At 44.5% G+C, this 72,089-nt stretch overlaps 3 protein-coding genes across 3 annotated transcripts in view; all 3 read left to right on the top strand.

Annotated features, from left to right (window-relative positions):
* LOC116688228 (copine-9) overlaps positions 1-12,075 on the top strand; it is a 206,748-nt gene extending 194,673 nt beyond the window's left edge. Inside the window, exons 18-21 of the mRNA XM_032514085.1 lie at positions 3,691-3,748; positions 7,042-7,115; positions 7,447-7,616; positions 12,066-12,075. Coding sequence (XP_032369976.1) covers positions 3,691-3,748; positions 7,042-7,115; positions 7,447-7,616; positions 12,066-12,075 — 312 coding nt within the window. The remainder of the gene's footprint in view (positions 1-3,690; positions 3,749-7,041; positions 7,116-7,446; positions 7,617-12,065) is intronic.
* Positions 12,076-25,273: 13,198 nt separating this feature from the next.
* On the top strand, positions 25,274-35,958 carry si:dkey-156n14.3 (zinc finger protein ZXDC). The gene is made up of 10 exons (XM_032513689.1): positions 25,274-27,316; positions 28,166-28,318; positions 28,575-28,653; positions 29,306-29,436; positions 29,599-29,769; positions 30,798-31,507; positions 32,684-32,768; positions 33,237-33,394; positions 33,523-33,624; positions 35,267-35,958. The coding sequence occupies exons 1-10, from the start codon at positions 25,339-25,341 to the stop codon at positions 35,351-35,353; spliced, it is 3,654 nt and encodes a 1,217-aa protein (XP_032369580.1). The 5' UTR covers positions 25,274-25,338; the 3' UTR covers positions 35,354-35,958.
* A 2,251-nt stretch (positions 35,959-38,209) lies between these two features.
* On the top strand, positions 38,210-53,818 carry LOC116688187 (Krueppel-like factor 15). Its single transcript, XM_032514034.1, has 3 exons — positions 38,210-38,329; positions 39,347-40,702; positions 52,621-53,818. Exons 2-3 carry the CDS (start codon positions 39,531-39,533, stop codon positions 52,787-52,789), a joined length of 1,341 nt encoding a protein of 446 aa, XP_032369925.1. The 5' UTR covers positions 38,210-38,329; positions 39,347-39,530; the 3' UTR covers positions 52,790-53,818.
* Positions 53,819-72,089: the final 18,271 nt, after the last annotated feature.

The raw sequence follows: 72,089 nt of genomic DNA, 5'->3' as shown, positions 1-72,089 counted from the left end.
GCACCTTGGGAACATAGCCCGGAACGGGGTGCAGGATGGCCCTCACATTACCCGGGGCAAACTCCAGGCATCTGGGAGCAACCGAAAGAGCCTGGAGGTCCCCCACCCTCCTCAGCAAGGAGGAAGGCCATCTTCAGGGTCAGGTACTTGGCCTCAGCCGACTCCAAGGGCTCGAAGGGGGCCTCCGAGCCCAGTGAGGTCGCAAAGGGTGAGAGTGAACGGTGTTTTATCAGATACCATTTTCTCTTCTACTGGGTCCCCCCAGGGCTGTGTCCTCTCCCCTCTTTTATTTGTTTTATACACAAATGCGTGCCAAAGCCATCATGAACGGCGCCACATTATTAAATTTGCGGATGATTCGGTCATTGTGTCCTTCCTCAGCAGTGATGACTCTGAACACGGTCCTGTAGTGGATGATTTTATTGACTGGTGCAAAGCCTCCTTTTTAAACATTAATGTGGCAAAAACGAAAGAGATGTGCGTTGACTTTAGAAGAATTCCCACGGTCATTCCCCCTGTTGTAATGGACAACCAGCCAGTTGGACTTGTGCAGCAGTACAAATATCTTGGGAGTGTGATCGACAGTAAGCTGTGCTTTGAGTCCCAGGTTGATGCCGTGTGTAAAAAAGCACATCAGCGCATGCACTTTCTCCGTAAGCTTCGTAGTTTTAATGTCGACACTGTTTTTATGAAAATGTTTTATTTCTGTTTTATTGAATCAGTTCTTACTTTTTCTTTTATCTGCTGGCACGGGTCACTTTCCATTAAACAGGGAAACCGCATGCAAGGTATTGTGAAGGTGTGCAGCAAATTTGTTGGCACACCCTTAAATGACCTACACAACCTGTATAAGGCCAGATCATTGAAGAAGGCGAGAGCCATCCTGGCTGATCCTAGTCATCCTTTGTGGGATAGTAAGTAAGTAAGTAAGTAAGTAAGATTTATTTATATAGCACCTTTCACAGATAAAAATCACAAAGTGCTTCACAGTAAAATGAGTACAATATAATGCAATAGACACTTAAAAACAAATGGAAAACATAAAAACAAAACCATAAAAAACCCCACGTCTAACTAAAAGCCTGTTTGAACAGCAGCGTCTTGAGTTGCTTTTTAAAAGAATCAAAAGAATTAATACACCGTAAAAATGTTGGCAATGCATTCCACAGCCGAGGTGCCACTGCTTGGAATGAACGATCCCCTCTGGATTTAAAATGAGTGTGGGGAACAACTAACAATCTCTGACCTGATGACCTCAGACTACGGATCGGAGTATGAAGCTGAATCAACTCAGAGATGTAGTAAGGAACTTGACCATGCAGGGCTCTAAAAGTAAGAACCAGGATTTTAAATTGAATTCTATTACTTCTATCTATCAATTCAGGCTGCGGCCATCCGGGCGCAGATATAGTCTGTCACGATTTAGAACAAACAGACTAAAAAGGTCATTCATCCCGGCGGTTATTACCATTGTTAATAATACTATGTAAATTCAATTTAAATTATGCTGTACTGTGGTTGTGTTTATTGTTGTGGTTTGATAAAATATTGTTACTGCTGGCTGTAATTCAAATTGCCCCTTGGGGATAATAAAGTTACCTTGAACCCAGCCAAAGCTTCGAGAACCACCGCCAAATCCCAGGTGGGAATCCTAGGGCGAGCCACAGGTTGCATCCTCTGGGACCCACGGAGGAACCGAACGACCAGGGGAAGCCTCCCCAGAGACCCATCCCTCGAAGGGGCGTGGAAAGCCGAAATGGCTGCCACGTAAACCTTAAGGGTGGATGGGGAAAGGCCCGCAGAGAAGCAGTCCGTTAGAAACTCCAGCACCTGAACCACCGGGCAGGTAACTGGGTCCAGCATGCGTCCACCGCACCAGGCAGAGAAGACGTTCCACTTCAGGCCATACATCCTCTGTGTAGACGGGGCCCTGGAGCTAAGGAGAGTCTCTATTGCTCCCGCCGCCAGGCCCTCCTCTAGGTACTGGGCCCCCTCAAGGGCCAGACCCACAGCCGCCACAGGGCGGGGCAAGGGTGAAGAACCCGGCCTTCCTCCTGGGACAACAGGTCCCACCTCAGAGGGACCTGCCATGGCGGACCGTCAGGGAGCGCTATCAGGTCCGAGAACCACACTTGGGTCGGCCAGAACGGCGCTACCAGAAGCAGGCGGATGCCCTCCCAACGGACCCTCTCCAGGATCCCCGGGAGCAGAGCGACTGGGGGAAAAGCGTACAGACGCAGCCTCGGCCACTCCCGCACCATGGCGTCCAGCCCTAGCGGGGCCGGCGGCGTCAGGGAGAACCACAGAGGACAGTGCGTAGTCTCCCGAGACGCAAACAAGTCCACGTCTTTAGGTCCGAACCTTCCGCACAAGGACTCCACCAACTCGGGGTGGAGCCGCCATTCCCCAGGCCTCAGCCCCTGTCTCAACAGCAGATCCGCGCCCTGATTCTGAAGCCCAGGGATAAACATCGCTCTGAGAGAGAGCAGTCTCCGCTGGGACCACAGGAGGATCCGATGCGCCAGTCTGCAGAGAGGGCGCGAGCGCAGACCCCCCTGGTTATTCAGATAGGCCACCACTGCTGTATTGTCGGACCTGACCAGCACGTGGTGACCCAGGAGTGCAGGCAAGAAGCTCCTCAGAACCCGGAACACGGCCAGCATCTCGAGGCAATTGATGTGCCATGACGAGTGATGCTCCTGCCAAACACCCCTCGCAGAGCGGTCGTCCATTACCGCGCCCCACCCGGTGAGGGAAGCGTCCGTCGAAACGATCACACGGCCGTACACACAGCAGCTGGGGAGTAGAAAGCCGGCAGAGTAAGGTTTATCCCATGATTTACACAACTCACCGTGCAAATCAGGAAAAAACGGCAAGGACTGGCGCCGGGGCACGGAGTGGCTCCGCAGGAAGCGATCATCCAGCCTGACACCAGAGTTAAGCTCCCTAACAGCCTGTGGCCAATCCAGTCCGAGTTTTGCCACAGCCCGAGTCACCACCTCCAACAGCTCATCATAGTCCGGCGCGGCGCCCTTCTGATGACGTCGGCCCGACACCCGGAAGTCCTCACCCTCTTCCACGGCGGCAAGCACATCCAGCTCCTCAGAGCCAGAGCACGGCCGCCTCTCCAGCCTGCATCCTCGAACAGAAGAAGCCGATTTCTGAACCTTGAGAGCTGCCGTGGCGTGCGACAGGCCCCAACAAGCAACACACAGTTCGTGAGAATCACCTACCGTGATGAAACGCGGGCAGGGAGACACACATCTCCGGAACCGGTACAAGCGCTCGGACATTATTCCAGGTGAGTAGGATACAGGAGCTTTTCAAAACAAACATCAACCAACGTGCCTGCTGAATAGAAAAAAGCTAATGAGCTATGTGCCGGCGTGCTTATATGCCCCTACGGTTATGCCGTCACATGCTACCGTTCTCACTAGGACCAATAGGATTGGAGTAGTTTTCATTCGCATTCAGCCCTGTCATGCCTAAAGGCGTTCCCATAGTGTCGTAACCAACGCAGTTCGAGTTCCCCTCGAAGGGGAACAGCCAGTGTGCAAGCTGACCAGTGCAGTCCGGTTGGACAGTAAAAGAACTGACTCTAAAAGCATTTTATTCTCATTCCAGCCGAGCATACTCAGGTATACAGTCCACATTCAATCAGGACCTGTACACTTTGTTTTTTCTCCACAGGCAGCCTCCCTGCCCATGTCTGTCATCATAGTGGGAGTGGGCCCTGCTGAGTTTGATGGTAAGTGTGTGTGTGTGTGTGTGTGTGTGTGTGTGTGTGTGTGTGTGTGTGTGTGTGTGTGTGTGTGTGTGTGTGTGTGTGTGTGTGTGTGTGTGTGTGTGTGTGTGTGTGTGTGTGTGTGTGTGTGTGTGTGTGTGTGTGTGCGCGCGCGCGCGCGTATACACTCACCTAAAGGATTATTAGGAACACCTGTTCAATTTCTCATTAATGCAAATATCTAATCAACCAATCACATGGCAGTTCCTTCAATGCATTTAGGGGTGTGGTCCTGTTCAAGACCATTTCCTGACCTGGTCCAGACCATCCCCTGACCTGGTCCAGACCATCCCCTGAACTCCAAACTGAATGTCAGAATGGGAAAGAAAGGGGATTTAAGACCTTTGGAGCGTGGCGTGGTTGTTGGTTCCAGACGGGCCGGTCTGAGTATTTCACAATCTGCTCAGTTACTGGGATTTACACCCACAACCATTTTTAGGGTTTACAAAGAATGGTGTGAAAAGGGAAAAACATCCAGAATGAAGCAGTCTTGGGGGGGGGGAAATGCCTTGTTGATGCTAGAGGTCAGAGGAGAATGGGCCGACTGATTCAAGCTGATAGAAGAGCAACTTTGACTGAAATAACCACTCGTTACAACCGAAGTGTAGCAAAGTGTTTGTGAAGCCATAACACGCACAACCTTGAGGGGGGGGGGGGGGCTACAACAGCAGAAGACCCCCCCGGGTACCCCTCATCTCCACCACAAATAGGAAAAAGAGGCTACAATTTGCAAGAGCTCACCAAAATTGGACAGTTGAAGACTGGAAAAATGTTGCCTGGTCTGATGAGCCTTGGTTTCTGTTGAGACCTTCAGAGGGTGGAGTCAGAATGGTTTGGGCATGGTTTAAATGCCCCGGCCTACCTGAGCCTGTTTTCTGACCATGTCCGTCCCTTTATGGCCCCATGTACCCGTCCTCTGATGGCTACTCCCAGCAGGATAATGCACCATGTCACAAATCTTGAATCATTTCAAATTGGTTTCTTGAACATGACAATGAGTTCACTAGACTAAAATGGCCCCCCCAGTCACCAGATCTCAACCCAATAGAGCATCTTTGGGATGTGGTGGAACAGGAGCTTCGTGCCTTGGATGTGCATCCTACAAATCTCCATCAACTGCAAGATGCTCTCCTCTCAATATGGGCCGACATTTCTAAGCAGGAGGGAATCTGTGGGTCCCCCTCCCCCAAGCCCCCTCCCCCCCCCCCCCCCCCCCACACACACACACACATATGCCAAGGGGTTTTCCGCCATCAATATTATGTTTTAACACCTTCTGCCTGAATGTATTTCTATTCCATGTCTTCTCTGCTCTCATGTCTCTGTCCACCCTGTCCTGCTATCTCTGTCCACTGTTTGACCACTCCCCCTCTTATACAAGGATGCTCTTCTTCTCCTCTTTTCCCGTACTGCTCCCATCCGGCCTTTCTGTGTGTAGTGAGGAGTCTCACCCAGTCTCCGTTCAGCATCCTGTGCCTTCCCTGTTCCCTTCAAATTCAAATATGCTAAAGTGAAGACTTTTTTCACTTCTGGGAATGCCACACGTTGTTTGTCACTTGCTCTTCCGATTTGCTTTGTTGATAAGAAACTATAAATAGACTAGAAGGTTTTCTTCCAGTCAGAAGCGTTACCTTCCCTTTCTTCCTGTGGCCTATATAGGCACTAATGAGGTTGTTCTACAGAACAGGTTGTTTCTTCCTCCACTGTGAGAGCCGCAGGGACAGATATGCTACAGGGGGACTGAACTCCGTTAGTCCCTGAGGACTGGCAGCAGCTGGCTGTGCACTGGTGTTCCCTCTGGTCATAGTCCCCATACTCAGGAGAAAACCATTCCCCCTCGCTGTTCTTTATTAAAGAGCTGCATTGGAAGAAGTTTGCTTCCCACCCAATCAGAAGTAAGAAACAATACTGCTATTGTTCGTGCTATTTCTTTTCTCCATTGGCAGAACACACTTTTGATTGAGTGGGTGAGATGCACGTTTGGGAGCACCAAGCCGTTGTCACCATATTCTGTTGAAGTGCGCACACACATGCACACACGCACGCACACACGCACGCACGCATACACACACAAAAGAGAGGTCACATCCAACACCTGCCACTGACCATCGACGGTGCTGTGGTGGAGAGAGTGAGCAGCACCAAATTTCTGGGGGTGCACATCAGTGAAGACCTCTCCTGGACCACCAACACTGCATCACTGGCGAAGAAAGCTCAGCGCCGCCTGTACTTCCTGCGGAAACTCAGGCGAGTAAGTGCTCCACCAGCCATCATGACCACGTTCTATCGAGACCCCATTGAGAGCATCCTCTCCAGCTGTGTTGCTGTGTGGGGAGGAAGCTGCACTGAATACAACAGGAGAGCCCTGCAGCGCATAGTGAACACAGCTGGAAGAATCATTGGTGCTTCACCCCCCTCCCTGAAGGACATTTACACATCCCACCTCACCCGCAAGGCCACCACAATTGTGAGTGATGCAAGTCACCCCGCTCACAATTTGTTTGACCAACTGCCCTCTGGAAAGAGGTACAGAAGCCTGCGCTCCCGCACCACCAGACTCACAAACAGCTTCATACACCAGGCTGTTAGGAGGCTGAACTCTCTCCCCCCTCTACCCTCAGTTATATAAATATCCTGGACTTTGGACCCAAAATGGCTGCCTTGCCTTGCACTACTCCACTTGCACACATTGCACACTTTTTGTTGTCCTGAAAACACTTGGGAACACATTTCTGCTGCTCTTACATAACCGGCACCACTATGCTACCGCCTGACTTTTGCACATTACATTGACTGTCAACTGTCTGCATAATTGCACTTTCTTAACTCAAATTCTGCTGCTCTTATTTTCCTCATTGTATATATCTTCTTATTTTTACTTTTTATATTGTTTACTTGAATGTTATGTTTGTCTGTGGACCAAATTGGTTAAAATGTCTTGTTGTCACCGTGGGATAGAGGGAAACGCAATTTCGATTTCTTTGTATGTTTTGACATGTGAAGAAATTGACAATAAAGCTGACTTTGACTTTGACAATGCCATCATCTGGAAGGAGGATTTAAATTTTTGCTAATAAATCAGCTTTTTTTGTTTTGGTCTCTCTCTTTGTGCTGGTTGTTTAAGGGTATTGACAAGGCTGGACTAGCGTATTCATTTCTCCAGAGCTGGAATGGTCACAAGTCACTTTGGCAGGGGGAGGGGGGGTGAGAGTTGGCTGCTGCCACCTAACCGTCCTTGGTGTGTTTGCTGTCCGCAGCAATGGAGGAGCTGGATGGGGACGAGGTCAGAGTGTCTTCCAGGGGACGCTTTGCTGAGAGAGACATCGTCCAGGTAAAGTTTCTCTTTGACACAGCCCTGTAACCCCGGTTAGAGATCGGAGAAGCTCTGATGAATCCAGATCTTATCAGATCATAAGCTCTGATGAATCCAGATCTGATCCGATTCTTTATGTAAGACAAAAAGCCAAATTTTGCATTAAGCAAACGTGTGTTTCAGTTGTTGTCATAAATGGCGGTACATTTTATGATTCATTTTGATCAAAAGGTAAAGAAATAACTTCTATCCCGGGGTGGCCTCTAGCCACGAGGCAAACCCCTTTCCCAATGAGCAGATGTAGGCAGATGTCTCTGTTGTCATGGCTACTCTTCCTGTTCTTGTCCAGTTTGTCCCGTTCCGGGACTACATGGACCGCTCGGGGAACCAGGTCCTGAGCATGGCCCGCCTGGCAAAGGACGTCCTGGCAGAGATCCCCGACCAGCTGCTGTCCTTCATGAAGAGTCATGGGATCCAACCCCGCCCCCCCCTGACCGCCACCTCACACTCCGCCACAATGTCTGCCACTCCTGCACCCCCCCAGAAACATAGCATGTATGCCTGAGTGCAGTACTCTACTTCAGTCCAGATGGTCACGTACTTGTACTTTCCTTAAGTGCAAATGTTGAGGTACTTGAGCCTTTTCATGCTACTTTCTACTTCTACTACATTTCAGAGAGAAATATTCTACTTTAGTTACTAGTTACTTTAGTTCCTAGTTACTTTAGTTACTCCACTAGATTAATCTGACAGCTTTAGCTACTAGTTACTTTAGTTACTAGTTACTTTAGTTACTCCACTCCATTCATCTGACAGCTTTAGCTACTAGTTACTTTAGCTACTAGTTACTTTAGTTACTAGTTACTTTAGTTATTAGGTACTTTAGTTACTCCACTACATTCATCTGACAGCTTTAGTTACTAGTTACTTTAGTTATTAGGTACTTTAGTTACTCCACTACATTCATCTGACAGCTTTAGTTACTAGTTACTTTACACATTATGATTTATGTTCACTAAACATATGTAGTTTACATAATCTGATTTTTATTATAAAGTAACCTAGCTACAATATACACTGGGGCTCAAAAGTTTGGGCACCCCAGGTAAAATTTTATATTAATGTGCATAAAGAAGCCAAGAAAAGAAGGAAAAATGTCAAATGACAGACATTTGTATAATATGTCACAAAAAGTTAATTTTATTTCCATCATTTCCACTTTAAAAATAACAGAAAACAAAAAAATGGCGTCTGCAAAAGTTTGGGCCCCCTGCAGAGTTTCTAGCATGCACCCCCAGTTGAAAAGCTGACTGCCCGATCCACCAGAAAGACCTGGAGACCCTGGAGTTGGGCTACACCGTTCCACTATAAAGAGATACTCATACAGACATGGTCTTCATGGAAGATTCATCAGGAGAAAACCTCATCTACGTCCTCACCACAAAAATCATGAACATATAGACAAGCCTGATGCATTATGGGAACAAATTATGTGGACCAATGAGGTTGAAATAGAACTTAATGACCGAAATAAGCAAAGGTACGTTTGGAGAAGAAAGGGCTCAAAAAGTAATGCAAAGAACCGCTGTCCAGCTGTTAAGCATGGGGGGGGTCAATCATGCTTTGGGGTTGTATTGCAGCCAGTGGCACAGGGACCATTTCATGAGTAGAAGGAAACATGGATTCAATAAAAAAAAAGTTAAAGAGAGGATAGCTTCTACAAATAGATAATGATCCTAAACACACCTCAAAATCCACAGTGGATTACATCAAGAGGCGTAAACTGAAGGTTTTGCCATGGCCTTCACAATCTCCTGACCTCAACATAATGTAAAATCTATGGATAGACCTTAAAGGAGCAGCGCGTGACAGAAATCTCAAAGAACTGGAAGACTTTTGGAAGGAAGAATGGGCGAAGATACCTCAAACAAGAATGAAAGACTCTTGGCAAGAAGCGTTTCCAAGCTGTGATACTTGCCAAAGGGGGTGGGGGGGGGTACAAGGTATTAACTCTGCAGGGGGCCCAAACTTTTGCAGATGCCATTTTTTTGTTCTCTGTTATTTTGAAAGTGCAAATGATAGAAATAAAATCTAATTTTTTGTGACATATTATATGAATGTCTAATCTGTCATTTGATTCTTTTGGAGATTTTCCCGTCTTTTTTTGGCTTCTTTATGCACATTAATACAAATTTTTACCTCGGGTGCCCAAACTTTCAAGCCCCACTGTAACGGCTCCAGGTCCAGCTGAGATGATGATGTCAGGAGACACACAGCTGAGATGATGATGTCATGAAACACACAGCTGGTTGGCACCTTTCCACGTTCTACAATTAGAGGAGAGTTCTTTACTTTTAATACTTTAACTACATTTTCCTTATTTACTTAAGTACCATTTTCAATGCAGGACTTTTACTGCGACAGCCGTTTCTGCCAACAGTTAGGGTTAGAGAGCTGCCAAGACCCGCCCTTCAATAGCATTTACCCACTCCTATTGGCCAGGCGTCCAGGTCCTATCTCCTAACCCTAACCTCAACCAATACAGGTCAATGCCTAACCCCAATGAACCGAGCTGCTTCGTAGGGCAATGTGGGATTGGTGATCTCCAGCACTTCCTGTTACACACTTCCTGCTCACAGTGACAAGAGTAGCTGTTGTAGTAGAGTAATGCATCCTGATTGATTTTCAACTGCACTGAGGCTGATGTCTTTTACTAGTTTCTTCTTCTTCTCTCAGGGCATTGTAAAGACTTGGCGGTAGCACAGAGGATATCTGAAAATAAGAGAAGCAGAAATAAAATCCTTTCCTGGCTGTGAGAGCCAGTCCACACCAGTAAACATGGAAACACAGCAAGTCTAAATGAGTCTAAATGAGTCTTATGTGGACACGAAGGAAGGCGCTTTCAAGCCCTGAAAGCTGGAAATATGTAATATGTATATATGGCCATGAAATTGGCTCGGTATGGAGAACAGCCACTGCACACTTTAACGGTATGGTGAGCCCCCCCACTCATGTGGGGGGGTCTCTGGTTCTCTGGAGCATGTTCCTATTTGGTCAGGACTCATTTCACAGGCCAGAATACTTGCTATGTAGCAGAGAATGTGTGCGAGCAGAAAGAGAGAGGAGTAGAGGGAGCTGTGGGTCACAGCCACTCACACGGACTACTTTAGAAATGGCTTCACTTTTGCTGTGTATCTCATCAGCTCCTGTACAAACAGACTGATTTGCAATGAATGCTGACTCTTTTCACACATTATCAATTTTTTGTGATTTTATTTGTTAAGCCTTGGTTTTGTGCTTGAATGCAGAATGAATTCATGCTAAAGTGTGTGTTCTCCTCACATCCACTCCTACAACAGACCCTGTGCAGGTCCCCAACACCCCCCCTCTGGTTTTAGGCCTAGCGAACTAAAGAGCAATGGGTCAACCCAGGAGCAATTATAGGATCCAACCTTTAGGGGGGCTCAGCCCCCAAGGGGAATGTGATACAGATATAGTGCATGTAAAAGTGCTGACCCCCTGCTTAGTAAGTAATTTCACTAGCCAATGATCTCTGACCTCATCCACCTCGGCGGCTGCGGCTGTGGCTCAGTGGTAGAGCGGTTGCCTGCCAGTCGGGAGGTTGGTGGTTCAATCCCCGCCCCTGCAGTCATTGTCGAAGTGTCCTTGGGCAAGACACTGAACCCCGAGTTGCCCCCGGTGCTGCGCATCGGAGTGTGAATGTGTGTGAATGTTTATCTGATGAGCAGGTGGCACCTTGTACGGCAGCCCCGGCCACAGTGTGTGAATGTGTGTGAATGGTGAATGTTTCCTGTAGATGTAAAAGCGCTTTGAGCAGTTGTTAAGACTGGAAAAGCGCTATATAAATACAGCACATTTACATTTACCTATGATTGGCCAAAACTATGTTTCTGTTAACCCTTTCCTTGACTGGGTTACAGGTGCAAAAAAGGGATATGAAACCTGTTACTAGCCCTTTAAACCTGTAATTGTTTGTCCTCTGTCACTTACAGACAAGTTTGCATCTCTAACTTTAAGCACCAAAATTTAAAGTTTTTTGTTTTCATCATTTTTAAGGGGGCTGAGATGAAATTGAGCCCCCCTAAAAATGTTCTAAAAACCGCCCATAGTTCAACCTAACAGCCTCACAAAACAAGGTCGGGTAGGTCCGTGGGACCAATAATGACAATAATCCAAGGATTCATCAGGATCCATCTGGATTATTAAGCATGAGTCATATTGTAGAAGAAAGGAAATGGATATGTGGCCTTATTTCTGTCATAATCCTACAAGTATGTGCGAGGGAGGAATCTATTTTTTATATGCCAAAATAGGACATGTTATAATGTATATGTTGTAATTGTGCATGCGTTTTTTGTCTGATATGCTGCCAATGATGTTACACTATGTATCTTAATTGCTATCTGAAAATGACTTCAAACATTCCTCCATGTGTTGACTGGTGTACTGTGCCAGAGCGTTCTTTCTATTTCTACTGTTAAAATGTACAGTATACTTGAAGGAACTGCCGATGTATTAATCCAAATATGGGAGAGCCCTGAATAGTAGGATAGATTTCTATCCCACAGTGTTTAAAACATGCATGCATGTGTGTTCACAAGCCACACACTGTATAGGATATGTTTGTATGAAGCATGTTGAGCTTTCTTTACAGTGTGTACAGTGTTAGTTCATCACTACTTCTCCCAGTCCAGCGTGTTCCCCACAACAGGTGGATACATCCAAAGGCTCTTCCTTACATTTTGTTCCTCTCTGGTACTCTAAATATGTCTGCTATTTTTTGTCTTATATGTGTTGGTCAGATATAGATTTGTCAATGTTTTCTAGCTTTGCTTAGAAATTGAATAAAGACATTTTTTTTTTTTTTGTATATATATGTTTATTCAGAATGTGTGTTGTTGTGGAAGTTTCTGTTCAGCGAGGGAGGAATTTGTGAATGAAGAAGAGACCTTGTTGAAACAAAAATAAAGACAGGCTGTAGACTGGATTAAAAGTTTGGATATTCGGTGAAAGAGTTTAATTATTTTCTCGAGAGAACAATCAAACAAAATGACGAGAATGGCAGTTCACAATGCAACAGAGTAACAAGGTGACATTACACATTCTGGTAAATACAATCAGTAATACACTTCTTTATATGCAGTGCCCCCAGAGGAAAACCAACCCTTGTTTGGAAACCAGTTTAATCTCAAACATAACAATCAGTGGACCTCAGGCAGACAGTTGGAGCTCTTACGTATTTCTGAATCTGTCCCTCGTGTGTCCAAGTGTCTTGACCGGTCATTCTATCTTAGCTAAAAAAGGACATCTTGTCTCTTGGATAGGCTCTGGTCTCGACCTGGGACCTGCTATGATAAACACCGTTCTAGGCAACTGTTTCTGTCAGGCTCCACGTCATCTATCCTTGGTGGGAAAATGCAAAGTCATAACATATCCAGTTGTCTCCTACAAAGAGATCACACTGAGGACAGATACAGGAACCAAATACTCTGAGAGGCATTGAAGATATTATTATGAATAATTAATATGAAAATCATTGGTTAAATGTAATTTTGCCATTACATTCCCCCCTTTTGATTACATACTAATCACAACACAATTGAAAATTACTGAAAAGACAAAAAAAATGTTTTTGTGATGAATTTAAACCTCTTAGTTTAAGCTACCACTACATCTTAGTCTAAAAGAAAGATGAGAAGTAAAATGGAATTTATGAATCAGGAACTACTCAAATTTGGAAGCTGAGTCCGAGTTGCAACCGTCCTCATGGTAAGAGGGCAAATGGAACAATTCAGGACCATCATCTTTGAGTTGTAAGGCTTGATACTGAACCTTTTTAAGAGAAAACAAAGAAAATAATCATTCATATTAATGGGATAATACAACAAATACTTCAAAACAGAAACAGATCACAGAGATTACTGGAATCACAATATTCCCCATCCAAGCCTTCCACCCCTCCCCAAATATCCAAGCGCCCCAATCGCCCCCTGAATAAGTGTGAGGGACATCTTGAGCCCTAAGACTAGTGGCGAGGTGGTTTAGCTGATGGACGGTGTCAGTGAGGTTACCTTCAATGTCTGGGATTAATGCGCAGCATTGATCACCTAATACATGGCAGTGGCCCCCCCCTGAGCTGCTAACAGTAAATCTAGACCCATCTGGTGCTAAAGTAACATGTTACGCATAGCTCACAAGGCTTTAGGAAAATCGCTGAACCCCGCAAACATGACGGCGGTCAGATTTTCCAAACTTTCATGTATCTTATCAATATCATGTGCGTTATTAACTAAACCCTACCACGGAAGAATTCCTGAAACAAATTTGCTACTGTAACTCATCATTTTACATTAAGCTCTTAAAGTAAAATGCAGTCAATGTACAAATAGTTAATTAGGTTTAGCACGAGTGGTTTTATGGGTGAAGCCCGTTTCTGTGAGTGGGGAAACAATTAATCATTAATCAACATTAATCATCCCTACATCGCGTGTAAATTGCTGATTGAACCTAGTCATATGTTGGATTATGAATGCATTGTCTTTGTCAGAAGAAAGAACTCATTTATTTTGCACAATGTTAATCATTTGAGTTGATTTTGTCATTTTTGGACTGAAAGTAATCGCATGGTTGCAACAGAAAGGTAGTTGATGCATTAGCTACTACCATGAAGTCTGTTGTCTTAAGGTTGTTGTTTTGTTTATATTTCTCGTACCCCGGTTTCCAATACGGTCTAGAGAAAGGTGAAGAGCGCTCTACTCTTTTTACCCCTTTATTTGATGACTGAAAACTGAGTGTGCGTGTGTACCGTGCATCTGTAGTAACATTTAATGGGAGAAGAAGTGGTGTTAGAATAAATGATGTCAGATTTATCTCTATCATATCTGTCTAACAACAAAAATGGTGCCCCCCCACAAACACAGACAGAAAACAGAGAACAAGAATACATCTGTGTCATACACCATGTCTGTCTCTTCCTGTGTTCTTCCATCGTCACAGCGAGTGCTGCGCCCTTCAGGGTGTGCTGTGTGTGTGTGGGTGGCTGGTCGATGCAGTACCAGGCTGTAGATCAGGCGGTCTTGCTTCTGGTGCCATGGATTTCTTCTGGTGTCAGAGGTTCGTCCACCAGCACATGACACACCGTCGGAGTCAGTCTTTACCACTGCCTCGTTTCTGGTGAGTTGTGTTGCAGCGTTGGTGGCACAGAACTTAGTCTGTCAGGCCACGGACTTCCGGGCGTCTGGCGGGACTGGCTTGTCCCCTGGTCCTGGAACCCTCTTGCAGTGTGGTGCGTGGATCCACGGAGCCCTCTCAGCAACCTTCACTGCTGTGGGTGACCAGAAGAACCTGGAAGGGACCTTGCCAGCGTTTGGATTGCCAGTTCATCCTCCTGTAGTTTTGTTACGACCACGAAATCTCCTGGCTGCAGCGTGTGGAGCGGCCCTTCAGCTGGGTGGGGCAGGGCAGCAGACACCTGGATTCTTATGGCAGAGAGAGCAGAAGACAGTTGTACACACTACTCTAACATATCATGCTCGCACAGAGCTGATGAGGGAAGGGGTGCTCTAGAAGCTTCTAACCCCCACACTGGGTGGTCTGCCGAAGAGAATTTCAAAAGGACTGAGGTTACTGCGCGTTCTTACCCTTATTCACATGTACATAGTTTTGTTCTTAACGTGCCGTTATCACTTGATAACCGACTTGATATTATTAATATATAATATAATAATTTCTGTTATTTAGAGCTTTTGCTAACACTGAAGCAGTTTGTTTTGAAGCGGGAAACACCTCCACCCATTTTGACCAACCATCATCAAACAAAACTTTTTCACCTGTGACGGTGTGAGATCTACAAATTTCATCATGATATGTTCAATTGCCTGCTTTACAAAATTTTCCTTTTCTGCAAATGATGTGAAGGCCTTTGTGTACCATGTTTTCTTTAACAATACTAGCACTCGCCCCTTTGACACATGGTCCCATGGGCCCATGTGTCAACTTTGCAAAATGCGTGAACAAATGGTGTGGAAGGCAAGGTGTTGGATCCGGCCCCGGCCAGACATCCTCTTTAAAGGTGCACTCTGGCCTTTTCCACTGTATTCTGCAGCTACTGATTCTGCAAGTGAAAAATCAGTCAGCTGCACTGTGTGTGTGCAGAACATTTGTATTAGCCTAGCTAAAATGGAAATAAGATCAATGATCAATTGGTGATGCAAAATGGGCTTACCATAAGACTTTAGGAAGTTTCAGTGTTTCCACAATGCCCCAAAATCATGTACAACCCCAAAAGGCGTACCTGGAGTCTGTGTAGGTTGTAACAGACGAACCTTCAGCCAGTTTTACATGCTTCAGTTAGAGCAATGAGTCCAGCCGCCTGTCCCTGTCCGGTGTCAGGGCAGCGTGAGGCTGACCCATCCACATACAAAACCAGATCTGAGTTTGGCACCGGTGTGTCAGTCAGATCTGGGCGCGGAGCACAGGTGTGTTGCAACTCAGCCAAACAGTCATGCGGCTTTCCCTTTCCTGGCACAGGCATAAGAGAAGCAGGGTTAAGCACTGTAAAATGTTTAACAGTGACATTAGGCACATCAAGCAGACATGTGTGATACCATAGATATCGTGCTGCAGATAAATGTGAAGGTCGTTGCTCCAATAGGATCAGAGAAACTACATGTGGCACTAACAATGTTAATGGAGCTAAAATAGGCCACAGGCCTGAGCCTGTCACCGTGAGGCTGCAAGAGAACAAACGTCATGCAGCCCAAATGTTCACCCACTGTCTGAGTGAATGGAAGTTTAGGGTTTGGCAAACCTAAGGTTGGAGGGCTTTGAAAAGCTTTTTTAAGATTTACAAACGCCTAGTCCCCCTTGGTCATCTGAAGACAAGTTGTTACCATGTATTATGTCAGCTGAAGGCTGAACTGAGCATAATTTGGGATGAAAAAACACAACAATAGGAACACATCCCTAGAAATGACATAATTAGTTTCTTTGTTTCAAGTTTTGGGAGAAAAACTATTTCTCAATTCGAGATGAGGACAATGTTTTCCCTGACGCTGAAATGTCATGACCCAAAAAAAAATGCACTTCTTTTTTCACAAATTGCAGTTTGGCTAAACTAGCTCTGTGCCCTTCTGCTGCCAGGTGGCACAACAGTGCAATAGTGAAATAGTTAATCTTTCAAGGCTCTCTCTCAGTGCTTTGTTGTAGACAGTTGGGCTGTCAATAAAAAATCCTTATCCTAAACGTGTGAATGTGTAGGCCTTACCATCACATAAGAAGGCAACCCAGAAAGGCTGTCTTTGTTCACTGGACAACTGAAAAAAAGCGTTAGACAAATGAACAACAGAAAAATATTGTGCCCCCCTGGAATTCCTTGAATTTAGTGTACGGTTTGGCACATTGGGAGCACGTGCATGGACCGCTGCATTTACTGCTTTAAGGTCCTGAACAAAACGCCAGTCGACCGGTTTTCCCTTATCACGAATTTTCTTGACAGGGAAATAGGCGTGCGAACGGGTGAATCAGGACACGGAACAATAACACCTGCTTTCAAAAGAGAGTTAAAAAACCGGCCTGATTCCGTTAATTGCTTCTTGTTTCAGTGGGTACTGAGGTTTTTTGGGCCTGAAATCTGAGCGAGGAGTGATGACGACAGGCTGACAATTTTTATGAGCCCCACGTCATACTTATGCGCTGCCCACAGGTGATTCGGCACTTGGGACAGCAACGGAGAGATATCTGAGGGAGAGACGGTCACAACATTATTCAAAAATGTGTGTGTGTGTGTGTGTCAGCTTCTTTCTGCTGGAACACACTGCGCGTAGCTGTCACATCGTGTGACAGGAGTTTGGATAAACTTTCAGTCCGGTCAGTCAGCTGGTCACAGTCTAGGACACATGGTCCCAAGTTTCTCCACTGATCTGTGTGAGATTTGGACAAAGAGAGATATGAGCTTATGAGTGCTGGATTCTGAAAACATTCTCTTCTTATCAAGGTTACTTCTACTGCACATCTATATTCATGCCAGTATATGTAAGCACACTCAAGCTCATCTGTATCTTCTTTGAAAAAAAAAAAAAAATCTTCAACAAACATGTCATCTTTTCCTGATAAGACAAAATAAGTGTAATGTAGGTTTAGTTCTGACATGAAGTCAGCAAGGGGTTAAATCCCATCTCTGGCCTCATGCAGCAGGCTTGCAGCATGACCCAGAGAGATTCACCACTGAAAAAATCAGCTGAGATGTGTGTGTGTGTGTGTGAAAAACCATGAGTCAGGCTGGCTGTGACTTCTAATCTCACAACCTTGAGACCTGTAGGAGTTTGAGAAAACTCCTATGCCAAACATTAGATCCCTACCTAACAAGTTCACAGGACACAGGAGAGAGCAAAACCGAACATGTTGCCCTTCTCTCCTGCTCCGAATCATTTAGATCCCTATGTACACACATCATGAGGTTGAAAATCTTTCTGGGACAACTGGGAGTGCAAGTGCTCCACTTGCACTCCTGCATAGAACAATTCCACCAGAAAGCTTTTGATTCAAAAATAAAGATTTTTGAAGCACATAATTTGTAATTATAATTTTAAAATTGTAGCAGCCAATTTATACACCTTAGATAAAAAACATTACATAAGTAGGAATACCTTCTAAATGTTTTTTGTTCTAGGTGACAATATTGCGTCTAGAATTCTCCCTATCGTGTGAGGAAGAGTGTGATGTTTATGGGCTGTAGCGTGTGAAAGCATTTACTTCTTTGCAAGCAGATTAGTTAGTGTGTTTTGCATTTTTACTTCCCTTATCCGGTGCAGACTGGCTCAGACTCTCCACCACTCCCGTTCCCCTCCTCCCTTTCATCCACCCGTTGCTGGCTGTAGGTGCGGTCCCCAGCTGGGGGACCCCTCGGTTGTCGTCTCCCTTCTGTATTTCGGGATGGGCATTTGTCTGCCCAGTGACCTCTTCCTCCGCAGTTGAAACATGTGTCTCGGTCCACTGCTGGCCCCTGCCCTCCACTTCGTCTTCTGCCTCTTCCTCTCGCTTTGCCTCTGCTTCTGCCCCCCCCCTGTTCAGCCAACGTTGACACTGTCAAAGTTATTTTTCTTCTGTTTCTCTTCTTGTCAGCCTGCTCCGCTGATTTGTAGCATTGGATGACGGTACCCGATGCTGCTGTTATTGTCAGATGTAGGTGGGGGAGAGGCCGTGGCTGCTTGTAGAGAGAGAGCTTGCAGCGAGGTGGGGGCTGTGTGGGATCTGGTCCGCTCCTGGTGCTTGCTTCTGGGGGAGACACGGACGGTGTTTCTCCCTTCGGCCTGGGTGCTGGAGGAGGGTAGGGTGGTGGTTTGAGCAGCTGATCGCCATCTTTAAGACTCGGATAGAGGGAAAATGCATTAGTGACAGTGTTCATTTCTCCTCTCTGTGTTTCAACAGCATTATCTGTTCCCTCCTTAGTTACTAGTTTTTTCATCTGTTTTCTTTCCCTACAAGTGGCTTCTTCCATCCACTGACTAAAACATTCTTTGTTTTTCTCTATTTGAATTAAATCCTGGGTGCTTATTGTTAATGGGTGGAGTGTTTTACCCCCTCTCAATAATTTTTCTTCTTCTTCTAAATCTTGCTTTAGCATCCTAAGCTTCCCTGTGCTCAAAGAGCCATTCTCAGGGAAGCCATGCTTAGTGGTCCAATAAGCCAAACAATCTAAGGTTTGTGGACCATATCGTTTCACCATCTCATCAACCAACGGGCCTGAAGGAACGTGTGATTTTGTGCCTTTATTGCCCATGTCTAAATATGAAATGAGCAGGCTAATTGAAGTACTTCTTTTTCGTATAATCGTCACTATACGGCCCAGTTTAGTCTCTCGGTAAACTTTGCGAAAAAACCTGAAAACAGCTGTAACTTAATTTAAGCTACAATGACTGTTTATCTGTGATAGATTTTAGCTCGATGAAAATCCAGATAGGCAGCTACGATGACTGTTTATCTGTATGATTTCAAAATCTATCCTTCACCCCGTCCTACTCCCTTGTTTGATGAGATGGTGTCAAATTAGTGGTTTATTCTGTTCAACAACCTGGATGTTTAAACCCACGAATAAAACCCTTTTTCTCTTGTTTTTGTAAAAACCTAAAATTTCCCAAAACAAAAGATAAAACTTTCACCAAATAATCCCAGTGAAACCTTGGTCAGTCTTTGTCTCACACGGTGTCTCGGTATCCAATTCAAATTGTTTAAAATTGAAATTCTAACTTACCCCCGCTGTTTGAAATTGCTTCCTTTTCGTTTGGATTTCAGAGTGGAATCAGCGAGCCCTCCGCGGTTCTGACCCTCTGTCTCTCAAAGATGTTTTGGCGAGGTTTAGAGGCAGGTGATCCTCAGATCCCTGGGTGCTAGCTGTCATCAGTCACCAGCGGAGTCCCGTTCTGATCCCTCCTTGAAATCCTGCCGACAACGCCAAGTTTGTTGTGGAAGTTTCTGTTCAGCGAGGGAGGAATTTGTGAATGAAGAAGAGACCTTGTTGAAACAAAAATAAAGACAGGCTGTAGACTGGATTAAAAGTTTGGATATTCGGTGAAAGAGTTTAATTATTTTCTCGAGAGAACAATCAAACAAAATGACGAGAATGGCAGTTCACAATGAAACAGAGTAACAAGGTGACATTACACATTCTGGTAAATACAATCAGTAATACACTTCTTTATATGCAGTGCCCCCAGAGGAAAACCAACCCTTGTTTGGAAACCAGTTTAATCTCAAACATAACAATCAGTGGACCTCAGGCAGACAGTTGGAGCTCTTACGTATTTCTGAATCTGTCCCTCGTGTGTCCAAGTGTCTTGACCGGTCATTCTATCTTAGTTAAAAAAGGACATCTTGTCTCTTGGATAGGCTCTGGTCTCGACCTGGGACCTGCTATGATAAACACCGTTCTAGGCAACTGTTTCTGTCAGGCTCCACGTCATCTATCCTTGGTGGGAAAATGCAAAGTCATAACATATCCAGTTGTCTCCTACAAAGAGATCACACTGAGGACAGATACAGGAACCAAATACTCTGAGAGGCATTGAAGATATTATTATGAATAATTAATATGAAAATCATTGGTTAAATGTAATTTTGCCATTACAGTGTCCATACAGAATCTACATCAAGGATACAACATTCTTCTTTTTTTTTCCCTTTTTCCACTCCCTCCCCCCCACCCAAAAAAGAAAGAAAGAAAGAAAAAAAACGATGTGAGGTGGGTCTCGATAGAACAACAAGAATTAAAATCCATATCATTAGCAATCATCCCCTTTTTGAGTTCAAAAAAGCAACTTTCTACAATTACATCAAATCCTTTAATCTTAGCTACCCACAATGCATGGCTTCAGTTACACACTCTCTTGAACATTAAGATACAACTGTTGGTTAACACACCACTTAAAAATAACCCCAGCATCCCCCAGCCTTTAGCAGATGGTATACTACAAACTTGGGTCAGAAAGGGTATTAGGGCAGTTGGCGACCTTTATACCAATAATGTCTTTTCCAGCTTCGATCAATTATCTGAATTATTTGACTTGCACAGGCACAATCTTTTCAAATATTTGCAGATCAGACATTGGATTAAGAGCCAAACAGTAGAAATATTTCCAAATAAACCAGAGGAAACTCTGCTTGAATCATGTTTATTGGATCCCAAACGTACTACTACAAAAGGACTTACTTCATCTGTTTACAAAATTGTTCTTGACTATTCACCAGCTTATGACAAGCACTCAAAACAATCTAAATGGGAGTTGGACTTAAAGTGCAACTATGATGACAAAAGCTGGAACAGATTACTAAATTCTTCTCAAACTATATTAACATCAACAAAACATAGACAAATTCAATTTAATATTCTTCACCGCATATATTATACCCCATATAGGCTGAATAAGCTGAATGCTAGTATCTCTGACAAATGCCAGAGGTGTAAGATGTCTTTAGGGGATCTTCTTCATATGCTTTGGAATTGTGTACATTTGCAAATCTACTGGAATAATGTAATTCAGGCAACTTCATCAGTTTGTGGGCTACCTTTAGAACCTGACCCTAGGATATGGATACTTGGAGATGGTATGCCTTTGAAATTAAATTCCTGTAAGAAATACTTTATTTTAATAGCATCATCTGCAGCAAAAAAGTGTATACTTAAAAATTGGAAATCTATGGAGCCTCCAAACCAAAAACACTGGATCAACGAACTGTTGTCGTACTGCACGCCTGAAAAGATTCTCCATTCAATACGGGGGACATTGGCTAAGTACGACCAGATATGGACTCCCTTCCTGGACATTCTTACCAGCCTAGACCTGAGAGACTGATCTGGAGTGATCTATACTGTCTTGTTCAATTCCTCTAATATTTTTGTTGTATCCTTTACTCCTTTATCTGACCTTTTAAGAATATGGATAGTGCTAAATATAATGTTATTAAGTGTGTTGCTACGCATAGAATAAAGACATTGTTTAAGGCTCATCTGTAGTCCGCTGTCCAGCAGTGTAGTCCATTACTATTCAGACAGTAATTACTGGATTATGTTCAGGACTTCACAAAATGTATAAAGGGTGCAGCTTTATGTATTTCTTTACTAGCTAAAGGGAGAGCCATGTGAGAAGGGCCTCTTCATTTTTAGCCACCCAATATTCACAATATAAACCTTAAAAAAAAAAAGTTGCAATTCTTTGGGTTATTCAGTGGTTGTTAAAGGTACTATTTACAATATGCAGAGGAAAACAATCCTGTCTGTGTTTCAGGGATTTATTTTGTCTATGTTTTACTTTAGCCTGCATCTTACCAGAAAGTAAAAAAAATGTAATAATGTTGACAAAAAGATAGGTAAACTAGATATTCTAGGTAGACTGAACTGTAGATAAACGATTAAAAACTTTGGATCAAGTCACTTAAACTAAAAAAATTCAAGTAAATCAGGGAAAAATGGAGGTTTCTGCATTTTAAAGGAAGTGTTTCCTTGCGTTTGTCGTCTAGTGCTTGCTCTTGATGGGAACTGTTGGGTTTCTGTAAATGACATCCTAGAGTCCGGTCTAGACCTGCTCTTTATGGAAAGCGCAATGAGATAACTGTTGTTGTGACTTAGAGCTATATAAATAAAATTGAATTGAAGTACACCTGAATTGTGATTAAATTACGTATGCTAAAATTCAAGTAGGACTAAGTGCAATCAAGTTACTCAACCCTTCTGTTGTCCTCGGGTCAAATGTGACCCGTTTGCAAAGTTTCTACATCAGAAATGTGAGTTTCTTTCAACCAAATTGGTATTATTGAACTGATCCTTATGGAACCATCGGTGTTACTTTTGGTCAGACTTTTGGGTGTTTTAAGCAATTTTTGACTAAACTTAAGGCAGTCTGTGATTATCCATAAGCATCCCCTGATCTTAACATAATAATGTATACTTCCTGCATTTTTTTAACTCTAAAATTAGATGACATTTCATAAAGGCTACATGGGGTTTATTAACTATAAAATCCAAAAATGAGTTTAGAATAGTGGTAAAACATTGGTGGAAATGTATTCTGGTGGAAGTGGGGGGAAAAGCATTGGAAAATGTGTTAAAATGTTATTAATTTTGACATGGGAGGTTAAAGTAAAACATGTAACAGCAACTAAATTATAATCAAATCACAAACTATATAAACAAGTTCAAAAATTTGAAGGCAGCATAGACACTATCTTTTTTCAGTTAAAACAACTAGTTTGTTTTGACAGTGTATGTGTCATATTACGTATACTATTATAACTCATGTTCAGCCTTTTATTCACAATCTCTTTAATTCAAAAATAGAATGGCTGGAATATTCATCAGTTGGTGGTTTGCCATGAATTAGAAATTGCAAATTCCACTTCTGATATACAAACTGGCCCATCCAACCCCCTCCCATTCCAATTATCTCCATACAGTCCTTTAGACTATACTCAACATTATACAGTATAGTAGAAAAATATATTGTTTATATTAGCATGTATAGCCTACTACAAAACACTTTATAATGTTATATTTCTGAGTGTGGTGAAGTCATTTTACCAGTTATTTCTTTTAATGTAATGCATTGTCTATGAGGGTGCCATGCTCTTTAAATATTAGTTTCATAATGGAGGAGAGAATCTCTTGGTTTCATATTACTACACTGCCACTCAGTGGAAAGACATTGAATAAACACTGAGCTGGAATGGGGATGGTGATTTCTTCAAAGTTAAAGCATTATCAGCAGAATTAATTGTTCCGATGGATGCCTCTCAGATGGATTCACTGTTACTAAATCCCCTCCACACCTGACTAAATAATGCTGCCTTTAGGTGCTTCTCCTAGCTCCTGTATCATGGCAAAGAGGGTGTGGTGGAACTTCCAGAAACACCATGTTGTGGTGGGATGAGGCAAGGGGAAACGTGGGCTTAGTGCTGGGTCACAAGTCAGGGGACACACTCCATCAGTACCCTGCCCTGGGTCTGTCTCTAGGGATGTACAGGATCTAGACAGCTGCATGATGAGGGAGTGTTGTGTTCAGGGACCGTGTCCTTGTGATGGACATCACACGCATCTTACCTACTGCCCAGAGAAAGATAGACTGTACTAGATTTAGTTGAGCATCCACGTCATGGCGCCACCAAGATCTCTGGATAACCCAAACCTGACACTGTCAGTGGGGGGGCATACACTATACTATGGTGGTTGACTGGATCTTTCGGTACACTACATTTAAAGGTTTAAAGGGCAACTGGACCCTATGTTCCTATGTTTTTGTGTCCAGGTGACTGATGGGAACAACAACCTTTGAAACCGGTCCAGTATTAAGCGTGAATGCTGTAGCTGGCAGCCGCAGACCAGACTGCAATGTTCAGCATCAGTTAGCATCCACTAAAAATGTTGTTGTTGCTGCTGACAGATTGAGATTATTATTCTAAGTGTCTGACAACATAATGGAAGGGATCCCTAAAGCAACAGACCTTTTTAATACCTATTTAAGAACTTTCTGTTTAACCAGAAACAGCTCTGAGATCACTAGCAATAAACCCACCAGACTCCATTTAAAAGTGAATACTTTAGCAGCATAGGAGATCCCCCGCCCCTTCTCCAAAGTTGACTTTGAATTGCTTTTGCAGAACGAGAGCGGAAGCAGTCTGTAAAAGCCAGTGTTAAAACGTACCACCGCTATCCCTATCCCTTTCTCTATCTCCCTCACACACGCGTCTGCAGCATGCAGTTCGCTGTGGCGCTGTCTCACGCAGACCACTTGACTAAATGATGAATGCTGCTTCACCAACGACCATATATTATGTATTCAAAAGAGCAAGTTTAAGTACAGAAGTTTTTGATTGGAGACACAGCAATAGACTGTAACAGGAAATCAACCTGTGGCCATTTAGCATGTTAATGTTTACATGGTCTAAATCTCTTTTTCTTGAGAAGTCCTGGCTGGCCACGCCAAAAGATCACAAGCTCCTTAAGCTCCTCTCTCCTCAATATCAGGAACACGTGTCTTTAATTTAGAGATGAAGTATTTACGTAATTGAATCTGGATGTGTAAATGTTCCCATATAATAAAGAGACAAAGCTGGAAATGTCTTTTGTATCTCTACAGTAAGTTGCATTAATATTGTGAGTATCCATTGATTTCCTCCTTCCATTTCTGTTTTCAGAGCAAAAAAATAACTGGAGTTGGTTTCTCCATCCTCTAGTCATTTGGCTCTAGATCTTATAAATACACCTTTGCTAAAGCTGTATAATTTTGATATATGAGTTCTATATTGTGTAGTTTTTGTCTCCCGCATGAAGAATTCTAAGTAATGATAACACCACTGTCAGAGGACCCACATGAGGCACGCCTCTGGTGATCGTTCATTAGCCTGATATAAACTCTTTAATACTACTTCCTCCTCATGTTACTTTTAGATAAAAGGATGTTTATTCTATAATTATTCAGGACATTTAATTATTTACTTATCTTCACAGCAGTAGGCCTACACCAGGTTAGGTGATCAGCATAAGTTACCGCTGCGATTTAACAGAAAGAAAACCCTGGGTTGAAAAAAACGTGTGTTTGTGTGTGCGACAACAGACTTTCCGTGCTGGCCCTGAAGGCAGCATCCGGCCTGCTGTAAACTGTGTAGTGGCCTTTGGAACGCCTCCGTTTACTAGGGCGGGCCTTTTCTGTGTCGCTGCTACAGGGATACCAAGATGGAAATCCAGGGGCTTGCTGGTGCCCAAAACATTCACTCTCAACATGGCGCCCTACACACAACCACTTTGTCGCCACTGCAATCAGCGACAGGGTCGATACCTCATTTTATTTCCACCGAAAATGAAGCGGATAGACTGTTGGAGCTGCCGGAGCCACACAGTGACGGCAACAACAACAACACCAGGCCGAGGACATCACCGTTTCACCTATCGGCGGAAGATGGCAGCGGAGGAGCGGCTTGTTCGCCTGAATCAACCGACAAAACCAATTTACCGGGTAAGGGACCCAATCTCGGAGTTTTTAACGTGAACACGGAAAAGGGGAACGAGCTCGACGCACTGCTTGGTTCGCACGAGTTTATAAGGACTGCCTGGAAACACGGGGCAGAAAGCGGGGAGACTGTGATGCAAATGGCGCTGCCTCTGTTCGAAGAGGAAGAGGTCCCGATGCCGCCGCCGCAGCCGCACTTAACGTTGCAATGTCCAGTTTTACGGCAGCAGCGTGAGGACGGCGCCTTCAAGCAGCCCTCACCGGCCAGTTACAGCGCTGCTGCGCCGCCGGGGAGCTTCAACACGTTAAACAGGGAAGACGAAACCACCCGGGAACTATATGTTGTGTTTAATGTCGTTCAAGAGGATGGCAACGCTGAAGCAAGCAAACACCGACCGGATGTGTCATCTGAATGCGGCGGTAAACACTCTTTAGAGCGCTCTCCCGCTGGCTCAATGGAGGTGGCTAACAGCACTGAAGCAAATGACAACTTGAACTGTATTGATACCCAGGCCCTGAAAAAACCTCACCATGTTTTCAGTTTACTAAGCGACAACGGTATCGTGACTCATGCGAAACAGTCAGGCTATCACCACACCGTCGAAGACGTTGTTCTGACAAACAAATATGGCGATAAGATTTGTGGCCAGATTTGTACCGAAAACAATGAAAGTAAAGTGGTCAGGGAGCTTTCGTCGCACTCCCGCGTTGACGAGAGCTTGATTTTAAGGAACTCTGGTGTTGAGGAAGCCATGGACACCTCGGACTTCATAGCAGACTCAACGGGGCTGCGGGACAGTGTAAACCCGGACACGGCCTCCGCAAGTCCGCCTGCCAGTGAAACCTTTTCCGGGACTATCACAATAAACAACCAAAGCATCATAGTGACCATAGAAAACGGCATTCTGACTCTCGCTGCCCCACCAGAGGGATATGTACACAAAGAGGATGACATGGTCAGCTTAAAGGAGCACCTAGGCATGAAAGACCATGAGGACATCGTCCTTCTCAACTACGACAGCGGGACTAAATCCATCGGTAAGATCAGCACGCTGACTGTGTCCAGCTCCAGCCAGCAGGAAGAGCAGCGGTCGGGTCTGTCCGTGAGTGACTCTGAGTTGGCTCTGGTGGATGAATGCTCATTATCAGAGCTGGGCACTTCTCTGGACTCCTGCCCCATCATCAAGCAGGAGGCAGGGGCGCTGTGTGCCGTAACAGAGGGGGATCTGATCACCCCGTCCTCCAAAGCCGCTGTGGCAGACTGTGACATTGGGGACTTCCAGTCTGTACCGCTAGTACGGTCCAAGAAAGAAACTGTGGCCTCTTTTGGGTGCCCAGAGCCGGGCTGCTGCTGTACCTTTGATACGCGTCAGAAACTCAAGGTTCACCTTCTGAACCATGCTGAGGACCCTCGGCCCTACCAGTGCATTGTAGAGGGCTGCGGCTGGGCTTTTGCCACCTCTTACAAACTGAAGCGGCATCTTCAGTCCCATGACAAGCAGCGGCCACACACTTGTCAGTTTGAAGGCTGTGGGCGGCGTTTCACCACCGTCTACAACCTAAAGGCTCATGTCAAAGTCCACGAGCAGGATAATGCCTTCATCTGCGAGATCTGCAGCGAGAGGTTTCGCAGTGCTACGCGACTCAGCAATCACCAGAGGGTCCACTTCGAGCCACAGAGGCCCCACAAGTGTGAATTCCCAGGTAACACAAGCTGAATGTATTTTGCTTTTATCTGTCCTTTTACAATACCCCCTTTAACATTTGGCTGTGTTTGTACCAGTGCATGACGCCGTGGCGCGGGCCTTCGTAGATGGACAACTACGAGCATGCACGAAAACGCTTAAGAGCCGTTTTACAGTGGATGCATCCAAGTGTGCGCGCGCCATTTTGCCGTCAAAATGACGTAGATCTTTCAGGCGTGCCAGGATTTTGAGTCCAGAGGGCAAGCACCATTCTAGGCGAGCATAAGGGTAGCCGGATGCCAGGACCCTCAGAGTGGCTGCAGGTCTCTCTGGTAAACTCACTGAGATAAGAAGAGTTATTTTATGGTGAATGAAAGGCTTGACCCCACCCAGTAGCTCATCTGATCAAATCAATGCTTGACAGGTACACTGCTGCCAGTTCTGCCGTTGTTTACCTTTTTCTACTTCTAGTCTGTAGAAATGGCAAAGTTGGTAGCCTTTCCTCATTAGCGCCACCTCTGTTACAAAGAAGACTGCAGCTAGTGTTGCAACCACCACGCGGGAGTAGAAACAATTATGCTTAACGCATATGCGATACAATTTTGATTGAGGGGCCTGCGGTCAATACGAGATCTGTATGTCCATTTAACACAATCCATTAATTTATAGCAACTCACAAAAAAGAATTAAAATATGAGTTATTACTGAGGTTCTAAAGCTATTTGAATGCCAAGCAATATATAAATATATTTTCACTTTGCATCTATTATATTGGACCGTTGACCATAGAATCAATGTGTCCAGATCAATGTAGTGTAATACTCAGTCAGAAACACCATGTACCCATGTTCCCCTCTGTCATATGCAGGCTGTGAGAAAACCTTCATCACCTTCAGTGCCCTGTTCTCCCACAATCGCACTCACTTCAGGGAAACGGGCCACTTCACCTGCACCTTCCCAGGCTGTGACAAGACCTACGACAAAGCCTGTCGCCTCAAAATCCATCTGAGGAGTCACACTGGTAAGACCGTCCCTAACAATGCTGGAACCAGTGTGTTGCTCTCTGTTAATGTTGCATGTTTCCAAAACGTTATGATCAGAAAACGAGTCACTAAGAGCATGACTGTACTGACTCGTCTAAAGAGGAGCAGATTAGCCTTGCAGCATAGCTTTGTGATAGCAGAAAGCCAGGGTGAAACCCGGTTAGCTGCTCAGAACTGCAGGCGGGGGACCTTGTCCCTGATACCCCCGATAAACCCCTGATCTGCTGTTTCCAGGTGAGAGGCCGTTTGTTTGTGACTCGGAGGGCTGTGGCTGGTCCTTCACCAGCATGTCCAAGCTGCTCCGGCATAAACGGTAAGTGCTTATTATCTGAGGCTTTCCCCTTGATATAAATTGTGTGTGTGTGTGTGTGTTTAACCTTAATTTATTGAGGGAAGGTTCACTGAGAGGCAGCCTCTCTTTTGCAGGAACGCTCTGATCACATTCCCACAGTTCCACATTCAAACCTGGAAGCTGCCGGTACAACCACAGTCTGATCTGTTGGAGGTTAACTTGCTCAAGGGCACCCCAGTGGTGGTAATGAGGGAGGGACAAGCGCTGCTCTTTCACTTTCCCCACCCAGATTTTACCCTGGTGGTCTGGAGATTGAAGAGAAGACCTCCTGGGCACAAGCTCATACAATTATACAATATAAAAACAAAACAAAAAAAACTGCTATATAATAGTTTCCTTTCAAAATAACCAGGGGGTGCTTTGTCTTCAGAATGTCTTGTTAGCTAGCTAGCGTTAGCTGGTAACTTAAGGTGCCGATGAATGGCACCAGTACCAAAAGGTCTGTGTTTACCCGCTGCTAAATCTTTGAAGGATGGCTCGCTTCAGAAGGTTCCTGATGCTCCGGTCGCTATTTTACAGTCCAAATGCTTCAATGGTTGAACAGAGCTGAGGGTTTTTATAGGGCCCTACATGATGAGTGTCTCACTCACCGGACTCCTCCCCTGTTTATCAGGAAACATGACGATGACCGTCGCTTTGTCTGTACAGAGGAGGGTTGTGGGAAATCCTTCACCCGGGCAGAGCACCTCAAGGGTCACAGTATCACCCACCTGGGCACCAAGCCCTTCCAGTGCCATGCAGAAGGTATGTACAGATACTCAAAAACCACATCCAGGAGTAGGACTGTTTGCTGGGAGACTGTCAGAGTTCATACGTGTTTGTTTTTAAGTCAAATCAGCCGGTTGGATTTCACATTTTCTGCAAAGCTCATCGGTTATGACGTTTTGTCTCCTTCCCGTTCTTCAGGCTGTAATGCCAAGTTCTCAGCACGCAGCAGCCTGTACATCCACTCCAAGAAGCACAAGCAAGATGCTAGCACCCTGCGGACACGCTGTCCCGTGGCCAACTGCTCCAAACACTTCTCGTCCCGCAGCAGCCTGAAGAGCCACATGCTCAAACACCACCACCTCAGTCCTGGTCAGTAACTGCTTCAGACGTCACCACTTGAGTCTCTCTTCGATGTGATCATATCAGGGGTTTTCCACGGGGTCTCAAAAAGTCTAAAATTTCAATATCAAAATTTTAGGCCTTTAAAAAAAATCTTGAATTTGCCTAATTGTTTTCTAGCTCTTAAAGTAATTTCAACAGGTCTTAATTTTCCTACGTCAAAGTAGCGCTACCTCTAATGCTCGTTGAAATGTTCCTGCGAGAGGTTATTGGGCCCGTCCAGTTTAACTCCTAAAATACATACATACATACATACATACATACATACATACACACATACATACATACATCCACACATACATACATACATCCACACATACATACATACATCCACACATACATACATACATCCACACATACATACATACATCCACACATACATACATACATCCACACATGATACATACATCCACACATACATACATACATCCACACATACATACATACATACATCCACACATACATACAGTATGTACATACACACTGTTGTCTCAATGGAGTTTGTCAAAACGTTCGCTTTCTTCCAGTCGATTATAAAAAAAAAAAAAAAAAAAACAGCTCCACCAATGTTGTTCAGACAGACCTGCCCCCACTGCTAAAACAAAAAGAAACACTGGTAGGTCTAGACCACATTTAATAATAATAATAATAATAATAATAATAATAATAATAATAATAATAATAATAATAATAATAATATAGAGACTCAACATTCCCCCCCAAGAGGAAGCAATTGGTGCGACAGTGGTGAGGAGAATCTTCCTTTGAAACCTGGGACAGACCCAGACTCTTGAGACACTGATACACATGAACAGATATGGAGACAAAGCATTTATAATAATTATAGCACCTGAGAAATTAGCCAATATAACTGTATTTCCATTCTGTCTCAGCTACACAAATATACTTTCATAATTTTGAAGTGAGAATGTTACTGTAAAATTGTATAAGTGATTACTATCCTATAACTTCTGAATGTTTCCCCTCCTCCATCCCAGATGTTCTAAGCCAGATGGAGACCACACCCACCCTGACGCCCAGCAGCGAGCTCATCAGCTCCACCCCAGCAACAGTTGCCGGGCCTGGTATTGCCGGGGGCGACCAGCTGACCAACCTCGACCTGAGCTCCCTGTTCTCAGCTGTGCCTGGCAGCGCTGCCCCCCCGGCTGGACCTAATGGCACCTTCACCATGGACCTGTCCCTGGTCAGCTCAGGCATCCTCACCATCGACCCCTCCTCCGTCGCCTCCGCACTGGCTGCTGGCGCTAGCACCACACTGGCCAAAGCTGTGGACCCCCTCATCCTGGCAGCCAGCGCTGACCTGGGCCCCCACCCTGCTTTGGAAGGAACAGTGGGGGACGTTCTTCCACCCCAGGGTACTCTGAATCTGGATGATGTGCAGACGGTTGTCCCAGAGGCCCTGGGAGCCCTGAGCGCCCTCAGCATGCAGCAGCCACTCAGCACCCTGAGCGTGGAGCCCCCCACATCACTGTCAGCGGCCCCCGTCGCAGAGCTGCTTGCCTCGCCCTCCAAGGTGGTGGAGGTGGGGCGCCCGGGGGCAGCTGGGCCTCTGCTGGACTGTGTGGAGGGGCAGGGACCTCAGGAACGAGGAAAGGTCCTGAGCCCGTTTGTGTTCCCCGGTCCCAGCAGCAGCTTCAGCCGCCAGAAGGAGCAGGACGCCAGCGCTGCATCAGCAGGGGGCTTCCTGGTGAGTGGCCATGCAGCTCAGTCTGCAGACGACATTTCTGTAGTTTTTCTGTCATCAACATGGCTGAAATAACCCCCGTAGCTGCCTGGTTCCTGTTGGGGAAATCCCGGGCAGTAGAAAATGAGCCGCTGCTGTGTCATCATCTGGAGGAGCAGAAAGCTCTGCAATACTTACCAACTCCTCCAGGAAGTAGGAGCGCTACTTTAGATCAGATTTAGATGTTTTTTTTTTAATTGCAATAAACAGACCAAAAACAATGCCCAAATATCATTTCAACATGACGCAGATTTGTAAAAAGGCTGAATTCTTTCTTTTGTCAGGTCTATCCACAACACGACAAGCGAACAACTTTTAAAATGCTGCATGGAGTTTGGATAAGGGCTGGGGGAATATATTATTGTCTTAAATTTTGGATATTGTAATATGATACAAAGTTTTACAAGCTGCATTACAGTAAAATAGTTTTTTTGTGAACTTACCAGACTTTTCTAGCTGTTCTATTATTTGCCTTTACCCACTGCGTCATTAAATCCATGTTATGATTATATATCAAAAATCAAATTGTAAAAGTGTTTTGCGTAAGCACCAAATGTCAACCCCACAATATCGCCACAATATCAATATCAAGGTATGGGGTTAAAAAATATTGTGATACTTGATTTTCTCCCAATCGTCCAGCCCTAGTTTGGATGGATCAGGGCTAGTCTAACATTGGAGCTGCTCCGTCAACACATCATACTCTTGGTTTCAGAACTTACCAGGCAGTCCTACTTGCCCCAGAGAAAGCTCCTTTTGCCTCCGCTGTCTGTGAATGATGAGGATCATCCAAACACTGATTGGCTTTCGCTACACAGCGTTGCGCCAATTTCTCGCTCAAGTTTATCGAATGTATCTCAATTTTTGAGAAAAGTGATTTTTGTGTTTGTGCCATTTGCACCGCTTGCTGCACATTTGCATTTATTTGCAGCTTTGCATCTTTGTAAGCATGCATTGTTAAATTCATGGATTCCTCTTTAAAGGAAATGCACATCTACTTGTTAGATTCTCAGATATGAGAAGTTCCCATTTTTAAGAAATGGTCCAAATGTCTATTAGCAGCTGGAGTGTAGTGAGTACTAGCTATGGAAAGCGGACATAGTGGTGTGTAGTAACTAATGTGTACCCTTTCTGTGTCAGGAGAGCGGAGGCTCCGCCAGGACTGACTACAGAGCCATCCAGCTGGCCAAAAAGAAGAAGCAAAGAGGTCCTTCAGCATCCTCTGGTAAGACACTCCCATTCATGTAATGCTCCTCCGTCTGACTAGACCCGGACTGGAGACCAACGGCAGGAACACCATGAAGCGTAGATTCATGTCGATCAGGCGCCTGGTTGTTCAGGGCAGACGGGCAAATCTCCACTCCTCTCCTCCCTACAGAACGCCTCTCTCTCGTGTGTGTCTGTCCGTCTGTCTGTGCGCCTGATCACCAGTCCAAATTACCATAAAACTTAGGTGTTTAAGTTTTAAATAATTTTTATTTTGTAAAGTATCCGGCTGCGCTGTGGTCCTCCTGTATGGGATTGCCTTCATGGCTTGACACGTCGGTTTGCAAAGAAATCGAGCCGGCCGGCACGGCGCTCTGCTCCTGATCGTAGCGTGTATGAACTGACAGAAATGAAAAATATCTGTTTCATTGCACTTCCGTGTCCAGTGTGTTTTTGGCATAAAAGATTAGTGTTCTCTCCAATCCAGGGACTTCAGGATTGAGTCAGAGAAAAAATAAAGCAGTAAAGGCGCCGATGGCTCCCTCTAGTGTTGGTTATGGTGAAGGAGCTGCAGCAGCCACTGGGGGCCTGACTCTGCGGGACCCCGTCACCGGGGCCCAGTACGTCCACATTCAGCTGCTGCAGGTGAGATCCCCACACACCTGATTCTAAAACCAGCTAACCTAAGTTGATTTGAGGAATGATCTGCTGTGTGCTGAGAGACGCGGCGGCCTAGTTGACAGAGCAGCTGATCAGAGTGTGTGTACCTGCAGGACGACCCAGCCAGCGACGGAGACCTGGCCTTCCAGCTGAGCTCGCAGCCCTCCAGCTCCCACTCTCAGCTCACTGCCGACCTGCCGGTCAACATCCTACAGGTGAGCAAAGCTGATTGATGTCAGCACGGCCAGCACCTAGTGGTGCTGTGAGGGCCGTCTGTTTAAAGAAACACCTCCTACCGTGTCATATTTCTGCCTCATTCCTGAGTGAGCAATATGTTTAGCAATAGAGAAATTATACACAAGCACAAAATTATTTCATTTGAGTGAACAAAAATCTGTTCCATGCTCAAATGTATTTGCTGTTATCCATATTAACGTGCAGTAATCCTCATACGCCCTCTCCCAGACAGACTGCGCTCCAGTCATCTCTTCTCCTTCTTTCTCTCTTTCTGTCACTCTCTTTGTCTCTCTGTACACGCTCAACTCTGACACACTCGCTCCATTTGCACTGCTTTACAATGTGTCACAAACAACCAAACGGAGATTTAAAAAAGGTCAATTCTGATTGGCTGTTGGTCTCCGGTTAGATTGCTAGAACTATCTCCATCAGGGTTTTCCCAGCCGGGACTACTGCTGCTGTTTCCAGGGGATACTTGGAGAGATCCTGGAGCAGCTCAACTATTAAAAATAACTAAAATGATAAACACCTAAACAGGACTCAATAGTAACGGTTGCCCTTGGCAACCAGATTGAGTCAATTAGCAACCATTTTGTGGCCTCTGGTTGCCCCTGTCACTCAGTGAAGATGTGAGTCGTGACTTCTGGAATGTCAACCCAGTAAAAATGCACCTACTTAACCAAGTCAAGGGCTAACGTTAGCAACCAACCAATCATAGATAGCTACGTTTCTGAAATGATTTCCATCTTCTGTTTTTGTTTATAATGAGAAAAGTTTATTGCGTGGATTTCACTAATTTTAGTTTGACAGTTTAAATCTAAGCATGCGCAACTCAAATCTGCTCTCGACAGCCCCCTTTGGAAACCTCCTGTTCAATATTTGTGTTGCTAATCTGGCGCCTGTCGGTGTCTGGTATCTACCGGATGGAATAGCAACGCCGATTTCACTGCTTCATCATTAGGGCGCCGCCTGGATGGCAGCGCTGCTCTGATGCTCCGGAACACACGTTAGAGGCAACAGAAGCATCGCTGCATGTCCCGCTGGTTAACGCTAACATCTCGTTACCACTTGGCAGCAGGTAACGTTAGCCTACCGTTAGCCACAATAGAAAGTGGATTGAACACTACCAGAATAAAGGTTAATAAAACACGGATAGCGTGTAACTAAAGTATAACAAACGGCTTCCACGCGGCCGTGATGTGACATTTAGGTGTTGCTGGGAGATGATGTTTTACGTTCCATTTACAAGTCCCATTGTGGGTTAGCTCCAGCCATGTTAGCTCCACCCCAGGGACACATCCACATTCAGCCCCCAGCCAGCTAGCACCCAGCCAGGGCGGCAGTCCTCTCACCGCTGTTCTAAAATAGTCATTCAAACTCCTTACTTAGCTCAATCAAGCTAAATGCCACTAGCAAATGCTACCAAGTGGTAAGATGTTGCTTGCTAAGGGCAAGTTAGCTTCAGGCTACGATCTGCCAGTTAAATGAAATATGATTGATTATATTCTCTAATCTAATGCTTGCATGCAGTACTTTGGCTCAGACAGCTGTTGGCAGTGTTGAAAGCTTCTATTGAAATGTTGTGACCTTAGCAGCCCTGGTGTTGATGTGTCCTCCCAGGAAGCTTCAGTGATGACGGAGGACGACAACGGCTCGGACAACTCCCAGTTCACAGGAAGCACAATCAACCTGCAGGACCTGGAGTGAGCCCCCACCCCCCACCCCCCACTCGTCACTGGCCACAGTTTACAGCAGCAAACATACTCTGGGATGTCTGAATGCACGGAGCGCTGGCCTCGTCTCCCCCACGATGCTGACGGCCTTTGGGATGTGTATTGGACAGTGTGTGGAGGGAGTGGACATAAGTCCACAGATAATGCACCTTGACAAGAGGAGATGAGGATTTGTTTGTTGAGAAGATAATCATGTGTTGTTTCTTGAGTCCAGTTTGTACCAAAATCCAAGGTGAGAGCCTTCTAATGTCAGAGAGACAGTTGTCCTCTGTGTCCTGTGGCGTTGGACAGTACCATGGTGCCACGTTGCAGTGCTGTCTCCGCTCCAGTTGCCTTACAGACGCCTCACGCAGTGCATTCCTCTACCGGCCTCTTCTCTGCTTTCTTTGGTAGTTCGATTTATTTTTCTATGGCAGCTGTAAGTCCATGTTGAAGCTGCCTGATCATGTGTTGATATACAGGATAGTGAATGAGTTGTTACCTTCTTGTAATAATTGTATCTGTTTATTTATTATTTAGCTGTGGGTTTACAGAGTGGCAGAGCCAAACACAGATGAATTAAAGAATCAAAGCACAATCCCAACAGTTGTCTTTGGCCTTCATTTCTTTTTCTTGAATTCTGCGAGTACCCCTCTCTTTTCATCAGGCCGAGACTGAATGTGTGAGGATTGTTGAAGGAAAGCGGATGAACGTGACATTAAAGAGCATGCGGAGAAACTATTTTCTGGTGCACCGTGGTTGTTCAGCTGGCAGAGCGCGCCTGACTGTACGTCCACACTGCCGCAGACGCAGTGGCCGCAGGTTCAACTCCGGCCTGCAGCCCTGTCATTCCCCCTCTCGCTGTCCATGTTCTTGGTCTTTCACTAAAAAGCTGTCTCATGGGAAAAAAGCCATTCAAACTTTAAAGATAAAGCTGATTATTGATGTAATAATAATAATGTGTTTTTCAGCTCCGCGTGTTGTGAGTGACGCTGTTTGCTCCCTGAGTGGGAGCTGTTGCCAGCGTTTTGGTCCACCAAGCTGATTTTGAGACATGTATGAAGGGTTTTGGTGGTTTGAGTGAGTCTTGCAGGTGAGATGCATGTTGGTAATGCCTACTGTATGAAGAGTATAAAAAGGGGTTTTCAGTTTAGTGTGATCCAGAAAACCGTGAAAGTCAATGTAGAACTTAAAGCACTTCTATGAATTGTTCCAACTGTCTCTACATTCACTCTTTCCAGCTTTGGTTCTGGCTGAGGACCTGCACCCTGGTTTAAAGTGCTCAGTTTAGGAAAAGAATGCGTGGAGCCTGGCCTTAGAACAGTACTGATGAAAACCACAAGATGGCGTCAGAGTCATATCCACTGTTCCCCACGGAGAGCAGAGCTAGAGCAGCAGGGAGCTAGCACACACTGGCAGTACTCATACACACACATACACTTATTCCAAGGACTCATACGCATATTATACGCTTGTTAGAATGATTCATACTCATGTGTAATCAGTAACTAACCATTTGTTACTCATTCATCTAACGGTATCTACCAGTCTGTTTACCAGTAACTAATCATTAGTGCTTGAATCACAGTCAGTCAGTAACTAATCATTAACAAACCATTCGTTACTCATCCATTCCTCAGGAACTACCTCCATCTATCTGATCCATCCATCCATCCGTCCCTGTTGAGTCTCAGTGTCAGCAACATTACACACAGACTGATATCATTACATATCAAGCGATCTAATTCACCATCAGAATCATTCCCTGACAAGAAGAAAAGGCTGCATGCTTATTAGGACATTAGGCATTAACACTTTTAATTTTTATAACGACAAATTTTTTAAATTGTGTATGTGTGTCTCTGTGTGTGTCTCTGTGTGTGTCTCTGTGTGTGTGTGCGTGTATTATATATATATATATGGTGACGGTGACGAGCTCAGACCCGCGGCATGCCCAACGTGGCCTCAGTATTTCAGGAATGTGGTAACCGTCTCAGCCCTATCCATCCTGGCTTTAAGTCAAGTTAATAAAGGATTGTTGGAAACCGTAATTGCAATGAAAAATGAATAAAAACATTGTTAGCGACCTGCTGTTTGAGAATGTGTAACTAATGGAATAGGACATAGAAAAGGCGTAGATTTTACGCAGAAGCATACAGCACGCTTAAGGCTCCAGTTTGAATTGGACATTTTCCGAAGTTCAGCGTGAAATTTATAGGTGATCTGCTCCCGAACCAAATCCCGGAATATTCACAAAGCTGTCCGGTTGTATTCAGAGCTGGAAATGACATAGGCTACTCTCGCATTGCCAGACCTTTCTCCACAGAGCTGCGGAGGAGGGTCTGCCTAGTCCATACAGCATTCCTGGAAACGTACTCTGGTTTATTGGCATTTCTTTAAACCAATCACATTGTCTTGGGCAGGGCTAAGCACCGGACAGAGCCACGGTGCCGCCTTGTCCTTGATTTTAACCTGTGCAGATAAATGAAGCCTAACTGGCTCAGACTTCTAAAGTGCTCTGCTGTAATCAGGCAGATCAATCAAAGAAATTCATCAGAGGCTGTGGCTATCAAACTGAGATCACTCAGGTTTAAACTGTATTTCAGCAGATGAAAACATGAATCCATCTCACCCCCTTCACTGACTTCCTGGTGGCTGTTATTTATCATGAAAACAGGTTTCAACCAGCTGCCTTCCTTCACAGCTCCCACGTTCTTCCACGCAGCAGAGCCCGCCTCCATCCACCACAACCGACCAATGAGGCGGCAGAGCCGGACGAGCCTTCAGCAGCAGCCTCGGATTCCTCACTACAGTAACCCCAGTCACGTGACGGCCTTATAGTAGAACTCAGTCAGTCAGTCAGTCAGTGTGCACTGTGCAGCCTCTGCTGCGTGGCCAGCCTCCAGGCAATAGACGGATCCATTACTACTCGCGCCTTTTGCATTTGCGATTATACCGGCTTTGATTGAAGGTAAGACTGCAGTTTCTATTACGTAATGATGGGTTCAGCGGTGCAGGGCGCGCGTGCATCTGCTCCGTGCCATCTGCTGCAGCAGGCTGGACGAAAACATGTTTACGTTGAGAGCGGAGACGCGCGCGCGCGCCTACTCGCGCGTCCTGCACCGCGGGAGGGCACGGCCAAGGAAAGGGTTAGAGTCCCATACTGTGAACTGTAGTGGGGTTGGGACTGGCCTCTAATAAAATGACTGCATGTGAAGGATTACTATAACTTCTCCACCTGCAAACTTTAACGGTGTTGAACAGTTAATGGCCATAGCCTGCTTGTAGTTATCATTATGTATGTAATGCATATAACAATGGCATTTTGTTGAGTTATAATTGCAAATGTAACTCAAGAATTTTGGCTATATAAGTCAGTCACTGGAAGACACAACGTCCAAGCTTTTCTTTCTACAAAGATGTAAATTCATCTGAAATGTCCCAGCAACCCTAATGACCGATACCTTTATAAAATCTTTGAGAGGCGGGATGGGACGGGATGGGATGGGACGGGATGGGACGGGATGGGACGGGACGGGACGGCCCTACGGCTCTCTCATCGTCCCGTAAACAAGGCAGAGCAGGTGAATTGTGCACAATGCTGACAGTTGTTTTTCCCCTTTGGCTGGGTTTACTCTCGGTCACTCAGACCATGCAGGGGCCCCTAATAGGGAGGGTGGGTAGAGGGGGGGGGGGGGGGTGGCCAACACTCCCTGCTCCTGGGAAAAACAACTTGTATTATAACAAGAAAACAAATGTGATGAGCCATATCCTCTCAGTGTGTTATGTCATAAAGTTACTGTTTGACTGTGCTGTGTCAGCGATGTTGTCACGTGGCTGCTCTTAAATAACGGGCCATACTTCTGCAACTTGCAGTCTTTTATGATTTGCATCTCTTTAAAGTGGGGCTCTGTGATTTTGAAAGGGAGCAGTATGCAGACATGTGGGTAAGATTAACACACTTCACATTGTCTTTGTTTCTGTTTAGACACACACTGTAACCCTGCTGGTTTCCACCCTGAGAGAAAACACCGGGTGTTCACCAGAGTGGGAACGGTGACCTTGGTGACCTGGGTTTGTCTGGTTTAACTTTCCCAGCAACACAAGGAATAATTATCTTCCAAATCATCCTAAACACAGACTCTGAGTCCAGCCAGAGGCAGTATCCAGGGATGGTAGATAACTGTCCACAGCCCTACCGGCTGTCTGACATGGTGACAAGCCTGAGCTCCTACCAGGTGATGCCATCACCGTTTTCGGAGGACGACCTGAGCGAGTCGTCCAGCCCCCGTTCCTGTTCCAGCCCGGACTCCCAGGTGCTCAGCTCCAGCTATGGCAGCAACTCTAGTGCTGAGAGCCAGGACAGCATTCTGGATCACCTGCTGTCCCAGGCGTCTTTAGGAGGTGCTAACAGTATCCTGGCAGGGTCTGAGGCACCTATAGCATTATCTACGTTCTTCTGGGACTCACGGAGAGATGAGCCCTCCAAATGCGAGCCTGTAAAGGAGGAACAGTTTGACTTCCTGACCTGGTCCAATGTGGAGACAGAGGAACAACTTGTAGGGTCCTTCCAGCCCACACTGGAAGAGATTGAAGAATTCCTGGAGGAGAATATGGACATGGTGACAATGAAGCAGGAAATCCGAGAGGGTTGTCAGGGGTTGGGAGTGGGACCGGAAGAGGTTCTTGGTCTAGAAGTTGGCTTGGAGTGGTGCACGGACCACTCCCCTGAGTCTAAGCTAGAGCCAGAGGCCACGTGTTCAGACCACCTGGCCACTGCTGCCCCCAGCGAGACTAAAACTACATCAGTTAACCACACGCATGAGTCCAGCACAGGGGCCAAGAAGGCGTTAGCCAACAAAACTCCATCAGCAGACAGTGGTGGGATGCCGGTCATCCTACAGATTCAGCCTCTCGAGATCAAGCAGGAGCCCACAGTAGCGCCTCTTACCCCAGTAGCCCAGCCTCCACCGCCTGCCCTAGCCTCAGACATCAAAATTGCACAACTATTGGTCAACATCCAAGGTCAGACCTTTGCCCTGGTGCCCCACATCCTGCCCTCTCCCAGCCTTAACGTCTCCTCCAAGTTTGTTCGCATTGCTCCCATCCCCATTGCAGCCAAGCCTCTTGGGCTTAGGGATTGCCCAGCCAGCCAGGGCACAGGGGTGCTTGTTGGAGGTCAAAAGTTCCAGAAGAACCCAGTGGTGGACCTAATCAAAATGCACAAATGCACATTTCCTGGCTGCACCAAGATGTACACCAAGAGCAGCCACCTGAAGGCCCACCTGAGGAGGCACACGGGGGAAAAGCCTTTTGCCTGCAGCTGGCAGGGCTGTGGATGGAGGTAGGTGTTGGGGAAAGAAGTGGGAACTGGCTGACTGAATGAATGTGTTTCTTTGTACATTTAAACATGCAGCCCTAACAGAAAGAATGATCTCTTTCCCTTTAAAATGACCATAATGTAACACTGCAGTTCTTATTAGACTCATATTTCTGATGGTTATAAAAAGCCTGACTGGGCAATCAGCAGACTTGTGCATCTGTGTGAATTAAAAGGTGTTAGTGTAGCCTGTTTGGAAGCAGCAGTACTTATATGTCAGTGGGACATGCCTATGTGCTGGGCATGGCATCATTTGGCTCAAAGGAACCAAGTGTGGTGAAGAGTTTTGCCTTACACTGAACTGACCTGTCTCTTTGGGGTCATCTAGTAGGACTGGCAAGGGGATTTAAAGGGTCTTGAGAGCCAGACCCCCCACGCCCTCTCCAAGCAACTAAAAATGAGAGAATCCGTTCTACAACATGAATGTCATTATTCCTAATAGACTTCATTACCAGGTAGGTAAGCCTATACTGGGTTTTAGCAAAATGCTGTTATAGTCCCAGTAAAAGCCAAGCAAAAACTACCAAATAGATCTGGATGGCTGTCATGCAGCCTCCCAAGTAATAACTGGAATGTGTTGCAGTAGCATTATAAACAGGTTTGCTTGCACAATCTCACTCAGACAGTGAGACATCTGTGCAAGAATAGCTGGGCTGACTCTTTTCAAGGATGTAAACTAAATCTGGGACGAAGCACGTGGGCTGCAGCCACATGGGCACCTGTTGCGACTCGACAGCTGGGCAGAGGCTGGGGTTGTGTGTGTGTGTGTGTGTGTGTGTGTGTGTGTGTGTGTGTGTGTGTGTGTGTGTGTGTGTGTGTGTGTGGTGTGTGTGTGTGTGTGTGTGTGTGTGTGTGTGTGTGTGTGTGTGTGTGTGTGTGTGTGTGTGTGTGTGTGTGTGTGTGTGTGTAATGGAGAAAGGCAGACAACTTGGATGAGGCAATTTCTTTGGTCATTACAGTAAGGGGCTTTTTACATTCAGCGGTCTTAAAGTGTGTGTGTGTGTGTGTGTGTGTGACTTGAGTCCAGAGTTGCCATATTTGAGCTGGCTGTCTTCCCGAGGACATCGGGTCAGACAGTGAGACTCAAACTGTTGTAACTGAGTGCAACGTTTGACCTCCTCTTTAACTAGTTGTTTGTAACTGGCGGGTCCTCTGAACACAGAAACAAGAAGGATTTGGAATGGACATCATTTTAAACAGCACTTTAAAGACTTGTTTTCTGCTGCAGAGCGGGGGTGAACGACGGAGAACATGTTCATTCAAATGACTTTAAACTCAACCCACGTAGCCGAATCGTAAACTGTGCTGGGAAATAGATGTTGCTCCGATCATCATCCTCCTCTTCTTCACCTGAGTGACTTCAGACACTAGACACAAATCCCAAATGCTTCTTAGGTGGTTTCTCATGATCCACTCACACAGCTCGCTACTTTTCTCCATTGTGTTGCCTTGTTTACTGATAGGGCAACAGGGCATGTAATCAGAGTGACAGAGCATTGGATTGAAGAATTTATTCACAGCCTGTGGTGCTCATACACTGCCTGTACAAGTGCCTGTATGCCTACACTCATTATACAATTTTGTATTCAAACAAATCGTTACAGGTGCAATATTTCATTTATTTTCTTATTTAACTTTTAGTTTGAATTTCTAATAAATAAGTGGCGGCCCTCCTGCGTAGTGTCTGCATGTTTGCTGCTCGGTATGTGTTTAGCAGAATATCTGCTGTTACCGTTTTCTAGTCATTAATCCCAGAGTTACTGCTCGTTATAAGCCCTAACTGTAATACGTTGCAGTAATAGATTTGTGAAGTGAGAGAAGTCATTTCAATAGCTGGGATATTCCAAAGGAAATGTATGCATAGAAACGTCCGTACAAAAGATGGGCAACCCAGTTGGAAATCAAACAGTTAAAAGTCAGCTATGAGCTCTTAGTGAACACTTTGTTTAAATCTGTTCATTTTCACATTTTGAGTCATTTTTGGATGAATTCAGAAACTATGGGGATAGTGTTCAATCTATCAGTTCATCAATCAACTCATTGTATTTGTCAAATAGAATAGACTTGGTACAATTCCAGGGAAATGTAATCCCACTTGTGTATAATTCATCATAGAATGTGGCGGGGGGGGGGAGATCCTCTCAGTACTGGCCTCGTGTATCTGGTACCTTCTGCTTGATCTCCACAGAGAGGAAAGGCTGTTACCCAGGTGATAGATAGATAGATATTTATTGATCCAAATAATGGGAAATTATGGTGTTACAGCAGCAAAGATAGATCAGTCACACAGCACAGAATATAAATATAATGAAATACTAGGATACAATATATATACCTACAATTTACATGAAATAATAATAATAATGATTATAGGAATGAAATATAAGAACAATTGGAATATATACAGGATGGTAAAACAAAATGTACAACTGCTTAAATAGTAAGCTAAAATGTAAATAAACCAATTGGGCAGGCTGCATTTAGTGCAGTATTGTGGTGTCTCAGTCTTATTATTATTATTATTATTATTATTATTATTATTAGGAGTATCAGTGTCTTATCTACGTCCCAGGGATGACGTGTTAAAGAGTTTTATTGCCTGTGGTATGAATGATTTTCTGTGGCGGTCCGTGCGGCATCGAAGCTGTCGGAGCCTCTTAGAGAAGCTGCTCCTCTGTTGGACCAGTGGGGGGTGGAGAGGTTGGAGCTGCTCCTCTGTTGGACCAGTGGGGGGTGGAGAGGATGGAGCTGCTCCTCTGTTGGACCAGTGGGGGGTGGAGAGGTTGGAGCTGCTCCTCTGTTGGACCAGTGGGGGGTGGAGAGGATGGAGCTGCTCCTCTGTTGGACCAGTGGGGGGTGGAGAGGTTGGAGCTGCTCCTCTGTTGGACCAGTGGGGGGTGGAGAGGGTGGAGCTGCTCCTCTGTTGGACCAGTATGGGGTGGAGAGGGTGGTCAGGGTTATCCATGATAGATAACAGTTTGTTCAGCGACCTCCTCTCCACCACAGCTTCAAAAGTGTCCTGTCTGCAGCCAATCACGGAGCCAGCCTTCCTGATCAGTTTGTTCAGTCTGTTTGTATCGCTGAATCCGATGCTGCTGCCCCCCCCTGGAGTCTGCTCATCCCCTTCTTGTGAACATCAGTGCTGTTGATCTTCCAGTTCAGCCTGCTGCTGTTCTCCTAGTCTGACTGTCTTGCAACGCCTGGTGTAAATATCCTTTAGGCTGGGTAGGGCACTGCCTATTATGTGATTGAACCACTATCTGGAGGCCTTGCTGTACCTGTCAGTGATGTTCCTCATCAGAGCTCAGAACACAGCCCAGTGTGTACAGGGAGTACAGCAGGGGACTCAGAACACAGCCCTGGGGAGCTCCGGTGTTAAGGATCAAGGTGGAGGACGTGTGTCCGCTCACCCTAACCCCCTTGGCTCTGTCTGTCAGAAAGTGACGGATCCATACGCACAGTGAGGTGGTTAATCCCAGGTCCTTGAGCTTTGTGATGAGCCTCGATGGAACTATGGTGTCAAAGAACAGCAATCTCACATAGCTTCCTTTCTGTTGTAGGTGTGATAGGTTGGTGTAGAGGATGTGTGCAACGGCATATTCCATTGCTCGGTTGGGACGGTAGGCAAACTGTAATGGGTCCACTGTGTTGGGTAGTGAGAATCAGATGAAATTCTTGACCAGTCTTTGGAAGCATTTCATCACTACAGAGGTGAGTGCATCAGTCAGGCAGGCTGGCCTTGTTTTCTTGGACGCATTAATGATGGTGGACTTCTTAATGAATTATTAATGTGGGTGTGACAGACTAAGACTGTCAATCATTGTGAACACTGGCCCTAGTTGGTCAGCACACAGTTTAAGGTCCCGCCCACGGGTATCAGTGGCTCCTCCTGCTTTCTTGATGGTCACAGGCTTGAAAGCCCTCCTGACGCCTCACTAAGAAAAGGAGATGGGTGCAGGAGGTGCACCCTCCCATCCTTGAAATTTAGTTTGGGTACTGTTTGCTTCTGTTGTCTAAATTAAATTGACCACAGACTCTGTGAATCCATATCATCACTGATGTCATCAGTGGTGCCGCTCTGATTGTTTTGGCCATTTCTTGGAGACATCACATTTCCGTACTTAGACCTCAGCAAGATGGCCGCGTGGTCGCTCTTCTTCTGCATTTGATTGGTGGTGACTTAAGATCAGGTGAGATGGAAGGGCATAGTATTTTATAGGGCTGGGACATGATTTCATTCTTTCCCGATACATGGGCGCCGATTTGATTTATATTGTGATTTTCATTTATGATAGTATTGAGTATTTGGATTTTCTTGTCCTCCTTACACAAAAACAAAAGCTGAATAATTCCCTTTTAGAGACGATATATCATGAGACATTTCTACAAACTAATTGTTTTCTAAGAAGAGTGACATCACATGTCAGTCAGTCAGTCTGACATTTATTTACATTGTAGAGAAGAACATGACATGGATTTCCTGTTTTCACACTGTTTTGCTGGAAACAGATTAGATGTAGTCGCTGACAGCAGTACCGTATATACAGAAAGATATTTAGGTGAATCATTGTGAAAATGTGATTCTGGGCAAAAGAATCAATTTTAACAAATCGTCACAAATCTACTAGTATTTTAATATTCCTACACCTTACACCAGTCCCTGTTGACCCTAAACTGTGTTGTGTTCCCATTGCAATGGCAAGCGACAAGTGAATTTACTACAACCTTCTTCTCCATGGCAACAGAAGCTGAGGCTCATGGGTGTTGCATTCAGCCATTTTCTATACCAAACTAATGCACATAACAGGGAAAGAAAACCTTGAAATAGGAATTGACTGTTGGGGTGGGAGGGGGGAATACGTCTATAATTTCTGGAATATTTTAATTCTAGGATGTTCCATTGAATGGGTGATGTTAAGTTAGCCTGTTTACCATTACTTAATAAACAAGCAGATAGATGAACCCTAGCACAAGACCACTGCTCTAATAGCTCCACACACACTCAGTACTAAGACCTGTCACTCAGTGGCAAGTACTGACATGTGTGTGTGTGTGTGTGTGTGTGTGTGTGTGTGTGTGTGTGTGTGTGTGTGTGTGTGTGTGCGTGTGCGTGTGCGTGTGTGTGATTTTCATGTGCCTCGCATGTGTGCACTGATCTATACACATGGTGTAGTGGAATGGCTTTGAATGACGACCGAAAACGCTTGTCTTTTACTAAGAACATTTATTGTTCTCTATGCTGCAGTTTATACAAGAAAGGAACAGTTTAGGCCTGGCGGACACGGATCACATCTAGTAGCTCACGTTCATCTTCAAAAACTAGCAAGAATCCACACACAACTTCCGTGTAGGCTACTTCAAAATAAAAGCATTTCCTGTGACGTTCTTCAGTATAAAACAAATAAAGTTGTGTACCTTTTATGTATCAGCTGTAAACTATATTTTAACATTTCCTTTTCCGTTTTAAACTAAACATTTTACAACATCCTCCCGCCCGATGAACTGTTGTTCATTACTATTCAGCCTATCACCTAATTAATCTCTATAGGGTAAATCAACTGAACAGGTCTCTTTAACAAACTTCCTGTAGAAGTACGAACAGTGCAGGAACGAACAAGTCCATCTCTTCCTGGAAATAGCTCTGTTATCCTGCCCATTTTCCAGGTCTGCCTGGGAGCGTTATCCTCTCCGACCAAGATGACCTCTCCCACCTTTAGCACAGTGGGTGTGGGTATGTCACACTTGTGAGCTGATTTCAAGTTCAGCAAGTAGTCCTTTCTCCAGCTGTTCCAAAAGCTGGTTATTAGTCTCTGTCTGTATCTCCATCTCTTACACATGTCTTCTCGACTCACATTGATTGCTTGAGATGGAGGAAGCATAGTCTTTGGTGGTAATGAAGTCAGCCTTTTCCCAACTAGAAAATGAGAAGGTGTGAGTGGCTGGGGCTCTGATGCATCACTGTCCACATAAGAAAGAGGCCTGGAATTCAGCACAGCCTCCACCTCTGCAAGCATGGTCGTCAGCTCCTCAAAGTTTAGTGAAGCCCTCCCCAGGACCCTCTTTAGACATGTTTTCACAGATCTTACAAGCCTCTCCCAGAAGCCGCCCCACCAAGCAGCTCGCTCGGCAATATACTTCCAGGTGATCCCTTTATCAGTAAACAGCTCTGTAAGCTCTGATTCCTTAAATGACCTCCATAGTTGTTTTAGGTCTTGTTCTGCTCTCTTGAATGTCTTAGCATTGTCTGAGTAAATAACTTTACATAGTCCTTGTCTTGCAATAAATCTCTTTAAAGCTAAAAGAAAACTTTCAGTAGTCTGATCTGAAACTAACTCTAGATGTACTGCTCTAGTCACAGCACAAGTGAAAAGTGCGATGTATGCCTTCTTAGGCTGACCACTTGATCTGACATACAAGGGTCCTGCAAAATCTACCCCAGTAACTTCAAATGGTGGGGACTCTGTGACTCTATCTCTGGGTAACGGAGCTGTAACTTGCTGGGCTGGTCTCACTTTTAGTCTCCGGCAAATGTTACAATGTAACACCACCCGCTTGACTAGCTGTCTACCCCTTAAAACCCAGAATCTCTCCCTCATTTGCACTAGAGTATCTCTGACACCGGAATGCATCACTCTCTCATGACAGGACTGAACTGTTAACTCAGAGTATCTGTGCTTTGTAGGCAGTACCCATGGGTGTTGTTCCCTGTAACTAATATTAGAATGCTGCAACCTGCCTCCCACACAAATGAGACCATTTTCATCCAAAAAAGGTTTCAGGTCTTTGATTTTTGAATCTCTTCTCAGGTTTTGTCCCTCTTTTAGCTGACAGATTTCCTGGCTAAAACTATGCCCTTGTGTCATCTTCACCCAATACACTTCTGCTGCAGTAAGCTCCTCAGAAGTGAGTTCTCCCTGAATCCTTTGACCAGAACGTGCATTAGCTAAAAACCTTTTCACCCATGCAGTTATTCTCGACACTGTTTTTAACCTGCTGTACTTCTCTAGGTCTAATAGTGGCTCTGCTTGTTCAGTGCTGGTAAGCTGCACTACAACCTGAAACTTAGACCTAAGCTCAGTGTTAACTTCATCTAAGCCACATTCCTCATCAATGTTCTTTGCTTCATCAGCCGATGACAGGGAAGTGAGTCAGATATGACTTCAGGTAGGTGAACTTCTCTCTTTTACACAGAACATCGTTGTTGTGAATAGCGGTTTCATACTGAGACCAGAATTCTTGCCACTGGCTTATTTCTCCGCTGTATTTCTCTATCACCAACTTGGGCAGTTTAACAGTCTGTGCATTAAGAGATCTGACTGAACTTGCATCGCTTACCCGCGGGTTCTCTGACTCGGCTTTCTGAATCAGTCTTTTTGTGCGAGTCTTCCATGTGAGAATGCGGTCCTGGTAATCCTGAGTATTTGTAATCTCCGCCTCCAATTCGTCCATCGGCGTTTCGTCTTCAATTCCTTTGTCTAAATCTGTTAAACTTTCCTCCTTGGTCGACAGTACTGACAGCATTTCACGTAGTGTATCACAGTCGGGCACATCCTTTCTCACCTCCTCTTCTATACGAGTCAACAGCTTTGTTGTCGAGGCGCGGATTGTGCGCCGCTTCCTTTTCATCCGTTCAAAGCGCTCCGTCATCGCGTTAGCTACGCTAACCGCTAGCTTCCAACTTCGACAGTTCAAAGTCCTTCAAACTTGACTTCCCGGGTTTCGGCACCAAAATGTAGTGGAATGGCTTCGAATGACGACCGAAAACGCTTGTCTTTTACTAAGAACATTTATTGTTCTCTATGCTGCAGTTTATACAAGAAAGGAACAGTTTAGGCCTGGCGGACACGGGTCACATCTAGTAGCTCACGTTCATCTTCAAAAACTAGCAAGAATCCACACACAACTTCCGTGTAGGCTACTTCAAAATAAAAGCATTTCCTGTGACGTTCTTCAGTATAAAACAAATAAAGTTGTGTACCTTTTAAGTATCAGCTGTAAACTATATTTTAACATTTCCTTTTCCGTTTTAAACTAAACATTTTACAACACATGGTATGCTTACATTTACTTGCATGAACACGTTGGTGAAAGTATCCCAGCCAGGGAGCTGGTATGTCATTTGGCTTCTACCTGCCCCAGCTGGAGGAGCCCCTCTTATAAACATTCAATCATACAGTGTAGAAACCCTCCTTTTGCATGCAGGTCCTGCATGATCCAAACTATCCATAAAAAGCCTTGTGGCAGTCCATTTGACAATAGTACCAACCTGCGTCCCGCCACCAATCATGTACTGTGCTTGTAATGTTGTGTGTGTCCTAATACAGAATAGGGGAGCTCCAGATAGTTGTGCTGTAGTAATCCAAGCAGCGTGTTCCAACTAACAAAGGGCTCTTGTCTGTACACAAAAGGCAGGATGTAGTTTGGATGAAGTGTATGTGAGAACCAGTGTGTGTGTGTGTGTGTGTGTGTGTGTGTGTGTGTGTGTGTGTGTGTGTGTGTGTGTGTGTGTGTGTGTGTGTGTGTGTGTGTGTGTGTGTGTGTAATGGGCAAAATGAGGGGGCCAAAAGCAAAAGAAGTGGGGAAATTGTGAAAGAAGCAGGCAAATGGATGAGGAGCAGAGAGAAAGTGAGATTCTTTTAAAGGAAAGACAGGAAAAAGGTGGTGGTGTTGGTATAGGGGGGTTAAGAGAGGCTGATGGCGGGGGAGAAAAAGCTGTTTCAGTTTTGCACACAATCGCTTGAAGGGAGCCGCAGTAAGGAAGTGGATGGTACAAAGACAACGTGTTGAATAGTTACCATGACTGTGAGCTAGGAACGTCCAGGCTGCCACGCTGCATGAAAGGGAAGAGAGGGATCGGTCCAGGCTCCTCACACAGACCGGGGGGACCTGGAAGGGGACTGCTGCGTGTGCTACTGTATATCAAAATGTAAGGATCACATTTGTAGCAGGTTGTTTAGCTGGTCAGCAATACACTAAACACTCGATACCATAGGGACACAAGCATCATGGTGACTATTAGTTTCCCATCATGCACTGGGAAAATGGTAGGTGGTCCCTCCTATAAACAATCATGTTGTGTCAGTTTGTTTTTGTGATAATTTTTATTTTTTTAAATTTGGAAAAAAAAAAATGTAAACACAACATTCACTTACAGTTACAAACAACACGCTGGGACACAGGAACGCGTCCCAGGGCCACAACATCACAGAGGAAAAACGGGAGGGAGGGAGACATAATAACACATTCAGAAAGAGACACACAAACACAGACAGACATAAGACAAGGGACCAATCACACACGCAAAGAGAAGAAAAGGCCACAGCAGTGCCTTCAAGGACTCAGCAATGCTGTGCCAAGGGTCCAAAGTCTTCCCCGGGGCTCCGCCCACATGAGCCGTTGAGAGTTCCATGTATGTGACTTCCAAAAAAGAAAGGATCCGTCAACAAACAGATAAATCATGAGGTGGCTTCCAACGGGTTGCAATCATCCTCTTAGCAGCTGTAAGTCCAGCAAACTCAACCCGTGTTTGAGCTTTATAAAGCTGGAAGGCTGACAGGTCATTTAGAATCAAAATATTAACAGTAACAGGCACAGTAACATTAATCAAGGTGGACATCTTGGATGCAACATTGTTCCAGAACTGACCAACAGGAGAGCACTCCCAGAACATATGAAGATATGTACCTTGAGCTTTAATTGAGCAGAAAGTGCATAAAGGACTATTATTTATTTTTCACAAGGGTGTGATGTGTCCAATGTATGAAATTGTAGTGAATCGGCTGATGGTCTGGATTGTGTAATACTTCTGGAATGTTAGACCATGCATCATGCCAGTCAAGAGCTGGGTCTGGGCAATCACAGAACCTCTCAATAGGAAGAGCAGAACGGCCAGATATCACCAAGAACTGACAAAGTCTGGAGACCATACCACAGTTTTTAGGCTGCACAGTCAATAACTTCTGAATAGGGTGGTGGGCAAAGGCCTCTGCCAAGGGACACCGTATGCCTTGAGTGCTGATCTTAACTGAAGGTAAAAAAAAAAAAAAGGACAAAAAAGAGGAACGTGGTAGACTGAATGCATTTTGTAAGTCAGGAAAAGATAACGAAAAATGTGAGGAGCTGTTATCGGCCTTTTAGGAGTGCTGTATTATTGAGTAAAGAAACAACATTGGCAAAGAGAAGGTCATGGAGTGACCACGGCTCTGTCAGAGCCCTCTCTAAGGTACGCCAGCAGACACACACATCTGGGTTAAACCAGGTGAGGAGGGGCCTCAACAAAGGACCAGAAATAATGTTTCTTTTCATGTGTTTCTTTTCACCATCCTCTCTCCTCCTCTGTAGAGTAGACATCTTGAGTCGCGGCCGTTTGCCTTTTCCAGATAAATTTAGATACTGTTGATTGTTATAGCCAGCAGGAGGGGAGAGAGGTAGCATAGAGCGCACAAAAGGAATCCTGGGTAAAACATTCATCTTAACCACTGAAATACGAGCTTGAATTGACATGGGGAGACCTATCCATTTTTCCATGTCCTTCAAAACACTGTCCAGAGCAACAGAATAGTTATGGTTAATGATCTGGTTTAAGCAGGGAAAGACCTCATGGCCTAAATATTGAAACTGCTTAACAAATGGGGATGTTGGCAGAGATGGTTGACTTGCAGGCAGAATCATTTAAATGAAGTTGATTTTAAAGCCTGACAAGCTTCCATACTCCTCGATCATGTCGTGTCAGTTTTACTAATAACTTACAGCAACCTGACAGATTTATTAACTGATCAGTTTAGATTTTAAATAATGACCTAGAATGATTCAGCGTAGTTTGCTTCAGTGAACCATTCACTGAGCTTTTATATATTCATTTAGATACAATTCTAAATGTTATAAATGTCCGGTACAATGGAGTTTTGTGTTAAAGGGTAACTGGCGTTTTTTTCCAACCTGGACCCTATGCTCCTACTGTGTGTGTGTGTGTGTGTGTGTGTGTGTGTGTGTGTGTGTGTGTGTGTGTGTGTGTGTGTGTGTGTGTGTGTGTGTGTGTGTGTGTGTGTGTGTGTGTGTGTGTGTGTGTGTGTGTGTGTGTGTGTGTGTGTTTAAGGACTGATGGGAACAAACAACTCTGACATTCTGACATTGGTCCAGTATTAAGAAGATCTCTGCAGTCGGCAGCAGTGAAACCAGCTAACGTGGAAGTTAACAGGACAATCGTCCAGCTTGTATTTACCTCCACTAATGTGCTGTTTTTTGTAGAATGGTGAAGGGTGATCTGGGTAATGTGAATATGTGTAGTCTTAAATTGTATTGTTACTGTAAGTCTTACTTACTGTTGTAAGAAAATGATGAGTAACATTGTGGGAAAAAAATGATAGTTACCCTTTAATTAGCCTGTTTCTTTTTGACTAGCAATGGGTTATATTAGGTGTTTTGGGTTAATATAAATTACAGGGTGCGATTGTATCGATTCATCATCTTGTCAGGTCAGCAGAGCCACATCTGGGAAGCAGAGCCTGGCAAGGGACAGTCAGGTATGGAGTTCTGGGTTGCTGGGAAGACGCCTTGTAGTTGTCTTCGCTGTTGCTCCAGCCAAGTAGCGTATGCCTCACATGCTAACACTGTTGTAATGCTTCACTTGTCCACAATGAGTTACAGGCAAATGAGTCGTAGCATCAACATGTGAAGCATGACAGATAATTACGCTGTGGGAACATGTATGGCCTTTGTGTAGCATTGTGTACATGTTGGGGAAAAACAGAGTTGTTGAAACTAAATAGGAAATAACAGCGCCAGACAGAGCGCTGACAAAGGACTTCTATCAATCACAGGTCCTCACCTCTGACTCTCTCCATTTGCTCCTGTCTCGTCTAAAACACTGCTTCTTCTTTCAGGTTTTCCCGGTCAGATGAGCTGTCTCGTCATCGGCGTTCCCACTCAGGTGTCAAGCCTTACCAGTGTCCAGTTTGTGAAAAGAGGTTTGCCCGCAGTGACCACCTGTCAAAACACATCAAAGTCCACCGATTTCCACGAAACAGTCGGACAGTTCGCTCCACCAACTGACGCCCCGCTGGGATCCCCAGGAATGCTGGGAATGCTCGGATCACTATGATACAGACACAGGCCATGGAGGCATGGTGCGAATGTGAACTTATGGGGGTGTGCGCAAATGTTTGCACCATCCTTATGTTAGTTTGCATATGTGAAGGGAAATCTGTGCAGTCTGTTATTGTTCTAATTTATTGTACAACAGAGACAGTTCCCATCCTGTCTGTATTCAGCTGCGTTGGTACCATGTACTCCTTATGTTTGTTCTTTCCTTCCTGTTGCCACAGCACAAGATAAGATGAGCGTATTTTCATTCAGCCATTCCTGGCTTCTACCAGGATCAAAACAACTGCCTTTTATCTTCCTAAAAGTTGCCAGTGTCTTGGACGTTCCTCATCTTATGTAATGTTGAGGACGTCAGAGGGAGTTACCTCGGATCCTCATTAGCTCCCAGAGTTATTGGTAGTTTCTCGTCCTGGGATCCACAGAAGTTTCTCCTCTGGGGTTTTCTCTGATAGCTTTGTCCAAGTTTTTGCTGCAGGGCACCACATTTTGATCGCGGATGAAGAGTACCTTTACTATTCAACTGAGCTTTGATCCACAGGGAGAGAAACCTCATGACCAACTACCTTTGTAAGCCTGCTGGGACATGAGGAGAATGGAAGAGAAACCCAAGAGATCCGAAAGTGAAATGCAACTATTCTAATCAGTGTTTAATGATCGTTGTTGTTTTATGAAGCTGGGTCATGTGTATTTACTTGCTGGTTTTGATATGTATCGCTCTTGCCTTACTGGACCTCGGAATCCTTGCTGGAGAGCCAAATGGTTCGGGAAACCAGACTCTTCAGTGATCCTTATTTTAAAAGGGTGTTACGTTTTTTTCAGCCTGGAACCTATGTTCCTATGATTTTGTCTCTTAAGTGACTGATGGGAACAGCAAACTCTGACATTGGTCCAGTATTCAGCGAGATCTCTGCAGTCGGCAACAGTAAAACAAGCTACGATGTAAGTTAATAGGACAATCGTCCAGCTTGTATTTACCTTCACTAATGTGCTGTGTTGCCACTGACAGATTAATATTCTAAGGGTCAACAACGTTATGGAAAGGATCCCTACAGAGATGAAAACCTTATTGAGACCTTTCTGTTTAACCAGAAACAGCTCTGAAGTCGTTAGCTCTAAACCCACCAGACTCCATTTAAAAAAGCAATACTTTTAGCGTGTATAGAGCCGACGTATTTTCCTATGGAAATCTGTAAACTTTGTGCTAATTACAAACAAAACTACAGTTGTGATCGTCGGAAAAGTGGAAAGACGACCCTTAACATCTTTTTTATAGTTTTGTTTTGTTTCTGTCGACTTTGAATGAAGTATATTTTATGTAGGGTTGCAAAGGGGCTGGAATTTTCCGATAAATTTCCGGAAACTTTCCATGGGAAGGTAAACTGGGGAATTTTGGAAACATTCCAGATTATACTGCAAGATGGTTTTTTTCAACTACATTTAAATTGCCTGTTATAGACCAACAGTATTATATGAGCAATATTAAAAATATCCAGTTTATTACAGTTAATTCCCGTTATTCCTTGAATTTTCAAACCCTAATTTTACGATACTAAAATGACTGTTTATTGACATGGAGTCTGGTGGGTTTAGCATATGCAATTTCCCATCAAACACTTAGACACAAAAACATAAAAGGTGTCATAGTATGGTAGTTGTCAGTTAGTGCATAGCCTCACAACTTAAGTCTCAGTCTGCTATTATTTTATGAACTATTATTTTACTGACAACTTGACACAAAATCTGCCTCAACTCGGGTTTAGCTGTTACTGTAAAAACACGCTGATAGCCTTTGACCTCAGCTGGCACTTACGTTAGTTTGATGTGTCATCAATGGACACACTACACACCATGGTGCTGAACTACCAGGACGATGTGCTCCTGGGAAATGTAGTCACGACACCCCTTTTGAGGCCATGACACACTTTGTATTTGCGGTCAAACGTTGTCTGCTACACAATGCCGTCCATGTGTATCCATGTATGTCGAGCGACAACACGCAGGGGTACACAACATTGACCATCATTCCTCTTATTCAATTTTTGAATTTTGAATGCTTGTGTGAACACAGGTTATTTTTTATCGCATCCTATGAATGTCTGTAAATATGTAGGACTGTACATTCACACAGAGACTATTCTGATACCTTATCCTAAAACCAGTCAGTGGTTGTGAAGATTTCTAGTGAAAACCCTTAATGTGTACATAACTTGACATTTCAGTACATATGAATATATTCTATTTTTTTCCTTGTTCTATCCAAGAAGCATTACAAATAAAACTGAAAAGGAATTCACATTCAGTGACTTCCGTGGGTCAATCCCTCATCCAGCAGCAACTCTTTCACTGTTCTTGAGTTCGTTTATTATCCTCTCTTCTCCAGTGTGTAACACACAAAACTGCCATACACCTGTGGTCCCATTGCCCGCAGATACTATTTGAATTTTGGATCCCCCTCCATGTTCTTTTGTTTCACCATTCTGTTATGGTCTATGTTTTTTATGCATGTAACATGACAGTTGTACTCCCCAGAGTATTACTAAATCCGAGGTTTTCAATCTGAGGCTCATGCAGCCAAATAAAGGAACTATTTTGAAACCTGATTGCTGCAATCAAATTTCACCATCAGAGTAATAAGTCAGTCAGCCGGAACACACTGATGTTTTTAGAGTCAGTTTGAGGATATTATTTTTAATGGCCATCACTAACAAAGATCCAGAAATCTACCTAGACAAAAAATGTGGCGAAGAACTCCAGAACTGAGAATCATCACGTTTTCTATAGTTTCAAAGTATTTTGTCTGAGAGAGCCTTACAAAAAACCCACTCTAAAAAATAGGTATAAACTATGATTGCTTTTTTTAAATTTATTTAGTTCAAACCATGTTGGCTTCCACCTTTTAAAAACCACCACCACCTCTGTAACAGTTGAACAAAATAGAAGAATTCGATGTGGACTATTAAATATTAGATCTCTGTCCTCTAAAGCAGTACTAGTAAACAATCTGATATCAGATAATCAAATTATATGATAATCTATAATCTAATTTATATAGTGATAATCTATTCTGTTTTACTGAAACATGGCTGGGCCATGATGAATATGTTAGTCCAAACAAATCCACTCCTCCCAGTCAGAATAATACTCACATTCCCAGAGGCTCAGGCCGAGGGGGGCGGGGGGGAGTTTCAGCCATCTTTTATTCAAGCTTGTTAATTAATCCTAAACTAAATTATAACTGGTTTGAAACGCATCGTGGAAAACATTACAGCCGATTATATTTGTTGTAGGTTCCACACTAGATTCCTATCTGACAGTGCTATAGCTAAAATTAAAGAAGTCCATTCCTTGAAATACCAGAGGACCTTTACGTTAACTTTAGTCCCCCCCAAAATGATAATTTTGAAGATGGTGACTGGAGTGGGTGATAAAGAATCTTATTTTATTTATTAGGTCTGAAGATGGCTGGGCTGGGAGTGGGGGTGCTGGGTCTAAAGATGGCTGGGCTGGCAGAAGGGGTGCTGGGTCTGAAGATGGCTGGGCTGGCAGAAGGGGTGCTGAGTCTGAAGATGGCTGGGCTGGCAGAAGGGGTGCTGGGTCTGAAGATGGCTGGGCTGGGAGTGGGGGTGCTGGGTCTGAAGATGGCTGGGCTGGGAGTGGGGGTGCTGGGTCTTAAGATGGCTGGGCTGGCATTAGGGGTGGTGGGTCTGAAGATGGCTGGGCTGGGAGTAGGGGTTCTGGGTCTGAAGATGGCTGGGCTGGGAGTGGGGGTGCTGGGTCTGAAGATGGCTGGGCTGGCAGTAGGGGTTCTGGGTCTGAAGATGGATGGGCTGGGAGTGGGGGTGCTGGGTCTGAAGATGGCTGGGCTGGGAGTGGGGGTGCTGGGTCTGAAGATGGCTGGGCTGGCAGAAGGGGTGCTGGGTCTGAAGATGGCTGGGCTGGCATAAGGGGTGCTGGGTCTGAAGATGGCTGGGCTGGCAGAAGGGGTGCTGGGTCTGAAGATGGCTGGGCTGGGAGTAGGGGTTCTGGGTCTGAAGATGGCTGGGCTGGGAGTGGGGGTGCTGGGTCTGAAGATGGCTGGGCTGGGAGTGGGGTGCTGGGTCTGAAGATGGCTGGGCTGGCAGAAGGGGTGCTGGGTCTGAAGATGGCTGGGCTGGCAGACGGGGTGCTGGGTCTGAAGATGGCTGGGCTGGCAGTAGGGGTTCTGGGTCTGAAGATGGCTGGGCTGGGAGTGGGGGTGCTGGGTCTGAAGATGGCTGGGCTGGGAGTGGGGTTGCTGGGTCTGAAGATGGCTGGGCTGGGAGTGGGGGTGCTGGGTCTGAAGATGGCTGGGCTGGCAGAAGGGGTGCTGGGTCTGAAGATGGCTGGGCTGGCAGAAGGGGTGGTGGGTCTGAAGATGGCTGGGCTGGGAGTGGGGGTGCTGGGTCTGAAGATGGCTGGGCTAGCAGAAGGGGTGCTGGGTCTGAAGATGGCTGGGCTGGCAGAAGGGGTGCTGGGTCTGAAGATGGCTGGGCTGGCAGAAGGGGTCCACACTCCGTGGAACATGCAGGAGGAAACAGTGAGGAAACCAACACACACCAACACACACCAAGCACACAGCAGGCATAACAAAATGAAGAAATAAACCAAAATTCAATCACACACACACACACACACACACACACACACCAGACTTTCACCGTGGGGCGGGACATTGATAAAGCAAATGAAAACCAGCACCTTGGTATAACTCCCAAACTCGCAAATTAAAACAAATCTCGTGAAAACTTGAATAATAAATGGACGAATCTCGTTTAGATTAGCACGACAGTCTGAAAATGTTTAGGAAGGCCCTCAGGAATGCCAGATCAAACTATTACTATTAATAATAACTAATAAGAGATCAGACTATTACTCATCACTAAAAGAAGAAAATAAGAACAAGCCCAGGTTCCTTTTTAGCGCTGTAGCCAGGCTGCCAGAGTCCCAGCTCTGTTCCTAGACCTCTGAGCAGTGACCACTTTAGGAGCTTCACCTCTAAATGCAGGACCGCTAGAGACAAAGACCAGACCTGACCTAGACTGCTCCTTTTCTTCATTGTTACCTTTTATGTAGTGTTTTACAACTGATTACACCTTATCATACATTTTTAGGTTTCTCCTGTGCCTGTGGGGTTGATCATATACACCTACAGTATGAATACAGTGGGATTCTACATTGCTCTATTGAGATGGTGAAATAATAGTCATAGTTAATATTTATTCATGATCTACTACACTGTTTGCTTTTGCACTATCATCATTACATACAGTCTACAATAGTATCTCACCTTATCATGGTCATTGCCATTCTGTGAGTGATTTTTATTTTTATTCTTATGTATGTGTGATATATGTCTGTATATGTGTTTGTTGCGTTATGGTTGTCTTGCTACTGGATGCCTAAAATTTCCTTTGGGATGAATAAAGTATATATCTATCTATCTATCTATCTATCTATCTATCTATCTATCTATCTATCTAGAGGGCGCTCTGAACTCATCCTGAGATTGACGTATCTCAACTGTAGACCGACAGGATGTACACAGCCCAGCTGCTAACACAGACTCATCTTGCTGCGTACATGCTGTTAAAATGAAGCTGTAGCAGAAGTTCAGTACTTCATATATACAGTATATATATATTGCTTAGGCCAGTAGTTTTATTTGCCATGCATCTGCGGTCAAAGAGCAATAGGCCATGGCCATTTCCGCCTAGACTTTTATATGCAAAAAGTCACGATATATCGGAAACCTACTTTTCCAAACTCCTCCCAGGCCTTGTGTCTGATCTGCACAAAACACGAAGCATCTCCAGATGGAGGTGACAAAAGCTTATCAAAAGAATTTCGCAATGTTCAAAAATTGCTTAATTACTTATGAACAAATTTGTGCAGCTAGCTATGAACACAAACACTAACCTTTGCATATCTCGGCTAAATGAAATACTATCAACTTGAAACATCCGGCCACTGTTTGGCATGACACTGTGAGGCTCCAGAACAGATATGGCAAAGATTGGCCTACAGGGGGGGCTACAAAGACAAAAGATTAATATCTTATAAATGGCTCCTCCAATTAACATCTAGGGCCACTGCTCGGCCACTCCGATGTAGAATGCATTATAGCCCTCATACACCAAGAATTAGACACGTGGAGCACTAGGTGGCGCTATAATAAAGGTAGACGGTAGACTCCTCTCTCCTTGAGTCTCTTCTTCGACTTTTCGGTTCGGATCTCCTGTGGGCGGGACTTAGAAGCGAGTAGAGGAATCAAGGATGCACAAACTGGGGAAGGGCTCGAAATTCCCTCCCTAGTCAACTGATAAGCTGGTTTGTAGAGTTCCAGGTGAGCAGGTATAATTACAGCTAACATAGTAGCACCCCTTGAAATCCACATGGCTTTCATTGTGACCTCCAGCCCTGTTGAACTCCTGCAGACACACACGAGGACCAGACTCTGTCACTGCAGCTAAAGTTGCAAATGAAAGATATTGCTGACCATCGGAAGGCTATTCATGTGTTGGCATCTGGTTCACAGATCTGGTTTTGAGATTGTGCCTTGGTGATGACCTACAGTAAGTGTGTGTGTGTGTGTGTGTGTGTGTGTGTGTGTGTGTGTGTGTGTGTGTGTGTGTGTGTGTGTGTGTGTATGAAAGGGGTTATTGCGAGTACACAGAGCTGGGAGGTGGGGGAAGTGACAGCTAATTCATCCCATATGTTTTATCCCACAGTGGAAGCCTTTACCTTGACAACTGCTCCCAGTCTGACACATACGGTTCTGGCTGCACCTGGTTTGGCTCATGAGCTGCTACTACACACAATAAGGGCACATAAAGAGTTGTTGTTAGCAACATAACACACATTACACACAGGAGGAATGGTTGTTATTGGTGGTAATGGAACTGAGAAAGGTGAGCTCATGCTTGTTGGCTTTGATTTCTAACATGTAGACGAGGCCCAGCTACCACTACCGGCTTCTGAAGATGAGACACGTAAAGAGAGCATGCATTGCAAGCTGGCCCACGAAAAATCATGCACGAGGTAGCTGTAATCCCTTTACTTCGCTGTGTATGTATCTATGTTCACGAGGAACAAAGTCACAGGTTGTCCACATGTCTCCTGAAATGTTCAGACGTAAAAGATCAGGCTGGTGTTTATTCCTTATTTTTTATCAACAACGTATTCATTTATCTCAATACACGCAACGATACAATAATACAACAGTCCTCACCAAGGAAGACAACAGTCTTTTAAATTGGGTCTCAGCATATTTCTATCAAACTTTACTCACACATGGAGAAGTGCATTTGTTGGGGACTATTTCAAGCTGGTCCTGATCCTCTCAGCGCTGGCCTGTGTATCACATGGATCTGGTACCTTCTACCCGGCCTACGTTTCATTTCTGTCTGGATTGTTTTGAGAGTTCTGCTGTGTTACAAATCCCGCAGGTTTGGGATACTCTTAGTCTCGCGTTGCCAAACCTTCTGTTACGCGCTTCCTGCCCTGCTCTCTTCTTCCTCTCTGTTCATCTCAGGTGTTCCTGATTCCTGATTGTCAGTGTGGCCCCGCCCCTGTATATAAGGGAGGCTGGGAGACAGGGATCAGGGCTCTGAGACTGAAGCAGCTCGGGTCAACGTTGTCTTCTGTTGTGTTTATTGCTTTGAGGATGGAAGTCTGGTAGTCTCACGGCTTTGTTAGAGAGTAACTACTCTTTGGGGGGGTGCTCAGTCCGACGGCCTTTGATGGGTTGGCTTAGGCTTCTTCCCTTCTTTTGCTCTTTTTGGCCAGACCTACAGACTATGGAATGCCGTTTTACTCAATATTAAATCAATAAATACATAAATAAATTAATAAATACTTAAATACAGTGTGCATAATTCTTCTGTAAACCAGATGCAAAATGGCCTCATGGTGAATCATTGGGTGGTATGAATCAGCAACGGGGAGAAGCTAGACAAAGATTGTGAAAACATCTGGAGGGAACTTTTCATTTAAAGGAACATGCATGGTTACATGCATGGATATCTTAGCATAGCATACAGATTGGAAACAGGTGGACAAAGTGAAAAATGATGCTTACTAACACATCTTAAGCTTAACCCCCCACAGGAATAGAAAGGACTGTTTGCCAAAAAACTGTTACAGATGTACAGCAACTCCCAATATAAACACAATTTTTCATCTTTACATTGTTGTTTGTCTACAGATTATTCAAAATAAACATGTTAATTAGTTAACTTTACAAGTGTCACATCTGTATTTTTTTAATTTGGGCAGAGCCAAGCTAGATTTTAGGCCATGATTCCAATCTTTATGCTAAGCTTATAGCTTTCGGACTCCAGCTCCAAATTCAACACACCGGCATGGGAGGCGTCGGTCTTCATCTAACTCTCGGAAAGAAAGTGAAAGAGCCTAGTTTCCAAATCGCTGAATTATTCTAAGCACATTTTTGCCGACAGTGAAGGCCCTCTAAAACTGAAGGTAATCTTCTTTCTCTTTCTTTTCCCACCAAATGAATTGCCTTTTTGAGGGTCTTAATATACTCAAAAATTCAACAAATGCGGAGCTCACATCAAGGTGAAAGGTTACGTATTTTAAGGGCATGGGCGCACGAGCACTCCACACAAGGCTTTAAAAATCGAGCCCCTTGTAGTAGTCTAGTACATCGTACTAACAAACTCCTCCTAGGGATTTCATCCGATAAACTTCTAATTTGGTCTGTGTCATCATAAGACCTTAGTAATCAAAAGTTATTAAAAGAAAAACTTTTCATTATAGGGCATGGTCGTGGCGGGCGTGTGGTTGTGTTTTTGGATTAATGCCACTGCAAAGTATATATATGGATGCATAAAAAAATAAAAATATGCCTGTATTGTGTGAACAGTGGGGCCGTCCCGCAGCCGAGCCGTCCCACAGACGTTACGCATCCTGTGGAAATTGGGGGTTCCTCTTAAATGTGGGGACGCTGTCTGCTTCTGGTTCCCATTCTACTATTAGACAGAGTTGACAGTCTTCTCTGCCCACTGACTTCTCTGTGTCACTGACCAGAGCTGAAAAGAGATCTTTTAAAAGAAGATTACTAAAAGAAGACTAAAGAGGTTTTCTGAAGCTACATATTTTGTAGCATTATTTTATTCAGAGGCAACTAAGATCTAATGGAATTATTAATAATTTATTCAACCAGGTGTGGGCCCGACAGCCTGTGAAACATCTATACATACATACTGTGGGCGGGCAGGTCGGGCTGACAGGGCCTTTTGAAATCACTTATGTAACAACGCAATCAAACAGTGGAGCTCAGACAGATGGGACAATTGCACAACATGCAAGATATTGACATGCAGTGTCAGCTGTCTGTGTAGGGATTTCTCAAGGGTGAAAATGTCTGTGTGTGTGTGTGTGTGTGTGTGTGTGGTGTGTGTGTGTGTGTGTGTGTGTGTGTGTGTGTGTTGTGTGTGTGTGTGTGTGTATGTGTGTGTGTATGTATGTGTGTGTGTGTGTGTGTGTGTGTGTGTGTGTGTGTGTGTGTGGTGTGTGTTGTGTGTGCACGAGTCAGAGACTTTTGATATCACTGCTGGGTGGACTGCAATGACCTCCACTCAACCCCTTTCAGCACCATAGTAGGTACTTTAACTCTAGTCATTCTAAATGAATATTCAGTGTGCTGCATTCTTTATACCATGCTGATGCTCATCAAAAGTGAGCTATGCAGAATGTGTAGCAAAGAGATGGATAATATAATAACATATAGTTAGTTGGGCCTGATCAGTTTTTGATTTGAACAGGATTTGGCCGTGGGGCCACTGAGTGATGATTTGACTCAAGTGGCAGGTTTCATTATCTCTGAAATCCTCAAAGAGAGGAGCCGATATTTGTAATTTTGTTGTATTCATTGTAACGTAATGACCATAAAGGCTTCTTAATGCATAAATCAGATTATTAGACCTGCTTTTGTCTGATAAATCCATAGGCTGTTAGACAGCAGGGAACATAAGTATTGAACGTGTCAAAATGTTCCACTGTAAATATGCTGCTGGAATGAAATTTTCACAAGATGTCAGTAACAGCCCAAGTAATCCGCATATACAAAGAAATCTAAACATGTACAGTATGTCCATGACAGACGTTATGTGTAATAAAGTGGAATGATAATGGGAATAAATCTTGAACACATGAAGAAAAAGGGGTGAAAAAGGCACGGGAAGCCAACAAACCAGCTGAAATCTTCCTAATTGATGGCCTATAAAAAGGTTTCTCATCACCAAGGTGTCACTTAAGAAGCATTTCAGGATGGGTAAAAGCAAAGGGCTGGTGCTCCTCGCAAGATTTCTGACAGAGGAGTCCATAGAATACTTAGAAGAGTTGTCAAAGAACCAAGGACCACTAGAGGAGATCTTCAGGAACCAACCCATAAAGGTGGTAGGCCTAGGCCTAGCCAAAAACACTTTAAAAAGTTGTTTCTGTACGCCCTCCTACTAACGAAATACGTGGCGCAATAGATAAACACACAGTGACTGGAATAGGGGGACGTACACAAACAGAGGCGAAGCAAGACGAGTCTAATCTAAAATGAAAGCGTTAAAAAGCTGCCTGTTTTATCGGCGCCCGTGTTATCTGATCTGTCCGGCCGCTTTGGCCTGCACGCTGCACCAATCGGTTCGGCCGTTCTTCTATTTCTTCTGTGGTCTGCGAGCGAATGTGTCCAGCCAGGTATGTCATCAGATACAGGAAGGCCACAGTGCTGCGGGATACTTTACATAAGAATACAAATAAAACTAAATCTACAGCGTTTTAAAGAACTACTTTGTGTGGAAAAATGTGCTTATTGAAAAGCAAGTGTCTAGTACAACAGACAGAGCTGAGACAAAAATAACACCTTTTATTTCATTAATAATATAATAAAACACAGATCCAGATCATCTGCAAACTGCCCAGTGTGGGAGCTGCTGCCTTCCGATTTCAGATGTGCTTCCTCCATTGCTGTTTTTATATCTCCGATAAAGATTTTAACTCCGTTATCATCATGTCTTTCATTTTGTATTTGTGAATTGCTGCTTGTTGTTGTCCTTTTTAGTTTTTTTTAACCTTCAATACTCTTTTTTACTGCACCTTTTTGCTTTTTTGTAGAGCACTTTGGTCATCTGAAGCTGTGTTTGAATGTGCTCTAGAATTACTTCCTGAGAAACATTTTCCATAGCCTACTGAGAGATATGTTGCTTATAAGAATTGGTTATTAACTAGTTTTATTGTTTAATTATAACCTTTATTATACAGACACTAGATACACCAAGGTATAATAACAAGCATATAACACTGACAAGATATAACACTTATAAATGCATAAAAGACAATTTCCTTCACACATAATATAACAAATGACATCATCTTCTGATTTAAAATAGCAGATACAGAAACACAACATTAAATGGTAAATGTACACACAGACAGGGGCATTGGGGCTCAGGGGTAGAGGTCGCCTGCCAATCGGAAGGTTGGTGGTTTGATCCCAGGCCCTGCAGTCCCATGTTGAAGTGTCCTTGAGCAAGACACTGAACCCTGAGTTGCCCCTGATGCTGCCACATCAGAGTGTAAATGTGAGTGTGTATCTGATGAGCAGATGTATAGGTGTGTGTGAGTGTGTATCTGATGAGCAGGTGTATAGGTGTGTGTGAGTGTGTATCTGATGAGCAGGTGTGTAGGTGTGTGTGTGAGTGTGTATCTGATGAGCAGGTGTGTAGGTGTGTGTGAGTGTGTATCTGATGAGCAGGTGTATTGGTGTGTATGAGTGTGTATCTGATGAGCAGGTGTGTAGATGTGTGTGAGTGTGTATCTGATGAGCAGGTGTGTAGATGTGTGTGAGTGTGTATCTGATGAGCAGGTGTGTAGATGTGTGTGAGTGTGTATCTGATGAGCAGGTGTGTAGATGTGTGTGAGTGTGTATCTGATGAGCAGGTGTGTAGATGTGTGTGACGGTGAGTGGTTCCTGGACTACGTTACAGAGCGTTGAGTAGTTGTTATATAACAACAGTCCGTTTTCACAGACACATGCAAACAGACAGACTCACATACGGAAACGTAATAGTTTACATAAAGGTAAAAATTATTTGAAAAAAAACCTCTTCACAATATTAAAACGTGAATTGTCAACATGTTGTATATATATATTATATATATTATATATTATATATATATATATATATATATATATATATATATATAATATATATATACAACCTATTAACACAGACAATAAGGGAACATCTAATCACCTGTCATCATCAAAGGTTGACATCTGACCTTATTTCTATATTATTATTATAATAATCTGTCTGTCTGTTTGTCTTTTGTCTTCTAGTTTAAATGTCTTCTCTTCATGAATGTGTCCCGAATGTGTAGAAGGGTGTATTAAAGCCAATGATGAAATGATCATTTGCATATTAAGTGGTGGTGTGTGTGTGTGTGTGTGTGTGTGTGTGTGTGTGTGTGTGTGTGTGTGTGTGTGTGTGTGATCATATTAAGTTTGTGTGTGTGTGTGTGTGTGTGTGTGTGTGTGTGTGTGTGTGTGTGTGTGATCATATTAAGTTTGTGTGTGTGTGTGTGTGTGTGTGTGTGTGTGTGTGTGTGTGGGTGTGTGTGTGTGTATCTCCTCACAGTGACTACAGCAGCACAGAGCATTAGCAGCAGGACGCTGAGCACTGCACATCTCACTTTGAAGAAGGTGGAGTAGATCCCAAAGGGCTCCACGTAGACCAGCACCGTCCTCTCTATTGACTCACACTCAAAATCATTTGGGTCATAAACTGCACACCAGTACTCCCCCGCGTCCCCCACTGAGATATCAGATATAACCAGGGTCCCATTAGCATAGTCCCCTTTCACTCTGCTCATTCTCTGATACTCTACACTGAAAACTCGTCCCTCTGTTTGGTCTGACTTGATGAACCAAAGATGCCTCTTACCCCATCCCCAACCTGTGCATCTGAGAGTGACTTCTTCTCCCTCTGAGAAGAGCTCTACAGCGGGGGGGGGGCCAAATGTGGGACAAACCACCAGCTGATAATCTTGCATTCTTGTAGAGACTTTACAGTAGTACAGACCTGAGTGATTTAACATTAGAGATGGAAACACCAGCGAGTAGTTCTGGTCTACTGAACGATCAGTCTGGTTTGGTAGTCCTAGGTTAGGGGAGATCCAATTAGACCAGCGGGGGGGGTGTTTATCAGTGGAGTCAGTGATGGTGCACGGCAACACGGCGGTCTCCCCCACTGAGCGGTAGATTATCTCAAACAACTGTAGTCTCAAATCTAGAGTTCCAATGCTTACACACAGCTCTTGGTCCATCACCAGACATCTGTACAGTCTAAAGTCTGTTGCCGTGGCGTTGGAAACACGAAGAGCTGATGTGTTTGTCACCACTTGGTATCTTCCTCTAACATCATCCATCTCTGATGTCGTCTTGTCCCCGAAAACTCTGCTCCATGTCTCCTGTTCATATCCAGAGTCCTGTTTGAACCACTGGACGTCCAGATTATCAGATGGTTTCGAACATGTCAGATCCACTGTTCTTCTACGACTGTTTATAATACCAAACCACTCTATTGAAGTGTTACAAACAGTGATAGTGAAGTTGTTGTCGTGGGTTACGGTGCCCTCGGTCCAGCACTCCTCTCGATACGGGCCGGAGTCTAAATGGGTCAGGTGGAGGATGCTGTAAGAAGAAGTCCTCACCCTGCTGACCAGTCGTTGTTTCAGGGGTCCAGGTACGGAGGACTGGTTGGACCAGAGGTCAGAGGTGTTCCACAGGACCAGCTTCTCCTCACCAACAGACCTGGAGATCAGGCAGGAGTCGGTGTTCTTGGGGGGGGTGAAGGTGTACTCGTCTCCTTCCTTTTTGATGATGAAGCGTTCTCCTGCATGGATGCTGCTGATGAGAGAGACCAGCAGGAAGGAGAGCTCTGGGACTGCAGCCATTCTGCTCCGAGGTCCAGGACCACTGACACCGCTGTCAGTCATGTAGCTCATTTACACTCTACACACCCCCACCCATCAGCGGCAGCTCTTTTTCTTTTTTTAACATACATGACTTCTTTATCTCCTCATCAGAGGAAACGTTGCATAATCTGCTCTCCATCCAGTAATCAACGTCCTTTACACGAAAACTACGGATGCTTACGTGTCTTTATACACAGATGATTCAGAGAGCAGAGGAAACAACCAGAGATACAGTGGGTACGGAAAGTATTCAGACCCCTTCAAATTTTTTACTCTTTGTTTCATTGGAGCCATTTTCCAAAAATCTAAAAAGTTAGTTTTATTTCTCATTAATGTTTACTCAGCACCCCGTCTTATTATAAAAAAAACAGAACTGTACAAATTTATTAAAAAAGAAAAACTGAAATATCACTTGGTTGTAACTATTCAGGCTGTTTGCTGTGACACTCCTATTTAACTCCCATGCTGTACATTTCTTCTGATCCTCCTTGAGATGGTTCTCCTCCTTCATTGGAGTCCTGCTGTGTGTAATTAAACTGATTGGACTTGATTAGGAAAGGCACACACCTGTCTGTAGAAGACCTTACAGTTCACAGTGCATGGCAGAGCAAATGAGAATCATAAGGTCCAAGGAACTGCCCATGCAGCTCAGAGACAGAACTGTGGCAAGGCACAGATCTGGCCAAGGTTGCCAAACTATTTCTGAAGCACTCAAAGTTCCTAGGAGCACAGTTGCCTCCATAATCCTTAAATGGAAGAAGTTTGGGAAGACCAAAACTCTTCCTAGACCTGGCCGTCCAGCCAAACTGAGCCATCGTGGGAGAAGAGCCCAAAGATCACTGTGGCTGAGCTCCAGAGATGCAGTAGGGAGATGGGAGAAAGTTCCACAAAGTCCACTATCACTGCAGGCTTCCACCAGTCAGGGCTTTATGGCAGAGTGGCCGACGGAAGCCTCTCCTCAGTGCAAGACAAATGAAGGTACGTATAGTGTTTGCCAAAAAACACATGAAGGACTCCCAGACTATGAGAAATAAGATTCTCTGGTCTGATGAGACCAAGACTGAACTTTTTGGCATTCATTCTAAGCTGTATGTGTGGAGAAAACCAGGCACTGCTCATCACCTGCCCACTACAACCCCAACAGTGGAACATGCTATGGGGGGGGGGGTGACAGCTGCAGGGACAGGACAACTGGTTGCAATTGAAGAAAAGATGAAAGCGGCCAAGTACAGAGATATCCTGGAAGAAAACCTGATTTAGAGTGCTCTGGACCTCAGACTGGGCCGAAGGTTCACCTTCCAACAAGACAACGACCCTAAGCACACAGCTATTATAACAAAGGAGTGGCTTTGGAACAATTCTGGGACCATTCTGGACTGGCACAGCCAGAGCCCTGACCTAAACCCAACTGAGCTCTGGAGAGCCCTGAAGATGGCTGTCCACCAACGTTCACCATCCAGCCTGACGGGACTGGACAGGCTCTGCAAGGAAGAATGGCAGAGGATGCCCAAATCCAGGTGTGAAAAACTTGTTGCATCATTCCCAAGAAGACTCATGGCTGTACTAGCTCAAAAGGGTCTGAATATGTATGACCATGTGATATATTTCTGTTTTTTTTTTTTAAATAAATTTGCAAAAATTTCTACATTTGTTTTTTTCTGTCAACATGGGGTGCAGAGTGTACACTAATGAGAAATAAAATGAACTTGAATGAATTTTTGGAAAATGGCTGCAATGAAACAAAGAGTGAAAAATTTAAAGGGGTCTGAATATTCACCGTACCCACTGTAAGTGTGTGTATTGGTGTGTGTGTGTGTGTGTGATGCCTTATTTCCAGATTAGAGTAGCCCCTCCAAATGTCTGTGCACGTCCCTGGTTGCCACTCTTCTGTGGACACAGCAAGAAGTTATGGCACGATGCCTGTCTAGTCTGAGATAGTGACTGGTGTAAAAGCCGAATATGTTGTGTACTTCTGCTGTGTGGTGGAGGTATCACAGGAAGAATATAACTTCAACAAGGACAACCGAAATAATTAAACATCTTCTAGCAAATATAAAAGTGGCTTTTTTGCGCAACAGTTACATTTCAGACAATAGTCTTGCACTAGTAATGAAACACCAAGCTTCGGTCAACTGCAGACTTCCACCGATGTTAAAACCATAAACATGGGCACTGTTGTCAGTAGTAGCAAGATTATTAGAAATCAGTGTGGGTGCATCAGTGCATGTTGATTTGCTTTAAACTGTTCTTTAAACATGCATTAGGAGCAGTGTTTGCCAAAGGATTAGATTTTATTGATGGAGGTGTTAGTCATGTTAGCGAACCGGGGGAGGGGGGGTTGTACTAGCTACAGCTGCTCGGATTCAGCCATCCCAAACCCCAGCGCTGTGGTCTGATCCAGGAGCGCCCCCGGTCCTCTCGCTGGCCCCTCACTGTGACCGACCACCGGGGATGGGGTTTGCAAACGCAGAATTTGAGTTGCTACAATTGCCAACCCTCAGCAGAAGCTTCTCTTTTCTTTTATCAACCAGGACTTCTTTATCTCATCAAAGGAAACGTTGCAGCATCAGCTCTTCACCCAGAAATCGACGTCCTTTACACCAGCCTAAAACCACGGATGCTGACGTGTCTTCACACACACACTATTCAGAGATAAGAGAGAGTATGTGTATGTGTGTGTGTGTGTGTTTTGTGTCTGTGTCTCTGTGTGTGTGTGTGTGTCTATCTGTGTGAGAATGTGTGTGTTTGTGTGCATGGCTGTGTGTGTGTGTGTTTTTGTGTTTGTGTATCTGTCCGTGTGTGTGTGTGTATGAGAGTATGTGTCTGTGTGTGTGTGTGTGTGTGTGTGTGTGTGTGTGTGTGTGTGTGTGTGTGTGTGTGTGTCTGTGAGTATGTTTGTGTGTGTGTCAGTGTGTGTGGGGCGAGTGATGTCTTTTTTCCAGATTAGAGCAGTAGCCCGTCCAAATGTCGGTGCACGTCCCTGCTTGGTCCACTCTTCTGTCTAAGACACAGGCACCAGGTATGTCCAGTCCTCCGTGTGTCCTTCACTCAAACACAACACCGTGTTACTCTGCAAACTCTTTCTCCTCAGCAGTGTGTTCACTTGGGTTTATGTACAGTTTTCTGGAATAACCTGATTTCTCAAATGTTTTTTTTAGGTAAGGGCCTGTAACCATTCCTGCTATAAGAAGTAAGAAATCAGACAAACTATTACCATAATAGCATATAATATGTATTCAAAACATGTCATAGTAAAACATTTTATAAATACATTACATTACAAACGTACACTGGGAATGTAAAGCTTTTTATGCTTTTATGACAAACGTTTTGAATATGATCCCTCTTTAGGCCTAGGACTGTTTTTGAGATAGCATTTTGTATATGAATTAAATTGAAATACATATATCATTCTAATATGTATAAGCTTTGAGTAATAATGATTGTATATTAATTTTAATTATTTCAATTTATACAGATTCCAGTTAGGTGGCTCCTGAGAGACGGGACAAACATCTTCAGAAAGAAAGGGAGACATGGAGGCAGAAAAAGGAGAGGAGGAAAAGTGTTCCTGAGTAAAATGAGTTGAACGAGCGAGACCAGAGACGCGGTGAAAATCCCGGAGAGAGCAGCAGAACCGATCTAGGCTCAAGCACCTTTCCTGTTACAAGTATGCCCCAAGGGGACATTTAGACTAGACTGCATGAGGGGAAATGGGAACAAAATGAAGAGTCCATTTGTTTTGAGCCCTTTCTTTGTCAGCTGTAGTTTGAAGTTCACCCCGCCCTAGTGCACATGCAGCTCACATCCACCTAAGGCCTCCAGCTCTGCCCCACCAAGGTCACCACCAACACTAGAACTTGAACGGGGTCCAGAAGTGATAGAAAGGTGGTTTGTAATAAAATATGATGGAGAGCTGTACCCAGGCATCATTACTGCCATTGATGTGCTTCAGGTACAGGTACGATGCACGCACCGTGTGGGAGTGAGCCGCTGCTTGGGGCCACCAGAGAGGACACGGGCGGCTTCAGTTCAGTCCACCTCCTCACCCTGGACCACCACACCACCAGATCCAAAAAGACATTTAGGCAAAGCTTGCAGAGTATGAAGACTAACATGTGTGTGTTTGTGTGTGTGTGTGTGGTTGTGTCAACATAACATGTTGTGTATGTATTTTTATGTAATACATTCATGTAACTCTAATTGTTCATTGTTATCGTTATTGTTTGTTTGTGTGTGTGTTTGTGTGTGTTATTATTAAATGCATTTTAAAGAAATTGTTAAATAATTTCTATATGAAAGATTTTATATTGAATTTTCTTATTGAATTAAAATGTTTAACTATATCAGTTATCAAATTAAAAGAAATATGTTTCAACTCCCAGTTTGTGTTCATATTTGAATACATTTGGCCCTTAGCATATTAGTTTATATTGGCTGAACATTACCATGTTAGTCTCATAGCCTAAACATTAAAATAATGATAATTCCAAATAGGAATACTTACCAAAACATAATTAAATAACACAAAACATAGGTTTCCCTGCATCAACCAAATCCAGAAAGTCAGTCCTGTCACACATCACATTGTGATATCAAAATTGACTGTTTAAGAATTATTCATGAATTAATCTCTTTAAATTTGTACATGAAGGCGTTGGGTATATATTCACTATTGCATATCTGTAAGATTTTTTCCAATCTTCTGAGTAGCTGACAGTTATTCTGTGCTTACCACCCACTACAGTTAACCACAAAGTCACGTGTATTTCTTACAGGAGTTACATAACCTTGTCAGATACAATCAGGGACATGCAAGCAATGAGGAAATGCTATTTGTATCAAAGAAACCTTAACATTTAGAAATGTGTCTGACAGGACATTTTAGGCTGTGGAATGCTGCTAAAAACCTCTTTTATTTTTTATTCAGGGATTAAAACATGCTGAGATGGCCCGATATGTGTTCTCATGTTCTTCACACGACTTAACGAGAATTCCGGCCAATTTTGATGTTAATCTCAATCGCTGTAAACATGCAAGTACTTATGATTGAAAACCCTCCGAGCTGAATGGGTGCAGGCAACACGGAGTATCTGCAGCTACGTGTACGAGCTTCCACTGAGCTATAAGGGCGGTTAATGGGGCAAGTTTTAGAGCCTTTGTGTCTCTTAACAGACAAAATGCAATTAATATGTCTGTACATCATGAACAATTAATACATCTGTACAACATGACCAGGCCC

Source organism: Etheostoma spectabile, chromosome 4, assembly GCF_008692095.1.
Source record: "Etheostoma spectabile isolate EspeVRDwgs_2016 chromosome 4, UIUC_Espe_1.0, whole genome shotgun sequence".
Classification (NCBI taxonomy): domain Eukaryota; kingdom Metazoa; phylum Chordata; class Actinopteri; order Perciformes; family Percidae; genus Etheostoma; species Etheostoma spectabile.
Note: the sequence above shows the minus strand (reverse complement) of the source record. Positions and strands in the feature narration are given on the sequence as shown.

Excerpts from the sequence above, each read along its gene's own strand:
- si:dkey-156n14.3 (XM_032513689.1), top strand. The coding sequence starts at position 25,339 with ATGGAAATCCAGGGGCTTGCTGGTGCCCAAAACATTCACTCTCAACAT. Across the intron at positions 28,654-29,305 it reads AAGCTGCTCCGGCATAAACG|GAAACATGACGATGACCGTC; the intron begins GTAAGTGCTTAT and ends CCTGTTTATCAG. Across the intron at positions 32,769-33,236 it reads AGGTCCTTCAGCATCCTCTG|GGACTTCAGGATTGAGTCAG; the intron begins GTAAGACACTCC and ends TCTCCAATCCAG.
- LOC116688187 (XM_032514034.1), top strand. The coding sequence starts at position 39,531 with ATGGTAGATAACTGTCCACAGCCCTACCGGCTGTCTGACATGGTGACA. Across the intron at positions 40,703-52,620 it reads TGGCAGGGCTGTGGATGGAG|GTTTTCCCGGTCAGATGAGC; the intron begins GTAGGTGTTGGG and ends TTCTTCTTTCAG.